Source organism: Castanea sativa, chromosome 2 (genome assembly GCF_040712315.1).
Source record: "Castanea sativa cultivar Marrone di Chiusa Pesio chromosome 2, ASM4071231v1".
NCBI classification, from domain to species: Eukaryota; Viridiplantae; Streptophyta; class Magnoliopsida; order Fagales; family Fagaceae; genus Castanea; species Castanea sativa.
The window spans coordinates 51,750,995-51,823,083 of record NC_134014.1 but is presented as its reverse complement, the minus strand read 5'-3'; the positions used below and the strand labels follow the sequence as shown (position 1 = coordinate 51,823,083).

Here is a 72,089-nt window from a genome sequence, read left to right as displayed (position 1 = left end):
TACAGCCTAAGTAGTATTTTGTATCTCTTAATTTTTAAATAAATAATATTTAGAAGTATCTTTATTTAGTTTCTTTTTATATTATTTTCATTGTTATTATGTTTGCACCAACATTATTCATATTGGGATGGAACCAAAATTCGGAAATGGAGGCCAAAGGATAAATGAATAAAAGTTGGTATATACCAAACTTAACATAAGCTTGTTCAATTTCAATGTGTAAATTAACATCATAACTATATTTGTGGTAATTCTAGATTATTTTGTAATCTACTATTACCAATTTTATCAATGGTGATTTTTCAAAAATTTATTTGATGGAATTGGGACATCAAACTAGATGTTGACTGCACTGCATTTTCAATATGAGCTTCTAAATTATTTTGAATTTTTCTTAATAAAAAAAAATCAAAATTGAACGTCATATATTTTTCCATTATCTTTGAAAAAAAAAGGCAACAACAATTAATTATAAGGAATTTATCCTACATCTACCTAATCTACCTAACCATTTATGCTAACTTGTTATATGCTAGAACCACGGTTTAAAATTTTAATTGAAGACCCTTATTTTGTCATGATGTCATTGTCCTCGTCACTTTGAAATCCTTCCAAGGGGTTCCTATATTTTGCGGTCATTCAGCGGCCAAATCAAAACCCATTTGCATTGCTATTTTTATATTTCTTTCATTGTGTGACAGAATTTTTTTTTTTTTTTTTTGCATAATCAAATCAAATTCTTTGAAGTTATGCTATAAATCCACTTGATTTTTATATTGTTATGCCACAATAAGATCCCAATATCTCGTAACTTTAAAGTAAATTGAGAAATCCTGATACTTATGGTAATAATTATAAAACAATAATGTTGATCTTAAGCTTTAGTTTCTGGGGTAAAGGAATTGCTATGACCACGTTCATGTAAGATAGCCCCCATCACTTCTTTTTTTTTTAATAAAAAAAAAAAGTCAGGAGAAGAAAAACAATAATATTGTTCGTGATAAGAAGAAATGGAAGGAAAAAAAAAATGCTAGGAATTTCAAAATGTGTCTTCGTTCATGAAGTTCACTATGTAATGTCAAATGTGGCATCTTCTTTAGGGAAAACTGGAAAAGCCAGTGATTTGTTGGATTTTGAAAGAAGAAAGAGAAGGGGATAGGAAGATGGTAATTTATATTTTTCGTGGTGTCTTTTATTTGATTTTGATAAAAGAAACAGGAGAGGAGAAGAAGAGGGTTATTTTCTATAGGGTAAATTACACAAACCTTTGTAAATAACAGATTATTTCAAATTTTGAAAAGATTCACTTTATCAAACCTTAAAGTCTTTTCCCTTTTTTTTGGAATAAATATTGTTCCTTATCACCAAACTTCTTAAAAACAATGGCGGGAAGGAGGAAAATGCTAAAAGACCCATAGGGTTTGGGTCAGTTACAAACTGACTCCTACACCATCAATTTTGTATTATTGACTCTCAACTACTAAAAATTGTTCAGATTGACCCATTCGTCTTGTTAATTCTAATTGACAGAAAATGATTATGTGAATATTATTTTTAAAATGATTTTTTTTAAACAGTAAAGTGGTCACATGCACACCATATGACCATTTTCTCTCAATTATAGTTAACAAAAATTAAGATGGAGTGGTTAATGTGAACAATTCTTAAACCTTACAAGTCAATAATTCAAAATTAATTTGAAAAGAGAAAAGTAAATGGCTTAAAAAGGAAAAACAAAACAATTAAGTGTGTATTCATGTAAGTTGTTGTGAATGGCTTAAAATTGATCTAATATCACGCTCTCTTTTAAAATGATACAAGAATATTAAAAGTGTGATCATACAATTAAGCTGTTATGAAACAACGTTTTGAGTTTAAAATGAACATTTGTAAAAAGAACTATGAAAAATTACAATTGCAAAACGATACTTTGAGTTTGAAAACACTTCTTTAGGCTTGTAAATTACCTAACCAAACAAACTCTAAGAACTTAATTTCAAGGAGAAACCAAGATACATTCCTCCCAAATCATAATTTAAAATGGAGCTAGCATTTTCTACAATAATCACTAAATGATATTTGTCATAATTCGAAGAAAATAAATCACATCTAAGAGTCTTGTAATTGAGTGGTTTACTTCATCTTCATGAGAAGAATTTTGGTTCAAATTTTTTCTTCCATATTGTTACAAGTTGCAACTATCGAAATAACCACACACACACACAAAAATAAAAAAAATAAAAAATAAAAAAATAGAGAGCAATCTGTAATCTAATAAACGTTTCAATATGAGACTCTAAGTTGAATATACACTCATACAATTCATATAATCTAGGGTATCGCACATCTTATAAAAGAAAAAGGAAATATATGTTAAAAATGTCAATTCTTCTTTCTACATGTATCCATAATATTTCTTCTTCTCCATACGGACCTGAGACCTTTTCTTTAGTCCAAAGAGTTGGCTTTCCCAAACTTCCTTGGGAAATTTGGACTTCCTTTCCTCCATACAAACTCCTCCAGATCCCATTGACTTAACCAAACGCAACTGGTAATCATACATTTCACGTGAGATTGGATCAGAGAGTGTCTCATAAGCCTTTTGAAGCTCAACAAATCGTCTTGTGGATTCTTCCTTTGCAGAGGGAGGACAAACATCAGGGTGATATTGAAGGGCCATGTTTCTGTAAGCCTTCTTTATCTCATCGAAACCAACATCCTCAGAACCAAGAGAAAGAACTTGATAAAAGTTGGTGTTCTTTTTTTGCATTGTCAACTCATTAGCTCTACAAAACACGGCTTCGATCTCATAACCATTTCTCCTAGACCTTGTTTTATGTAGCTTTCGAACCATTGTTGCAATCTTCGGATTCATTCTCAAAGAAATCTCCATGGTGTGTGCGCCTAGAGTTGTGTTGAGAGAGAGAGAGAGAGAGAGAGAGAGAGAAACCTAATTAAGTACGGATGAATTGGTCTTAAACCAATATTAATTTATAGCTGTATAGGTGTGCATCTCTCTATGCAGGGCGGAGCTATGTACAAGAGTGGGGGCCATGCCCCCAAATTTTGAAATTTATATATATATATATATATATATATATATATATATATATATATATATAATTATTTTAATGTTTTCAAAATTTAGTCTACAAAAATAAGAGTTTAAAAGTTGATCCTCCCAAATATTTGAATTAGTCAAATGTTGTTCTTAAAAAAAATAATTGGTCTAATAGTTATAGAGATATAACTTTATTTTTTACAATTTTATTTTTTATTGTAAAATGTGCTCTTATGTCTGTTAAATATTTGATAAAGTTTGGCATCAAACATGTTTGAATCTATCTTTTTCAACCCATTATATATGTGGTGATTTATAAGCCATTAGCTCATTAAAAAAATCTTGTCACTAAAACTACACATGAAATGTGTCTTTAGTTACTACATAATGGGTTAGAGCAAAATAACTTCAAATATGTTTGGAATTTAACTTATTTATCCAAGTTTTGGATCACTCATGTTTTTTAAAATTTCATTAATTTAATTAAAAGATTTTTTATTTACTTTAGTATAAAATTTGATAATTTGTATTTAGTGTCCATTTGGATCACATCTGCACGTTTGCGTTTCTGCCTTTTTGCCTTTTTTTTTTTTTTTGACTAGCACTTCTTGTACTGTTCATGCCCATGAATAGTACATTAAGGCAAAGTTACATTGTTTTCAGCTGTGAATAGTAACTCAAGAAATTTTTTATTTTTATTTTTAGCAATAAGTTTTGTTTTCAGCAAAATAAGCGATATCCAAACACATACCTAAAATGAAACTTTTTAAAAATTTCACTATGAAAATAGAAAAAATGAATTTTATTTTTTGAAAGATTGCTATCAAAAATAATTTTGATTAAAAATACTAAGCTTTTTTTTTTGTTGGGTGTGTGTATATATATAACTTATCAAATAAAAAAGTGTGTGTGTGTGTGTATATATATATATATATGTATGTGTGTGTGTGTGTGTGTGTATATACATATATATGCGTGTGGAGATTATCTTGGTAAATATATTAGTGTCACAATTTGGCCCCCAAACAAAAATTTCTAGCTTCACCCCTATCTTCAAGTTACACAAACTTATTATATCCTTAAACCATGGTTTAAATTTCAAATAGAAGACCCTTGTTTTGTCATGATTTCATTGTCCTTGTCTCTGTTAACTATTAAGTCCTTCCTGGCTATTGCTGCTGTTTGCGTGCCGACACCATTTCTCATTTGTTTTGCCAAAATATTATACATTTTTCATTTTGGCAAATCAAATTTTTTGATATTATTTATACTAAATCCTATTCGTTATATAATATGATTAGGCCACAATAAGATCCTATCGTCTCACATAATTTTTAAACAAATTGAAAAATCCTATTACTAGTAGTAATGATGACAATAATGTTGATGATAAGAAGAAGCAAAAAAGAAAAGAAACAAAAAAAGCTATAATTTTCATCAATAGTGGCTCCTTCATTATTGATACTTGTGTGTAATATAGAATGGCTCTACCAAAATCTAACATGCTTTCTTTTCTCTTTTATTTTATTTTATTTTATTATTCTTTTCCCGAAAAAGAAGGTTTCTTACATAATGGATGATGTTGATTTCAACCAAATTCAGATAAATTACGAATTATGCATCAATTGAATTCATCTAATTAAAGTCAACGAAACCAACAAGTTGATAAAGTGGTCATGACGTACAAAGATTATAAATTATAAATAAGAATTAGGCCTTGCACCTTATTCAGAATTAGGCTTTGCATATGGAGACATTGCTAACACCAAGATTAATTGAATAACCTAACTTAGATCTTTGAAATTAACCAGGTGCGAAGGACTGGAGTAAAGAAATAGTTTTCCATGTTTCATATACCACGTTTGTTAATTACCAACAAGGAACAGACGTTTCTTATAGTTATGTGTTTGGACCAGAATTTTATTCAACTTATTCAAAGTGGTGTTCGACTTTTTTCTTTATGTTCATTGTCCCATCATTCCATGATCTTTTACTAGATCTTTGGTACAGGGTTTCACACTTTCACGTGTTTCTCTCTGCCGGCTATTATTTTTATCAAATTTTTTATATTCTAAGTAATCTGGACTGATGTGAGCATTATCTTCGTGGCAACTTCATCCATTGTAGTTAAATATTCATAAGGTTAGAATCTTATCTTTTTACATTGCATTTGTATTAATTTAGCCCCCAAAAATCCAAGACAGAGCAGCTGCTCAACTAATTAGCAAGAGTTCTTTGTCTTTGAGAATTTGTTTTATAAAGGAGATATTCCATAAAATGACAAAACTAGAATTAAAGAATTTAATTTAGTTTAATTAATTCTAACCAATTGGTAGGAATGGTTTCTGTTGCCCTGTCTTCGGAATAAATAGGCCCACATTTATGTTTTAATAAAAAATAAATTTTAAAAAAAGGACCAACAAATGGGCAATGGACAAAAGATATTTAAGAGTGATTCCAAACGTATAAAATAATGTTTTCAGTGAATAAAGATATGAAATTGATCCACAAGATAGTCCAACAATCATGTGAAATAAGTACTTATTTATTTTGGAATTCATCTCATTCAACAGCCGGCGGGGCCAATTGATTCAGCCAGGCAGTATTTTAATCATATTTTTCTTAATACGCAAGATTTATCAATTTTTGAATGTTGATTTAGTCCAAAACACAGAATTCTACTCTTATATTATTTATTTTTTCTCATATAGCCTCAATGCTTCAAATTTTCAATACGATAGAGATTGATAATGATTTCTTCTATAAAATATTTAAATTTTTATTTTTTAAATATTAAAATTATACATAAAAAATAAGTTTATAAATTAAATAGATAATATCATTGTAAAGTTGTTTCTTACAACTATGTTGTGTTGATTTTAATTCCATACCAAATTTGATTGTAATTTTGTTTAATCATGTTTACCATATATTTTATGTAGAATTTCATTGTATGGATTGTGTGTGAGAGAGAGTATGAAGACTCAAGCTTGTATTGAATAAAGAGTGGTTTTCGCGGGTATCTCGCGAGTAAACTTCTCACGAAATAAGCCACATGAAGAGCACATGACTGAAATGCGAAGAGTCGTGACAATCTGGTGACAGCTGATTTTCGTGAATATCTCACAGGTAAGGCCTTTCCCGCGAAATACCCGCGAAACATTTTGTTTTGCTATTTGGCTTATCTGCTCCACCATGTCTTTACTCATACTATATATACCCACATTACCCACATATTGTGAGGAGTACTTTTCAGAGAAAAATCCTAGCATACACACTTGAGAGTTAGAAATTGTTATACCCACAATCATCTACACCATCCTTTGTGATTTTCCTCATACTCCTATCCTTCCATATCCATATCCTTGAGAGGTTGATAACCCAAACACTTACCATATCCAATCTGAGTATCAAGTGAAGTTTTGGTTCTATTGGGAAGTATTGGAAGAAGTCAAGCTTTGGTGGATGCAATCTGGCGTATTGCAGGATTTAGGAAGCTAGACAAGATACAGTTCCGAGAAGCCTTGTTGGAATAGGAGCTTGGAGGGTTTAGGTTCATTAGGTAGATTAGGCTTGGAGGGTCTCTTACTATTCGTGTACCCTAATTTATTGTCTGGTAAATCGATTTTCCGCTTAGAGGACAGCAGAGAGGTTTTTCGCATAGTTTTTCGCTTTCCTCTTCAATAGCACATCGGCATGTTATCTTGTGTTTACATCTTTCTTCCTTACTCTTTTAGCTTTCATTTTACTGTTGTTATATGATGAATATGGCTTAGAGTAATTTTATTGTTTGTTCGCTCACATTTACTCTATTCCACATTTAGTAAGTTAGAGTAAAATCAACCAAGCCGTAATCTTTTGATTTAAGGTCTAAACAGCTCTTATATTTTTAACACAAATCCAAGCTTTCAATCATCCAATAAACATGAAACTTAGTATGCGTTTTTATAATATTGAGAACATATTATCTAACAATGATATTTTTGATAATTATTAAGCATTGTAATATTAACAAAAAATTATAACAACTTTGACCTGATGGTATTCCTCTCTCTCTCTCTCTCTCTCTCTCTCTCTCTCTCTCTCTCTCTCTCTCTCTCTCTCTCTCTCTCTCTCTCTCTCTCTCTCTCTCAATATATATATATAATGTTCGGAGAAATTTAGGGGAAAGTGTTAATGAAAAATGTCAAACAGTTTTTGAATTGAGTGGCCAAATAACCTCGACGTGCAATGGTTTTAAAAATCAATTAAAAGATTGCACAATGTTATTATTTAATCAATTATTCAAATATTTAGAGATAATACAAAGTGCATGTTTGGCTATGATTGTTTTTGTGATGTTTGATGCAGTTAAACATGCATGTTGAAGTGCTTCTCTTTTTCATAGAGAGAACAAAGTTGTGAGTGAGGGGGTGGATAAAAGGATAGTAATGTTTAAATTCTAACGGTTAGAAACTAAAATAAACGTTAAGAATATAGAGATAAGAGGATTAGCAATAGGGTAGTCAATATAACATTTAATGAAAAAAAAAAAAAAAACCTAGCTAAACCCAGTTAAAAGCTGCATGCAACAGGCTCAACATTTTAGTGTGCAAAACTAACAGAAGAACAGTACCTCAATTCCTCTATTGAGTTACTGTTCATCGCTACACCAAACAAAATTATTATTTTCTTAGATCCTTCAGTGACGAAAGCTGCCTTGCCATGAGATCAATGATATGCTCTTAGTTGTAACATCAACGCGTGAGACTCCCTTGGCTATGACGAGGAGTAGAGGGTTTTTTGCTTGGTCATCCATGCTCATCAAAGCATGCAATGAGAGTCATGGGGGATGAAAAGGGCTTTGTTGGAGCTCGGCGAGCATGGTCGAGAGGGAATAGATAGAGGATTGGTGTTGTAGATTTGGAGTCATCTTTTGTGGTGTGGTATGTGCAATTGGGTTTGTTAAAGTTATGGTCTGTTTAGATGGAAGGCGAGAGAAAGTAGAGTAGAGTAGAGTAGAGTTTGCCCAAAATTAGTTTATTTTCAGCCAACTCTACTCCCTTTCACTCTCCTTCCTTTTCCTCTCATTTCAAACAGACCCATGTTATATTTGGAACTTTTAAGAGAGCAAGAGTAAAGGGAAGAAAAGTAGTGGGAAAAAGAGTAGAGGAGAATGGTTATTCTCCACCTTGTTTGGATGTTTTTAAAATTAAGTAAAGGAGAAGGGAATAATTAGTTGTAATTTTGTTAATATAGTAAGGGCAAATTTGGTAATTCATTTGGTCAAGTATTTTTATCCTCCACACTCCCTCCAAATCTCTCCAATTTGGGGGAATTAAAAATGAGGGGTTAGAAGTAGTTCAAATCTCTCTGAAGCCCTCCCTCTACTTCCTTAAAAAACATCCAAACAATGTAATTAAATAACTCTACCCTCTCTCTACTCTACTTCTCCTTCTTTTTCCAATATCCAAACATAGCATTAAAGTCTATGTGATTGGGGTAAAGGCCTATGTGGTGATTTGTGATGATTTTATTACAGCACAACTAGGAAGTTTTCATTGAAAATGGGGAAAGGGTGAAGGAGGTTAGATTGAGAAAAAAAAAATAACATAAAATAAAGTAAAGAAATAAATGTTGATCATGATGAGGTTTTTGTAAATATATGTTTGCTAAAATAGAAAAAGTGGAATTTTTTAGATCAATTTAACTAAAATCGTGTTTAGCCTGATATGAATGCTCTAAGTAGATAATCACACTCAAAAAATTGTAAGTATTGGCGGAAAATATACAGCTACTTAACCCTTTTTGCTAAATCTCTCTCCCATTTTCTCTCTCTACTATATTAAACATTCTGTGATTTTTTTTTTATTGAAGAGTCCAATCTTTTTCTTCTTTGCTTTAACGGTAGGAATGATTCGGACGTTGAAAGGAAATATTGCATATTATGATTCGACAAATGTTTAGATTTGTAAGGCATCTGATAATTAATGCAGCAACCCAAGTGATTGATGAAGACGAGAATGTAGTGGCAAAAGACTAAGGTGACAAATTTGCATGAAAAAAATTGCAATGAGTCATTGGTTTCTGATTGGAAAGTTGGCTTGCAAATCTTTTTGACACGTAGAAAAGGAAGTGATGAAGGCTTTGCCATTGTGAGCATGAAGCCGCAGTTTGGAGCAATTGCAAATTTGCAACTGTCCTGCTACTGTTAGAATTTAGAACCATGATTACAAAAAGGTTAGACAGGATCTCATACAAGTCAATACCATATAGTCATGGCTCACGAGAGAGGAATAATGTTAGTTGGGACATCTTGTCGAGGTATTGCAATTGGAAACGTATTAGAATGCGTTGGAAAGATGAATTATTGCATCCAAGTTCATTTTATGTAATGCAAGCAATTCTCTGTTTTCTTCTTTTCCACACTTATTAAGTATAGCTTTGAGTTAATCCCATGCATATATGCATTATTCCCAAAAGTGAAAGAAACTGAAAACTATTAGCTATCATTCATGTATCCAATCCTCCCAAAAGAGTACTATGGGCTGTGCAGTGCAGTGCAGAACATTGATTCAAACACAATTGTATGTTCCACTTCCGAAATGTTCACTTTTAAAGTTTTTGGTCCACTCCTTTTGTTTATTTTTTAGTACAATTTAAACAAAGGGTCCATTCTTTGGGAAGAGGAAAATGCAATGACTTTTTGTTCTCAAAGCTGAAAGGGAAGTGTAAACAACTAAATACCATATATATGGGCTTTGACAACAATGCTCTTAACCAAAATAACACTGCCCCAGAACTATATATGACTTCGGTTTAAAATCTGAATCATGGATGCGGAGGCTAGAAGAGCAATTTGCCACTGTTAGAGATATAATGGCCTTAGGCCGATGTAATTAGGGGGAAAAAATTAGTAATAATAACTAGTTTACAAAATTTTCGCTTTTACAGGATATGGGTAACCTTATCCCTATATTTTTATTTTATTAATAGGTTGATTCTTAATTGGCTAAAACTTATTATTACACGCATGTGTTTTATAATTAAAATCATGGGTTGAACCCATGATTTTTGTGGATTGAACCCACATTTTTAGTTATAAAACACGTGTGTAATAAACAGTACTCTTTTTAATTAGACTAAAGTGAGCTGTTAACTTATTGATTTTTTTTTTTTTTTTTGAGTTCCTAGATGCCAACCAAGTCATTTCTAGTGATAATATGATAATCATATCATCAAGAGGATAAGAAATATAAACTAGTAATAAAGGGCACTCAATTTTTTTTTTTTTTTTGATGAAAATAAATGGCACTCAATGTACTATAGTAATTTGTCATTTTAATATCAGTGTACCTAATGGAATTAACTTTCAGGGCAACACCAGACTGAAGATGCAGCATAAGATGGTTTAACTATTAAGTTGGTGGGTTATTTTTTCTACCATCTCATTCTTTTGTTTCTTTCTATAAATGCTTGGTTCCTGGGAAAAGGGAACGATGAGAACTGGCTTGCTCTCAGCCTTAACATGGGTGTATTTCTCAGATTTACAAAGTTGTTTATCATTTTTTTTTTTTTTTTGTGGAGATAGTTATTTATCAATTTGATCCAAACTGAAGTGCACCAGGACTATAGAGACGGTCACTATTTAAAAATCAAAATTGGACTTGGCCTCTTTCTTATTTCCCTATCAAAATGCATAGCCGCCTTGATTTTTCAGATTAAAGTATTAAACAATCATAACACTGAGAGTATGCCAGTGACAGAATTGCCCAGAAGAAAAGGTAAATAATATAATGTAGTCTAGCTTTTGGGACAAATTAAAAACTTGGAAGGAAAACCATGGGTCAGTTAATTTATTGGGGTCCAGAACTTTGTTCTACAATGATGTATACCAAACTTTTGCAAAGAACACATGCTATAAATTACATGAAAGCTCCTTTACTTGTCTACACTATAAGCTAAAACGATATTGCTTTGGAAAAGAACCAGAGCCTTCCTTCTTGTCATTTGAACTTAATTTTACAAAATAGTCAAGTAATGTGGCCCATTGAGTGAGGGCCCCAAGTTTTCGGTTTATATATGATAATATTAAATTGATCCCTTGTAAATTCCAACTTAGTATTTATCATGAATTTAGAATTAGCCAAAAAGCCTTTTGATCTAGTGGCATAATCTAGTATTTTATAGAAGGAGATACTACATCGGATCATCTTCATTTGAAATTAATTCATCTTATGGTTCATATTAAATTTTATAAATCTAAAAACGCATCTAATATTAAATTCACGAAGTACTAAAATTTTAACCGTGAAATGAGTTTTCTCCATTTTAATTTCAAGTGAAATATAAAGAATCCAACTAATAGTGAAGAAAAAAATTCAAAACAGAATTTAGGTGAAGAAAACTTTCAATATAAATAACTAAAGATAATTGTTTTAAAATAATTCAGCCTCTGCTTTAACAAAAAACTTGAGTCTACTTTGATTTCAAATATTATTTTTTAAAATGATTTTATCGTAAATTCTCAAAGAACAAATAAAAAAAATAAAAGAAGAAGATGATATTAGACCATTTAGTGATATTTGATGATATTAGATTATGTGACCAACCATAACTATTTTTTTGAGGATCCTCTCAAAATTTTGAGACTAAGTTTGCGATTTAGCAAAAATACAAAAAAAAAAACAAAAAAACAAAACAAAAACAAAAACAAAAACAAAAACAAAAAACAAAACAAAAACAAAACAAAAAACAAAACCAAACAAAACAAAATTTTAAATTTTCAGACTAAAACTTGATTGTTATTATAATTGTATTTTTTTAAGAAATATTATTATAGAGGTATTTTGTGTTTAAGTTTAGGGCACTTTCATACTCAGTTCATACCCATAAGTAGTTCGAATGCTTTGGGACTTACAAAAGACCAAAAACAGTCTCAAACAAGTTTGAGAACAAACAACTTTCTAAAAGCTGTCTTCTGAAAATATTCCAACATCAAAATGTACTGATTTTCTACTTTCTTAGTTTTGGTTTTTGCTATGAAAACACAATTTCAAAACATTTTATGAGAACTGTGCTAATCATGTTCTAAAATGGTAATGCAGAGCCAGCTAATTAGCCGAGAATGACATTTTAACAAAGAGAAAGAAAAAGTACTAATAATTGGACTGAAAATGAGATTCACGACGAAACTGTACTAGAGCCAAAAAAGAAAAGTAAAAATAAAGACACCACAGAATATACGCCTGACTCTATTTCTAATTCTACCTAACCAAAGTAAGTGGAAATTAAGCTTATAAAGAAAATGACAATAAAGAATAAACACATCCTACTCTTTCGGTTTCCTACTTCAATTATATAAACATAAACTTCCAAAGCACTTTTTGAAAAAAAAAAAAAAAAATCGCTGAAAAATAAAAAAGTCACCTCCTTCAAAATTGGTTTATGTCGTGACTTTTAATTGAGGTAAGCTGCACAGTGCAAACAGGGAATGCCCTTTGGAGGTGAAGTAACAATTATAATAGCATTTCATCTTGTTCTAGGGGTCCGTTTGAATACAGCTGAAAACTGAAAATACTATAGCAAAATAATTTTTAGATGTGTGAATAGTGCTAGGAGACCCATTTTAATGAAAAAGTGGCTAAAAAGTGCGTGAACAGTAACTGCATAGTATGAACAGTAACTTTTGTCTCCCAGCTGAAACATGTGCAGAGGAAAAAAAAAAAAAAAAAAAAAAAGGTTGAAACATATCCCTTCCAAAACGTAGACGCTATAATTTTTATCCAAACAATCACTAGATACCCTAAATCCTAGATAAAAGACCCAACAAAAGAGTGTTGTCAGTAGTACCAGATCACGATGATCAAAGGAGTGTTGTCAATGGTGCCAGATCACAGTGAAGCACGCAGTTCTTATGGACAGAAATGTACAGGTCAGTTCTCATGGATGAACGTGTAAGGTTGACATATGATTTCCATAGATAGCGTATGAAAGGCACATGGATTACATGGTGGTGATGGAAAAAACTCATAGCTAAGGAATGTGCTAGTAGGATTTGGTCAAAGCTTACAAAGATGCAAAGACTCACACTGTCACACATGAGATGGAGATTATTAGATATACAAATGTGAGCGAAGTCTCACATTGAATAATGATAAGAAGAATGAGTGTTTAATATAACATAGTTGAGTTCATACTTATTGGGCTTTGGCTTTTTGGGTTAAATGTGTATTCAACAATGAGTCTCCCTAAGATCTTATTAACCTCTAGAGAGGCGAAAAATCTCATTCTTAACATGCATGACAATTTTTTATGAGATATTTATATATATGATTTAGAATCTAATTAGATTTGGATTCTTCGGTCTTTGCACTCAATAATTCATCTCCCACAAAAATTTAAAAAAAAATTAAATGGGACACATGACGCAAAATTTTTATGAGATGTTTATATATATGATTTAGAGTCTAATTGTATTCGGATTCTTCGGTTTTTGCACTCAATAATTCACTTGCCACAAAATTTTTTTAAAATATTAGATGGGATACATAGCTCAAAATTAAACTCCAATTTAGAATTTATTTAAATTTTTTCACAACTTTAGCTTTAATTATCTGCTTTAATTATATACTAGTTTTTTTATATATATACAAGATAGAATTTCTACTCTAGTCTAATCTAAGTGTATATGTATATGAAGCTCCCTCCTAGAGACTTGAACCCCAGCCTTTACCCCCCACACTTCACAAGCATTTATACTTGTGGAGTGACCACTGCACCAAGGGTGTGTTGTGATTAATTATATACTAGTTTGTAACCCATGCATACGCACACAAGAACATTCAATGATAGCATGATGAGGTGGTCTTATCTAGTTGAAATAAAATGATCACTTGCTTTTGCAGTAAGTAAATGGATGGGTTACTTCCTACTAAAATTAAAAAATTTAGTCTTTTTAAGTGTTGTAAAATGGTATATACTAGATCCACATACACACATAAACGACTACCATTATGAAGAAATTAAATACTTGAAAACTCATTCAAACACAAAGTTTCTATTGAATTTTTCTTAAGGACATGCTAACGAGTGCCCTTAGGGTAATAGTTAATAATCAATTTTAGAAAAATTTTGACACCACTTTTTTGGGAAATAAAAAAAAAAACTGTCAAAACTTTTTTTTTCTTTTCCCATAAAATTTTCTTTAAATGAATTGTTAACCAGTGCCCTAAAGACACTTGTTAGCATTTCCTTATAATTAAAGCCAAAGCTGAGAGAAAATCTAATTTATATTCTAAATTGGATAGCTAATTTTAAGCCATGTGTCCTATCTAAAATTTTAAATTTTTGTGTATGCATTAATACCTGGTATGGAAATTAAGAAAACCACAATAATTGAGGCAAGCTTGAAACCAAAGAGATGATAACATTTAATAATTCATTGAACATGGATTCACATTTGTAGAAGGATCAAATGCACCGTCTCACTTTCTTTTTAGAATATATATATATTACCACTAATGAACCAAAAAATCATGCGTTATTAGAGAAACTAAAGTTAAATGTTTTGCAACTACAATAAATTAGTGTAAATACCAATTGACTATGACAAGTTATTAAAAATAAAATACAATATTTTATTAAGATTGTATTTTTTTTTCTTCAATTAAAAACTTAAATTTTCTCTCGTCCATTATTATTTCAATGAATTGTTTATATTATTCTAAATGAGTTGATAAAAAAAATTGAACATTTGATATTGGGTATATTGTAAAGCAAGGTGGTAAAATAAATAAAATAGTTTTTTAAGGTATTAAAAGCTAAAAGTTTTAGTATCACTACTGTGAATTCTCTAATTTCAACTATAAAAAAAAAATCCTAGCCAACCTAGTATAAAAAAAAAATCGTTATTTTGTTTTTGTTTTTGTCTTTGTTGGTAAATGATTTATTTTAATGTATTTAAAACAATGATTTTGTGTATATATACATTTTTAATACTATATGGATGCATATTTGGATTTTTTTTTTCTTTATACTCCGACTCGTACTAGCTTAAAATCTTGCATCCAATCGTCTACCACATTATGAGCACTAGCAATGGGAGATGTAAAAAAATATTTATTTTACATCTTCAAATACTGCTTTATTTATTTTATCAATTCATTTAATAATACACCCAACATTCCAGTTTTTATTTTTACATATAACCCAATAAAATAATATAAACTATCCTATCAACTCATTTTGTCTTTTCTCTCCCATTTATCTCATTCATCTTTTTTGTACTTTCATGTACTTTTATATTTGCTTTTATTATGTTTAGCAACCATGAATAGTAGGTTGTATACATACAACCTTACTATTCATAGTTGCTAAAAAATTTTAGCAACCCACACCGGGATGAGCGGGTAGCTTGCTAAACTAGCAACTTGGGAAATTTACACCCAATGAGTTAAACACAAAATTGTGTAAAAAAATATAAATAAAGTTTAGGATTCTTGAATAACCATTAAACAAAAGGGTGTGGATTCAAATGTTCCAATATAATTGGAAAAAGAATTGTCAATGCATGTCACCTACAGTATTTCGTAAGAAAGGTTCTATATTATTTCAGCACAATTTTTCCAAAATCGTGTTTCACATATGATGTGCGAGGATTCTTAAAATCTTGGAGTTTGGATTTTGGGTCAGATTTTGTAGGACCAAAGGGCACCGGACAAAAGGGCCCCTCTTTATCTTTGACGTTGCTCATCAAGTTCTTGAAATCTGAATATCATGGTACGTGGCAATCATTCAGAAAATATAGAAAAATCCATCCCAGCAATCTAATAGATCTATATTGGTACAACGATGTTTATGAATTAAAAATGCATTTCTTTTTTTCTTTTTTATGAACATGCATTTCTTTTTCTTTTAAAACGGTGCATGTGATCCATGTATATTGTATAGTGCCACTTTAATTTTTAAACATAAAGTTCACGACATTGTTATAAAGTGTAATTCGTTTTATATATGACAATTTACTAGTAAATAATTTTATATGAAGTGATATTAAAATATGGGTTTACCAAAAAAGATTTTAAAATATGGTGTGTGTGTATATATATATATATATATAGAAGACTCCGGAGACTGGAGTTTTGCTTTTTCATGAACCACGCATTCTCTTCTTTTCCATGGGAACGTGTGACTTAGAGGTAAAAGGACAAAAGGAAACAAAAAACAGAAAAGAAAAGAAAAGAAGACACACTTTGATTACAAAATACGACCCATAAATAGATGCATATAATTCATTGCACAAGAAAAGTAGCACAGGCAAAACCTTTCATGTGATGCATGGTCCTTCTTTATCACAAACCTTTAACGAAGTGGCCCCAATCAAAATGAAAGTGATTGCAATTATATGGACCAGTTGAAGTTTTTTTTTTTCTCAATCAGAATTCAGAAAGTAAACAATATTGAAAAAAAGCATAAATACCAATATATATACGAGAGTCACTTTCCTCGAGAAATGAAATCAATGCGGTTTATTAACAGCAAGGAATGGTGTAGGGACTCCCCACACCATTTTTCTATGTGCTTTTCACCGGAGGGTGCCCATTGGCCACTCAATATTTATCCTGTTCACATTACCACTAATCCATCTCGTGGTTGTGGCTTTCCAATTTTCATAGAGCGAGTCTTGTCCTTTGGATATCACATGCATGGTTCTGACAATAACGTACAGTTCGAGGTCTTCATGTCACGTCTCTATGTATAATTTTTACTCCAATTAAGTGTGTTTTTTACCAAACTTAGAAATTTATTTTACTTTACTATTTAGTTTATTATGATTATTTTTAATATTATTTATAAGTTTTATTGTATTATTTTGTTTAATTTTTATTTTTATTTATAATACTTTTAGCAAAAAAAATTTAGTTTTAATAAAATAAGTAGATTTTTAAAAAAAAAATCATAAAAAAAATTCACAATAACTAAATAGAAAAGTTTTTACTGATTCTTATTCATACTGATACACTATTCTTTTACTCATTAATAAGAGTTTCTCGTATCAGTTTAAGTGTGAAATTTTTTTGTCAAATTCTCTTCCATAACTTGCAGCCAGTCGGTAGAGCAAAGTCATTAGTGCACTTGTTTAACTTATTATGACTTGCCTCAAACTTGACAACACGTTGAGGGAATTCATTTGGAGCCATTCGTGAATAATAAGTGATAAGTAATAACCACACACTCCTTATTTGAACTTGTTTACTTGAAACTCCATATTATATGCCCACTTGGTACATCTAAGTCACTCAAAATTTATGAAATGTATAACCTTAGATGTCACGTTTGCAAAACACCCCACTTGAACCAGAACAGAAACTAACCTTCAAAAAAATAAATTCAATTGTTACAATTAAGGAGAAAGGAGATTTGAATCTAGTTTTTCTTAATTTTTAAGCTTAATCTCAAAGAAATGAACATTCTGCTCTTAAATAGTAGTAATAAATTGGAATGAATTTAACTTGTAAGTAGATTGTGTACATAGTGATTACAAGTCTGACAAGGTCTTGACTCTTGAGGGAAAAAATATACCTTGTTTCGGGTATATATATCTTCTTTCTCACAACAAGTGAGCCCTATAAATAAGTGAAATTCTTGTACTAAGAGAGAAAAGATGCATATACTTGTAATAGGATATACCTTGTTATTGCTATGGAGTTTTTATTTGTGCAATCTCATGTTGAGGTAATAAGACAAAAGACCAATAATGAGTTCAATTACTAATGCCACATTTCTGCGAAATTCATGTTAAAAAATAATTCTAGACCTTTTAGAAGCCCTAAGGTATGGAGGGGAGAGGCAATGCATTTTTGAATTATTACTCCAATGGCCCTACCCTCCATTATCATGATCTCACGATTCCCACCTATAATGTTTGTCACCTGTATATATTTGATCAGAAGGATACCACCAAAAATAGTGTTTGGAGAATGGTTTATTTCTAAATAAATAGGGTTTCCCAGCTATATATTATGGTTTGTCTGTTTAGCCTCTTCATAGTACAAAATCTAAAACCGCAGCGCACATAGTTTGCCCCACTCGTTTTACAGCACGCCAAAAATATTAATAAGATTTATATTCTTATTAGGAATAAATTTTTATTTATTCCAGTTTCAGTCTTGAAACAAGACGGGTGATTAAAAACTTTTAAATTCTACAATGTGAGATTAGAGTGCATTAATTCATAAAGAAGACATTAGAATGCATATGGATAATTACCACATTATTGCGCACTTTTAGCATGAATGCCATTTTATAAGTATAAATTCTTGTGAAATAGGAGAAAGGGTCGAGTTCAAATTTTCAAGAAATAATTTCACACATATACACTTAAATTATTCTAGAATAAAATTTTGACCGAAAATAAAATAAAATAACACAGTATGAACCTCTCTCTCTCTCTCTCTCTCTCTCTCTCTCTCTCTCTCTCTCTCTCTCTCTCTCTCTCTCTCTCTCTCTCTCTCTCTCTCATATCCAACAAAAATGAAGTTTTCGAAGAGGACAAGTTCAAAGTTCCCCTTGGTAGGAAAGAAGATAAGGTTAAAGTACTCTCTCTCTCTCTCTCAAAGGACAAGTTCAGAGTTCCCCTTGGAAGGAAAGAAGATAAGGTTAAAGTAGTGGTCTACACAAGTATTGCACATCATTCCAAGTTATTACTGCGTACCTTCCCAAAGCAAAATGTATTTAATCCATGCTCATGTAGTAACTTGGGAAAAATGGTTATCTAGCCCTAATTTTTTAACTATATAGTTAAAGAACTCACTTTTCAAACTATGTAGTAATTAAAACACTATTATTTTTGGAATTCGATATTACTGATGTCAAGTTTTGACTAGAACTGTTCTATACATATTTTTAAGTGAAAGTCGAGTTTTGCGAAAAATTTTCCAACAAATTTAAGTAACAAAATACGCATAAAACTTGATATTGCTATTTCTTTTTTCTTTTTTCTTTTTTTCTAAATTCATCATTGCTAGTATTGAGTTTTAGGCAAAACTCAACATCACCAATGTTGAGTTCCAAAGTAGAGGTATTTTGCTACATAGTTTAAGAATTAAGGCTATTTAGCCGTTTTTGGCCAATAACTTAGCATATCAATGAGTGATATTGATAAGCAACAATTAAAGCATTAAAAGGTCTCGGGTGTAAGTTATTTATTATCATATCACTCCTAGTAATATTACACTATACATGTAATAATTTTTATTGAATGCTTTATTTTGACAAATGTATAATGTATTGCTTAATTACATTTTCTTTTTATAATCTTCATGTTTGCAAATTTTCAAATTAAATAGATATTAATAACTTTTTCATATATAAAATGTTTGTTGATGCTCATTTTTGAAAGCCCAGCAGCAGGAAGAAGCCCAACAATATGGGCAAGAAGAGAGTTAATGGATTGATAAGAAAGAACCATTAATGACAGGAATAATAGATCATAGGCCCATAAAATAAATAAATAGGCCTTAAAAAAAATAAATGAGCCCAGAGGAGCCCAAAGGAGAAAGTAATAAACCCATGGGCATTATGTAATGAAGAAAAGCAAGAATAGGCCACAGCAAGCCCGAAGTAATGAAGTAAGAAAAAAAGGGTTAATGAAAAGTCCCTGAGCCACAAGGATGAAGAATAAAGTAATTGGGCCAAGAAATGTCAAAAGAGTTAGCAAAGTGCCCATGGGAATGCAGAATTAGGAAATGGGCCGAAGATGCCCAAGGACAGCAAATGGGCCAAGGATGCTCAAGGAGAAAGAAATGGGACAAAAGAGCCCACAAGAAATGTAACGGGCTGAGAAAGCCCAAAAGTAGAATGAATGATCATACGAAGTCATTGAAAAAAGGATGAGCAACAAGCCCAAAAAGGCCCAGCGAACACAAGTCAAATAAAACTATGGCAAGAATAGCAGAGTGATATGACAAGAATGGCAGTAAGACTATGGGTAGAGCAAGGAATGGACTAAAAGGAGAAAAATCCAAGCAAGGCCCAGCCCTTGAAATGAAGCAAACTAATAAAGAATAAAAAACCAAAAGACAGTTCATGCCATAAGAGGCTAGGGATAGGCGACAAAGTGCACAGACGAGCCTCAAACCACGGCAAACGCATGAGCAACAGACAGGTTTTAGACGTACACAGGAAGTGGAGCACGTGCAAGACCTAGACACTGCCAGCCTGTACCCAACCAATACAAAAGTGGTGGGTCATAGGTTAGAGGTAAGAGAGGGCATGGTCTGATGGTGGGGGGAAGGGGAAGCGTATTCTGGGGTTCCTGCTCAAGCTCTTTTAGGGGAAATGTCTTGCTGGGATGACATATCATCCAAAAGATGGAGGATAAGCTTAAACCACTAGGTGCATGCCATGAGGGATAGGAAGAGAGAACACCCACAACATGGCAGATTAAAATGTCACAGTGAGCAAACAAACAAAATAACCTTTTTTGTCTGGTAATGGGGAGTGACACAACTAACACGGGTAAATGGTGGTAACTGGACAGCTGACAAACCAATAGTGGTCGGTAAGAACACCCAAACCAGACAAAGGTTATTAAGGGGTAAAATAGTAAAAAACAGTCGCGGCAGGTAGTATATAAAAGGCCTTTACTGTGCATAGCAGGGGAAATCAAGGGAAAAAATAGTATCAATCACCACAAGAGTGATCGCTATCACATCGCACGAGAAAACACAAAAGAAAGAAAGAAAGAAAACAAAGGAAAAAAAATTGAAATAGTAAAACGGAGGATAAGAAACAAAGAGTTAGGAAAATAGCAAGAGAGAGTAGAATGGCAGACGTGCACCAATAAATTTTCTTTCCTTGTCTCCTTCCTAAAGCCTACTCTCTGCTAAAGAAAAAGAATTCGTTTAAGCGCAAACCATTCAGGTCTGTTCCTTCAAAGTGAGTAATTTTCGCGATAGAATCCTCCTGTGAGGTTACCCACATTGAAGAAATGGTTCCCTCCTTGGCCATAGTCACGTGACATAACTGTATGTGGCAAATTAATCATTTTCTTCTTTGACTTTACCAATTATTGCTATCGTTTCTCCTCCTGTCTTTATTATTACACTTATAATGTGTTCTTTTCTCTTACTTTAATGAAAGATTGCTTACTTAGTTTGCCTAATAGTAATGTATCCCGCTTATCATTGTTTCGTTGCACCCAACTACCATAACTTTTTCTGTGGCAACTTCGCCTGCCATGGGTATGTGACTAAAATTTTGACAAAAAGGGCATAGTTTGTGCAAAAGCTGGACCAAAGTGAGTTGCAGTTGAGCCACTCCCAACTCTCTTATCCAAATCACTTGGGCCCAGTACAGCAAGAGACAGTCCTGCCCAAAATAAAAAATAAAAAAAAAGGCCCACCACAATGTTTAAAGTATAAGATTTTTTATTTTATTTTAAAATTATACATAAAGTATGAGTTTATGAATTGAATAGTAAATTACATTAGACTAATACGAAATTTGATATGTGTATTAAGAATAATGAGAAAGTTCACCCCAACATTTGAATTTATTAAGTGGTGTAACAGTACCAAAAAGTTATACTAGGTATATCTAGTGATGATTAAAATTAGGAATGGCAACGGGTCGGGTTTTTTCATGCCCAGACCTGACCCGCGGGTCTATACCCATTACCCGAACCTAGCCTGTTTAATAAATGGATTTCTTTTGTTGCACCCAAACCCGGCCCATTGGGTCGCGACCCAAAATCACAAACCCAAAAAAAGTACAACCCCAGAATCACAAATCACAAAATATACGTAATTTTCTTCACAATCATTCAATTCTCTTGCCATCCAAATGGATGCCAAGATCTAACAAACCAATCTATACAAAAAATCCAACAAATCCTAGAAATAAAATTAGCAAATCTAAAATCCAAGCAACAAAACACCAAGACCCAACAAATTTGGCTCACAAAAAAAAAAACCAAACCCAAATTTTGCTCACAAAAACACGAAAAGAAAAAATCCCAAACCACACCGATTATGGATTTGTAACGGGTGAGGGGTGGTTCATGGTGGAACTGTAACGGGCAAGGTGCTTGATCGTTTGATTATGGCTGGTGACAGACCTTAGACTGGCCGGCGGAGAATGATTAAGAGTGAATGAGAGCTTGGACCAGCGGTGAGAGCTTAGGCAATTGAGCAGTGGTAAGATTGAGAGTGAGTGAGAGTGGGAGAGGAGAGTTTGGTGCGTGAAAACTGAGTCTGAGATGAGAATGAGAGGCGGCTGTGAGTTGATAACACCTTAAAATGTATACTTTATATATATTTATGTGGGCGTTATCTCCTTATTACTATGCTTAATTTATATAATTAAGTCATGATTTGCATTAGTCCCTATTATTTATCTTTGCATAATTTCTTGAGTAAGATGTCATTCATTGTGTGTAGACATAGCAAAACAGGTCAAAATTTTCTAACCCGACCCGAAAAATACTTAACCCGAACCCGATTTTTTTTACCCGAAACAAAAACAGGTTGACCCATGACCCGACCCGACCCTAATTTTTCGAGTTTTTTGCAGGTCAACCTGACCCAATCCGCGACCCGACCCGAACCTGAATCACTTTTTTAAAACTTTTTTTTTTTTGTAAAAAAAAAAAGTAAAATTAAGACAATAGTAGTTTAATTGTTTATTGTGAGATTTAAGGAAACAATTGATACATTTACATATGCAAATTAATTGAAAGATAAAAGGTTGAGCATTTTGTAATGAGTAAATATTTTTAGATATCAAATAATAAAGTGCATGCCAAGATAATATAGTTATAGTAGAGTTAAAAATATAGATTTATAATTGTAGACATGTGTGAGAAACATTTACAAGTGTAAAAATAGTGAAACCAAAGTATCAAATTAGCATAAATTATGAATGCTTAAACTTATTTTTTAACAATTTATGTCCAAAATAAACGACTTTTCAAAATAAATTATGATATTTCCTAGAGTATGTGTTACTTAACAATGATATGATATTCATAAAAGAGACCATGTATAAATAAGTAAGCAATTAAATTTTAATGTATATTTCAAATTGAAATAGAATGTCAACCACAGTTGATAATAGATTATAAAATTAATTTTCAATATTGTAAATTTCTTATATGTTTTTATTCTTTATCAAATGAGTTATCCAATAAGTCATTTGTAATTTTGTTTTATATTTTGGAATGTTGATATTGTGCAGAAATAAAACATGTGTATTTGTTTTACTTATATTTGTGTTATTTTGTTTTAGATAGCAATGTTAGGATTTGTATAATTTTAAAATTATTGAATAAGTATTAATAAGTTTAATTGAATTCATTCTTGATATAAGTGGTAAAGTCAAAATAATGCATTTTATATCAAATAATTTGTTGCATAACTTTCCAAATGACAAATACATGTTGTTTTATTTATAAAAAAAAATAAAAAAAATTCATGTGAAAAATACAAGTCAACCCAACCCGACTTGACCTGCAACCCGATTGACCTAACCCGACCCGACTTGACCCGCCCATTTTGCCATGTCTAATTGTGTGTAATTTTCTACTTTCAGGAAATCATACAGGAATTTGTGAGAGAATAGAGGCCAAAATAGAATTAAAGTGGAGCTAAAGGACCATTTTTAAATGTCTAAGGAGGTTCAGTTAGAGTGCTTGGATCGTCTACCATGATTGGAAGCTTCAAATAAGGAAAGAAATCAAAGAGGCAGAATCTAAAAAGGAAAATTTTGATTTGAGCACTGATCAGTATTTTGGGCATATCTCTCTTCTCAAAAATCCATTTGACACAAGGTTAGATGGGATGAAACTGTGACTTAAATATCTACAACTTTCCAGTTTTGAGTTTTTTGAAATTCTCAATTTTTGAAGGCCAAAATTAACTCACAAGTTATCGTTGTAAACTTGGATAGAAATTAAAATAGTAGAAGGTTTATTTTCTTTAGACACTTTTACGTTAGGGTTTTGAAGGGAGACTGTGTAGAATGAACTTTGGCAGAGAAAACCTTGTATTTTCCTTTCTCTAATGGTAGTCTAAATTCTTTGCTAGGGCTAGGGGTTATGTTTCTTCTATACGGTATGAATATTCATTGTGATTTTTTCTAGGATTTTATCAATGACATATTTGATTGTTTAATTAGATTTCTTTTGATGTATTAGTTCTTCCATACTTTCAATAAGTTCAATCATGTTTTTCTTATTGTTTAGATGAATTTCTAATAATTTCAAATAAAAATCGGGTTTTAAAATGAATGAGTTTTTTTAAAAACTTTTCTAACCGTATTATTAATCGAGGCTATCATGCGTTCTTGAATTGTCTCAATTCAACTGAATCAAAAATTTTTAATTGTATAAGAAAAATCAATTGTGAAATATATATATTTTTTTAGATCACAAAGAATCTCATATCGATATATGAAAACACCCGGATGTCCTAGTATTTACATTACTGATTTAAATTAGTTTTTATTATTATTCTTGTTAACAATCACCAAGCAAAAATATTTTTCTTCTTCACCAAAATTATTGTATAATTATATTGTCTTTGAATTTACTCTGCTCCTTGTGGTTCGACCTCGGTACTCCTAGAATTATATTGCTACCATCTCTTGCACTTGGGAGTGAGCAAGCATGAGTGTGAGTGAGAGTGAGGTATTTTAGGGTTTATAACTATATATATGGGGTATTTTAGTAATTTATGTTAAAACTAGGTCGAGTTTGGGTTCGGGACAAACCTGAGTTTTAAAAAAACCAAACCCGTTTCGAGTTTTTTTTAAAAAACCCAAATCCGATCCTATTCTTTATCGAGTCGGGCTGGGCTGGACTAGACTGGGTACCCACAAGTCGGGCAAAAATTGCCATTCATAATTAAAATATTGATTGGATATTAACATTTTGAAAAGTCCTAAAGTGCATACAATAGGGAAAAATGGGAAAAACTTAAGTATCATTCCTTAGGTGTCCCAATTAAATTCAAATATCTAGTATTTTATCAATTAAATACAATAGTGTTAAATTTTTTTAAGAATAATTAAATTCAATTCAACAAAATGTTTGAATTCAATTAAGGAACCTACTTCTAAAAGCCTTATAACTTGACTAATTGGCACCTTTTTGGTGTACTACATTTAAGATAATGTATTTTTTTTTTTAAATAATTTTATAATTACAATGGATGATGGGAGATTTGAATTTTACCCCACAAAGATAGTGTACTTCAATTTTTCCACACACAAAAAAGTGCACTCACCACATAAATGTACCATTATGTACCCCTCGTAATGGTATAAGCATAGTTGTCAGTATCGTACGATACGCGATGTGTATCATGCACAAAAAGTTCTATTTCCTAAGTGCTCATGAATCTTTTAATACATAGGTGTGTATCTTATGAATCATACATATTGTACGATACATAGATATGTGGGTTTAAAATAAGTTTTTTGTTGTTAAAAATTGTGGTTTTATTTGATTTAAACAAATTGTTAGGATTTTTTAACACAAAATTATTGGGATATTTAATTGAGTCCAATAAAATAACATTTCCATGAGTTTTTTTCCCCTCTCTTCTGTTTCTCTTATAAAAATTTGGACTACACACTTAATACTTTATTTTGGCTCATTTATCATTTATTATCACTTCTAAGTTTAATCAATTTGAATGTGTATGTTATAAAGATATGTTAATTTGATTTATTTGGTTAGCTTGGTTAAACATTATTACTGAAGTAATGATTAAATTGGTCATTAGTTGAATATATTCCAAATTTATAATGAGAAATTACAGTAAACCCACTTGTGGTTTGGCCCATGTTCACATTGTCTACCCGTGATTTAAAATTTAACACTTTGCCCACATGAACTTCAATCCGCCTGCTTTCCATTACCCACCTCAGCCTCAAACGTTAGGAAAACACCATTTTATTAAAAATTAGAACATAACACGGATCAAAAACACGAACCATTGAATCTTTTCCTCACGAGCCCTAGAAACACGGAAAACCCTTGTATTGAGCTGGGGTTTTAATTTTTCTGATCGTGGTGCATAACACTTTCATGTGAAGGTGAGGTTCTGAATTTGGGTTGTCTTGAGGCATTGAATATTCAAAGATAGATTATCACCAGGTACAAAATTTCTACTTTATGTGGGTTGGGGTTTCAAGTTTTGATGGTAACTTTGATTTATAGGAAATTTGATTGTGAGAGACCACGACCCAGGCCCTTTTTTTTATAGGTGTTGGGCCAAACCCGCGTAAATGGGTGGAGTAGTGTTATTGTCTCTCAAAATGGAGTTTGACTAGTTATATTTTCCCCTTTAAATTAAGAGTTTTACAATGGAGTCGTCACTTATTTAATTGTTGGAATAAATAAGAAAACCATAATTGAAAAATTCCTCATTTTATTAATTTGAAATTGAATTTACCTTGATAATAGGAAATTACATAACTTTGGTCCTAGATACAATCTAAGACAAAGTACATGGCTTTGTTTCCTATTTACAATCTAAAAATTGAAAATTACAAGGATAAACATTGGTCTATCAACCCTTGATCTAAGTTCGGAGGCTATGTTACAAGGTGGGAAGGTGTTAGGCACCCACATTGCCCGGTGAAACCGATCTTCTAGATTATGATGGCCAACATTCATATCATATCATCCAATATGTCAATTAATTTGCATGTTGAATTTAAAGTGTGTGCATGTGATAAACCCTAATTCAATTTATTAAGCATTTCATTTGGATTGAAAAATAAATTCTAGTGAATGTGTGTGGATGGTGATATCCTAGATTTAAGAATTTAAAAGAATTATTAAACGAACACATTTTTCATGTTTTTGATATAGATTTAAGATTAAAACTAGTGTTATGCATGAACATGTGATGAATAACCAAGAACATGTGAAGAACATATAAGAACAATTAAGAACATTTAAACATATTCAAAAGAATTTAAATGATTATTATCATGCTTTAATCCTAAATTCTCATCATGACAACACAAAAAAAGTTAGGAAATAGATTATACCTTCATGCAAGATCCATATGGTGGAGGAGGAGACTCTTTGTGGAGGCCCTAAGGGTGAAGGAAAAGAAGAATTAGGAGAGGAAGAGTAGGTTTCACTCAATACCTTGAGTCTCAGGAAGACCAAAATATGACAAGACCACTCAACTTCACTAGAACTCAAGAGAAAGGAAGAGAGGGGGTTTTCCTGTCTTGGAATGGAGGAGAGGGGGTTTATATAGTAGTAGTTGAGGAAATATGAATGGAAGACCATTTAATGAAGGTTGACAAAGAATCATGAACCTAGACCTCATTTTAGTTTTTGGAAAAATCTGGTGCATTAAAGATAGAGATTGGTGGGAGTGAGTAGTAAGCCAAAATTCGGTTTTCCCGTAACTATTGTAATAACTTGTAAAGCTAACTTCAAAAAATCATATTTGACTTAATTCTGATCAAAATTGTCTTGTTCTTGTGCTCAAATTGAAGTCCCGAATGTCTAGTTCTTGAAAAAATTAATCTCATTCATAGATTCAAAATATTCAGAGAGATATTGATGAAATGGTGAGCAGAGGTCATTTGTTAGTAAGTGATTTTAATATAATTAACATTAATAGGTCTCAAATTAGCTCCCAATTAACATTCAATGGCTGCAATTACTCTCATTTTAGACTTAATTAATTCTAAATTTACTCTAATTAAAAGATAATTGCACAAATTATTCATTGAATAATTAATATTTAATTATTTAGTTAATTAGATATATGCAACCTTACTATAAAATGTAGTCCTAACCAATCAAATTATGACATATCATTAATCTCAAATTGATTGAAATTATAACTAATTGGAATCAATTGTTCATAATTATATATAGTTGGACTCAATTTGTGATAGTGCATCTCGGCCATTAAAACTTGATTTGATGATAACTTTCAATCTAATGGTCCAATTAGGGCTTATAACCAGCTGATTTGATCGTTACAACACCAAGATCATTTTGGTGAAATGAGATTAAGGATCTAATGATCAGAATCAAGATGCATATTTTCAAGACAAAATTACTTTTTTAGCCTCCATGTGAGGTTAAATGCGGGTTGCAAAATGGGGTGTTAACATTGATTCACACGAAGTTGATAAGCGATGTCTTCTTCGAGTGGAAATTACTCAGGTTCAAGTGGACATATGTGTATATATGAGACTTGTGTGCTAAGAACAAGTCTGATAGTGGATAATTTTGGGAGAAGGTTTCTGGGTTGTAGCCAATATAAGGTAAGTATAGTTTTTACTTAATCTAGTTAACTCAAGTGAGATTGGAATGTGATGTGTTCAATTCAATTTATGAACAAGTTGGTCCCAAGAGTCCTTTCTTTCAATGGATTGATAATCCCACTTATATGCATGGGAATGAAACTGCCCATTTGGTGTAACAAAAGCTAGATTTACTGCTGAGTAAGCTACAACTTGCACATGAAAGGCAAAAAGTAGCTACCCAAACAGCAATAGAAGCTACCCAAATGGTAGAATTTGCTTAAGAAATGGCAGTAAAAGTCATTAAGAGGGAGAGAAAGATTGAAGCTTCCTCTGTTCAAGCCAAGGAGATAGCAGTGAGAGCTTTAGAGCAAGAGAGAAAGTGCAGAATTGCACTAATTCTATCATGGTTTTTTTTTTTTTTTTTTTTTAGGTTATGTTGTTTTCATGTTTTGGCTCAAGTGAGAATGTTGGAATGATGAGATTGAGTCTGCCTGGTGGTTTGTAATGTATAAGTAGGTCCTCAATTGTATTGTAATAGAACTACATAAGATGGTAGATATTGTTGGCTTGAAGCCACTTAATAATATAAGTTTTTTTAAGATAAAGTGTTATTTTTGTTAGTGTTTTGTTTAAAGTGAATTGGCTACTTGTGAGCTGTGAGCTGTTGGTGTTTTGTTGGATGTTGTGAGTTGTGTTGGTTTGTGCATAAAGTGCATTGTGTGAAGATAATTGTGTTGAAAGTGAATTGTTTAAAGTTTAAAGTGCATGACAACTATTTGTCAACTTACAAGAAAAAACAACAATTGCACACATAAACCTGTTATTCAACACATACACATGTTGTATTCAAAAGTGACTGCTATATTCAATACATACTCACATAAACAAACTTATATATGTTCAACTGCAATAATCAACCACATGACAACTAGTCAGAATAATAATTCTGAACACTTGCCATTAAGTTGGGAAATTGTATACATATTTAAGTTGACATTGGATAGTCTTTCATCAACCACCAGTAAATATAGGGCATTTGTTACAACAAAAACCAAAATAGTTGCACCTGCCCTTGTTTACAAAACTTACAAAATACAAATAAATCCCATTAGTGTTTGAATAACATCTATAATTAACAATTGTCTGCCCTGCCATTGTCTACACATTACATATAACCCTAACACTACATAACCCTAATACATAGCAACAAAAGTTTCTTCACATAGTCTTCATTTACTACCCCTGCCTCTGCCTCTCCCACCACAGCTAGCCTTTTCATCTTTTGTTTTACATTTTTGTGTCCTAGCTGCATTACTCCTTCCTCTCAAAGCAGCTCCTCTAATAGCAGGCGGTCTTGTAGGTTACAAAGTACAAGAATTCACATGTTAGTTACTAGTATCACTGTTTTATGAATAAAACATCAAATATAAAAGTATAGTACCTGTGATGGTGGTGCTCTAGTGTCCCATGTTTCTGCAGGGGTGTGTGGTGCTGGTTGACTTGATTAGAACCAAGGAGCTCCTCTAATTGTGTACCTGAAGTCTGAAGAGTACCACTAACTTGGTTGTTGTGACCATGGAGTTTGAGCTGGTGGCTGTGACCCTGCTGCCTAGTTGGATAAGGCCATAGCGTAAGGCCTATGTGTTGGTGGGGGCTGAGATGATGCTAAGGGTTGAGATGAGGATGGGGCTTGGAAAGCAGATTAGGCTTGAGATGAGGATTGAGCCTGTGATGAAGATGGGGCCTAGGATCCTTGTCTGCATGTAAAAGGCCTTTCACTTGCCTGCAACCAAATATGAGCATGCTTACAGTGTTAGTTATTAGCATTTTGCATATAATAAAAAAAAATTTGTAAAATCTTACAAATTTCTCTTTCTACCATCTCTTCCTCCTCTTCCATGGTGTCTCACTGATGACATTGGCCTTACATCCTTTTACATTGTACCCTTCCTTTTGACACCTTTCGCAACTCACTGGATTGTTTGCTTTAGACACCCTATAAGGGTTCCTTGGCTCATCAGCATCTCTCTTCCTCTTTATGGGTGGCATGTCTGGTGGTTTATAGATAGTAGGTGCAACAAGCTTGTGTTGGCCACTTGAGATCCACTTAGATTAGCCAAGCATGGGAGGTATGAGTGTCTTGTATGTCTCTACAAAAGCATCCTTGTAGTAGCATGGATGGGTGTGGTCCTTTGGTTTCTCATGATTCACAAAAATGGTTGCAACTCCATGCTTACAGGGGATTCATGTCAAGTCTCATACTCTACAACTGCATGTCCTCCTTACCAAGTCCACCACATGACTTTCCCTCTCATTGTCAACCTTACACACATACCTCCCAGATGGCATTTCACAGAAGTTCTTAAATTCTAATTTTAACTTCTCCAACTTGTCCTATATGCTTAGACATAACTTACCACCATACTTTTCTATGCCAATCTTCTTTATATACAGCTTGCTCATAAGTTTAACTCTGATCCACTTCAGCATTGATAAGATTGGCTTGTCTCTAGCCTTCACAATCATAGAGTTAAAAGTTTCACTCATATTGTTTACCAAACAATCTGTCAAAGCCCTTGGAGAAAAGCGGGATCTAGTCCACTATGCAGGCTCTATATCAACAATGTACTTCCAAACTTCTTCATACAAACTCTTAAGATGCTCCATTTCCTTCTCAAATTCCCTAACTGATGTTGTGCCAATACACCTCTACAGTACATTTTTCAACTCCATGCCCCTGTGGTTAACCTTGAAATTGTTGTATATGTGCTTCACACAATACTTATGCTCTACAGTTGGAAATAGAGTCTCAATTGCAAGTAGAAGACCCTGCAATCAAGTAAACAAGTAAGCATTCAATGTCAACAAGTAAGCATGTAAGCATTCAAGTAAGCAACTATGCAAGTAAGCAAGTAATGAAGTAAAAAACATGAGCTAGATGATAATACCTTCTGCTTGTCACTGATGAATACCAGATTGAGCTCCTCTGACCTGCCAATATCATCTGCAAACTGCTCTAAGAACCAGATCCAGATGTCCTTATTCTCTTGCTCAACCACAGCCATTGCCACTAGGAATATATTGTCATTTCCATCCTTGGCAGTGGCAGACAATAATTGCCCACCGAACCTATCCTTCAAGTGACATCCATCCAGCCCAACAAAGGGTCTACAACCACCTAGAAAGCCAACTTCTGAGTATTGTACCTAATGTACATCCTTCATCCTTTTAAACTTGGGTTTTGCATTCTCATTTTTCATCTTTGTTTGCAGTATCACCTTACTTCCTACATTTGTCCTCCTTATCATTTCTGTATAATCTCTAAGTAGGCCACACTGAGCCTCTTCATTCCCAGTAATCAAACCCCTAGCTGCCTTCCTTGATTTATACACCTAACTAAGACTTAAATCAACTAAAATTTGCTGCATCGCATGGTGCTTAACACTTCAGACCTCCCAGTTAGGATTCTTACTAAAATCCTTCAAATACCTGTTTGCCACATAGGCTGATGTAATTTGCCCATTTTGAAATGTTAGGGGGCAGGTACACTTAGGATTAAGTGTCTTGATCTCAAATGTGCACTGTCTAGTCACCATTGGGGCATAACACCTCCATCCACAATTGTTCTTACAATGTACAGAAATCTTCTTCTTCTCAATCAACTTCCACTTGATATCAATGTGATGCTAAATCACATACTCCCTCAAAGCCTTCCTAAAAACCTTGGAGTTTGGAAACTTCATCCCTTTTACCAACTTAACATTTGTCATATCAGTCCTCTCATTGAATTATGGCTTGCTAGGCCTCTGCTCATCATCAAAACCATCCACACTTGCAATATCATCCTCTAAAGCTGGTTCAGCTCACTCTTCATCTAAATTTATGTTTGGAGGAGGAACATTGCTTGGCCTAGATGTATCTGTGTTAGGCTAAGGTGTATTAGTGTTTAGCTGAGGTATATCAGTGGTTGGAATAATGTTACGCTCAAATGGAACTATGTGAGGTGGAGAAGACTCACCAAAAATATCATCAACAAAGTCTTCTCCTTCCAGACCGTCATTCAACCAATCAAACTCCTCTTCTACCCCCACACTAGCATCACCCCCTGAAGCAACTCCTACACCACCCCCTAAACTAGCTCATGCACCAACCCTTGCACCCCCTGTAGCAACCCCTGCACCACCCCCTGTACTAACCCTTACACCATTAAGAACTTCAACTGCAAGTGGAGCATGACCACTCTCCACATACAGTATGATGGTGTCTTTTGGTCCTCCCTCATTAAGCTTGCACATGAACGCCACGTTTTTATCATCTTCTATGAGCTTCAAGTCTTGCTCCAAGTTGCCCCCAGGACCTAAATAATGAACCCTAGACAGTTCATCAGTTCCCAATTCCTCACATATACTTTCTATTTCAAAATAACTAAGCCTATCAGGATCCCTATACACTATTTCTTTCCCACCAAAGAATTCTAAACTTGGGTTCCACAGAAAAGTACCCCTATAATGAAACTCGAATTTCACTTCCTCATCATCCATTTGCAATAACAAATTTACTATTTACACAATTAACAATTAAAGAATTGTAAACAACAGACACATAATGAGTAAACACTTGCATGTTTCTATTTTGCTTTTGGGATGCAACACACACATTAGAGGGACCACAATTTTTGCTTTGCTTTTGTTTTTGTATTACTAATAAACACATGCAAACACTAAAATTTAAACCCAACAGAAACTTGGGTCCACTATGACACATAATGACCACGACAAAAAAAAATGCCCATAAACAAACACAGATCCAAACAACAGGTGGTCACATTTTTCATAAATATCAACAAACATAATTAATATTCTCATTCTGTTACATGTAACATTGACCATTGACTAATTACTCAAAAAACTCTAAAACAACCACAAGTCCAAATTAAAAACCCAAACAGTGACTGATTTCTTACCAAAATTTTAGTCCCTCGAAAAACCCATTGCTCGTCTAGGTTTATACTTGCAACACGATTTCAATATCATATGCAGAATGGGGTTTTTTGTGTTTCTAGGGCTCGTGAGGAAAAAATTCAATGGTTCGTGTTTTTTATTCGTGTTATGTTCTGATTTTTAATTAAAGGCTGTTTTTCTAATGTGTGAGGGTGAGGTGGGTAACGAAGAGCAGACAGATTAAGTTCAGGTGAGCAAAATGTTAAGTTTTAAACTACGGGTAGACAATATGAAAACGGGCCAAATCACAAGTGGGTTTACTGTAATTTTCCCTTATAATGAATATACCTTATATATATATATATATATATATATATATATATATAAATTTTTATAATTTTATTAGGTATTTGTGTATCTTATGGTACACGATATGATATGATACACAATACAAAAAATTAAAAATAAATTCACAATAGGATTCACGTTTTTTAGTCTTTTGACAACTACGATACATGTATTACTTCAAACATGGGCAAAGAGAAGAGGGAGGGGGGGGGGGTTGGGGGCCATGATCCCCTATGCTTTCCAAAAATCTTTTTTTTTTTTTTTTTTAATACAAGATAGAATTTCTACTCTAACCTAATCTAAGTGTATATATGTGTGAAGCTCCCTCCTGGAGACTTGAACCCCAGCCCTTGCCCTCCACACCCTTTTACTTCTTCTATTTTTGATAAAAATATTTAAAAATTATGTATAAATTTAAGTAATGGTTCCCTAGATTTGACTAATACATTATTTTTGTTTCCTAAAATGACTCTTATACCGTACATAACTCATCAATTTAGTTTTTAATGTATTTAATGAAAATAAAAATGTTTATAAATTATTGCACTTTATCTTTCCTTTAATTACTCTTATACCATGATAGCTCATCGAACTAATAATATTTATGACACATCCTAGAAATATATAAGTAAATATTTTTAATAAAAATCTTCTTCATTGATTTTTTCATAATGTTTTTAGAGAATTAGAAATACATAAATTTTTGGGTAAAATATTATTTTGATCCTTAAACTCTATCAAAAATTTGGTTTTCATCCTTAAACCTTAAGAAGCTCATTTTTCATTCCTAAACTATAAAAAAGTTCATCTTTCATCCCTAAACTATTGAAAATCTTTTATTTATGTTCTTAAATTTTACCAAAAGTTTGTTTTTCATCCCTAAATTATTAAAAAAAAAGTTATTTTTCATCCCTATTTTTGTCTCTAAATTATTGAAAAAATTCTTTACAAAGTTTAGAGTGAAAAAAGAATTTTTTTTAAGTTTAGAGATAAAAAACAAATTTTTGGTAAAGATTAGAGACCAAAATAATATTTTACCTTAAAATTTTTTAGGAGAAACCATTGATAGTGACGTTATTATAGGCTGATGGCACATTAAGAAGCTGACGGGAATACCTAACCCGTCAGCCAATCTCATTAGGATGCCGCCTTTTTTGGCGTTCAGGGCTATATCCCTTACGTAGCGACAATAAGCTGACGGATCACGTGGACGAGACATGGCTGACGACCTTGGCTGTGAGGTCCTTGGCTGACGTCCTTGTCTGACGGATCACGTTGATGTACATAAGCTGACGACAGTGTAGGAGGTACACGTGGGCTGACGACCTTGGCAGGCGAAAGCTGAAGGAGTAATCCAACTTTCATTTTTAGCCTATCTTGACTCCTGCTTATGTGAATATAAGGAAAGTTCTTGCGCTACACGTTCGACTTTAGTCAAGAAGATTCCTATAAGGAAAGGGCTCAATACAATAGGCAAAGATCCGCGAATTGCTCTTCTAAAAGGAAAGTACTTCCTCGCCAAGGCGTTTATTTCGGCTCTACACCACTATATAAACCCCAAAAACCCTCATGACAAAAGGTACGCACAATTGCCTCAACTCTGGCACTCTAGGGTTGTTTTAAAGACTCTAACTTGATCGTCGGAGGGTTTTTGGCTGGCACCACACCGGTGCTCTCTGTCGATCACCTACTTTCTCTTTGCAGGTGTTGCTTCAATCGGAGGAGTACTCGCAGCTTACTGGTGACTTCTTCGGCATCATCAGTTGGCGCCGTCTGTGGGAATAACGGAACATTCAGCCTTGCTCTATCCCTGAGACGAAAAGTTGTATGGTACTCACTCGATCGATGGCAACAGTCAACAACCAAGGCGACGAACCGCATGCTACAGCGCTAGAAAGGCAAGTTCAGACGCTAGCTGCTGCCATCGAGCGCCTTACTAAACAGAATCACGACTTAGAAGAACAACTACGGCAGGCGACCGCGCACCAAAGTGCACCAGGGGAGGACCAGGAAGTTGCAAGCCCGGAAGGGAGGAATGCCGTCAGGCCTGAAGGTAGCACCGCACCAACAAGGCTGGAGCGGCCGGAGACAAACCCGCCATCTGCCTCGGACTCCCTACCACCTCATGTCGCGGTCGAGATGCGGGAGATGAGGGAACGCATGGATGTGATGATGAACGCCCTTAGAGGACGGGTGTCCAGCAACCTGGACGACCTAGTCCACAGAACGGATTCACCTTTCACAGCGTTGGTGAATTCATGCCCCGTTCCTCCAAAGTTTCGCATGCCCCATGTGGAAAACTACGATGGATCCAAAGACCCGTTGGACCACCTGGAGTCTTTTAGAACCCTAATGCATCTTCAGGGTGTACCGGACGAAATCATGTGCAGGGCTTTTCTTACCACCTTGAAGGGGCCTGTGAGGGATTGGTACACCAGGCTGACGCCTAATTCTATCGGCACCTTTAAGGAACTGGGCGCACAGTTCGTGTCACACTTTATTGGAAGTCATCGGCACAAGAGGTCTATTGCGTGTATACTGGGCATTAAGCAGCGAGAAGACGAGACGTTAAGGTCCTATATCGCCCGCTTTAACAAGGAATCCCTCTCAATAGACTATGCGGATGACAAGATACTTGTGGCAGCATTCACGAACGGGCTACAAGAGGGTAAGTTCTTATTCTCTCTATGCAAGAATGACCCAAAGACTATGTCCGATGTATACTACAGGGCGACGAAGTACATGAACGCGGAGGATGCCTTGCTGGCCAGAGACGACCATAAACCCAGAAAAAGGGAGAGACAGGAAGATACGAAACCCGATAATGGACGAAAGAGGGGGAGAACCAGAGAGGGACGAGATGATCGACGACCCAAGCCGCCTACAGGAAGGTACACGAACTTCACTCCCCTGAATACGCCCATCGACCAGGTGTTGATGCAGATTAAAGACGAGGAAACCTTGGCCTTTCCTGGAAAACTGAAGGGAGATCCCAACAGGAGACCAAGGGATAAATACTGCCGATTTCATCAAGACCACGGCCATGACACCGCCGATTGCTACGACCTGAAACAGCAAATAGAAGCTCTCATTAGGCGAGGGAGGTTACAAAGGTTCGTCAACAAAGAGAAGGCGGACCCGCCACAAAATCAAGCCCCTCGGCAAGGTAATGATCGTCCCAGGCAACCCGTAAGAGACATAAGGATGATTGTAGGAGGCACCGCGAGGGCCAGATCTTCCAAGAAAGCCCGAAAGGCATACATCAGAACGATCCAGAACGTCCAGTCGGCAAGTCCTGCGCTTGGAAGATCACGGATTGGAAATCCCCCCATTGAATTCTCGGAAGTAGACGCCCAACGCCTTCACCATCCCCACGACGACGCTTTGGTCGTCACCATACGGGCAGGAGATTACAACATACACCGAGTTCTCGTAGACAACGGTAGTTCAGCAGACATCCTTTACTATCCTGCTTTTCAACAGATGCGAATTGAAAGGGAGCAACTAATTCCGGTTAATACCCCACTCATTGGCTTTGGAGGGGCGAGGGTACATCCACTTGGCACTGTCACTTTAGCGGTAACCGTTGGAGACTACCCACAGCAGGTCACCCGGAACATAACATTCCTGGTAGTCGATTGCTCGTCGGCCTACAACGCCATCATAGGACGTCCAACGCTTAATTCATGGAAAGCCGTAACCTCGACATACCATTTGATGATAAAATTCCCTACTGATCATGGAATTGGAGAATTGAGAGGAGATCAGGAATCCGCACGAGAATGTTACGTGGCCATGATGGAGATGGACAATCACATTCAAGCCATGAACATAGAAGAACGTCGGGTGGCGACAGAGCCCGTCGAGAGGCTCGAAGACGTACATCTCGATGAAGTCCACCCGGAGCGAACAACAAAAGTTGGAACCCTGGCCGACCCGGCGGTACGCCAGAAACTCGCAACTTTCTTGAAAGAAAACAAAGATGTGGTCGCATGGAGCCACGAAGACATGCCGGGAATCGACCCGTCGGTCATGGTGCACAGGTTGAACGTATCGTCATCTTTTCCACCCGTCCGACAGAAGAAAAGAACCTTTGCCCAAGAAAGAGACCAAGCAATAGAGGAAGAAGTCCGCAAACTGCAAGAAGCGGGATTTATCAGGGAAGTGTATTACCCCGACTGGTTGGCGAACGTCGTAATGGTCAAAAAGAACAACGAAAAATGGAGGATGTGCGTTGACTTCACAGACTTGAACAAAGCATGCCCCAAAGATAGCTACCCCCTCCCGCGGGTCGACGTCCTGGTGGATTCTACGGCCAAACATCAGTTGCTAAGCTTCATGGATGCATTCTCCGGGTATAACCAGATCCGAATGGATGAGGCTGATCAAGAAAAGACTTCGTTCGTAACAAGCCAAGGCCTTTTTTGCTACAAGGTCATGCCCTTCGGCCTGAAAAACGCTGGCGCTACCTATCAGAGGCTCATGAACAAGATGTTTGCACGGCAGATTGGAAGGAACGTCCAGGTGTATGTCGACGACATGCTGGTCAAAAGCCAAGAAGAAGAAGCTCATCTGGAGGATCTTAAGGAAACATTTGATACTCTTCGCTCCTACAACATGAAGCTCAACCCAAGCAAGTGTGCCTTTGGAGTGACGGCAGGAAAGTTCTTGGGGTACATGGTATCCCAAAGAGGGATCGAGGCCAACCCGGACAAGATTCAGGCCATTATGGGGATGGCCCCTCCTAAAAATATCAAGGAAGTACAAAGCCTCAATGGTAGGGTCGCCGCGCTTAGCAGATTCGTGTCGAAGGCTGCAGATAGATGTCTACCTTTTTTCCGAACATTGAAAAAATCCTTTGAATGGACTGCCGAGTGTCAACAAGCATTCGAAGATTTAAAGGCCTACCTCTCTTCCCCGCCATTGCTAAGCCCCTCGCAACCAGGAGAAGAACTGTTCCTCTATCTGGCCGTTTCCCCAGCAGCCGTCAGTGTGGCCTTAATCAGAGAAGACGGTAAGATCCAGCGACCCGTGTACTACGCGAGCAAGGCATTGCACGGTGCAGAAGAAAGATATCCCCCCATGGAGAAACTTGCCTTCGCTTTGGTTACAGCGGCCCGTAAGCTCAAGCCGTATTTTCAGGCCCATACGATAGTCGTCCTAACTGACAAACCTTTGCGGCGGGCAATGGGCAGCCCTGCGGCTGCCGGACGAATGGCGTTATGGTCCGTAGAACTAAGTGAGTTTGACATACAATATCGCCCCCGCGTCGCCATCAAGGGACAAGCGGTAGCCGACTTCATTGCTGAGTTCACCAGCGCGGAAGGCGAAGAAGACAAGAATCCCCAATGGGGCATTTTCACTGACGGGTCATCCAACAAGAAGGCTGGCGGGGTAGGGGTCGTGCTTAACTCTCCGGAAGGCGACGAGCTCAAATGTATGATTCGCCTCGATTTTCCTACAACTAACAATGAAGCTGAGTATGAAGCCCTGATAGCAGGTTTAGACCTTGCTCAAGTCGTTGGGGCCACGAACGTGGTTGTTCATTGCGACTCCCAAGTCGTCACAAGCCAAGTAAACGGCGAGTACGAGTGCAAGGGTGAAAGAATGAAGAGGTACTTGGAGCAAGCAAAGAAGAGGATGGACGGGCTGCAAGCCAAAATAGTCCAAATTCCAAGAGGAGAAAACGAACATGCCGACCGGCTTTCCAAAGCAGCCTCTGCGGAACCTATGACCACCATCGACAAGGTACTTTCTTTCATTCAGTCCTCACCGTTAATTGACGTTGTCTGCATACAGGAAATTGGTTCCGAAAACAATTGGACCACGCCCTTGATCTCCTACCTAAAAGATGGCACGTTGCCTGATGAAAAGGAGGCGGCCAGGAAGCTGAAGGTCCGGTCTGCACGGTTTGTCTTGATAAAGGACGTTCTCTACAAAAGGGGCTTTTCTCGACCATACCTAAGGTGCGTAGGCCCCGAAGAAGCAGACTATGTTATGAGAGAAGTACACGAGGGGATATGCGGCAACCACTCTGGATCACGGTCGTTGGTACAAAAGCTGATTCGGGCCGGGTACTATTGGCCAACAATGCAAAATGACGCCCAGGTTTATGTGAGAGCTTGCGACAAGTGTCAAAGGTTCAGCAACGTCACTCGGCAACCGGCGGAAGAATTGACCCCCATAACTGCCCCATGGCCGTTCGCCCAGTGGGGGTTGGATATCATGGGACCATTCCCGATGGCAGCAAGACAGCTGAAGTTCCTCGTCGTCGGCATCGATTACTTCACCAAATGGGTTGAAGCTGAAGCCCTAGCCACAATCACTGAAAAGAATATAAGGGGTTTTGTATGGAGAAACATTGTCTGCAGGTATGGAATTCCAAGAGTCTTAATTTCGGACAACGGTAAACAATTTGACAACGACTCCTTCCGAGCCTTCTGTTCAGAGTTAGGAATCAAGAACCATTATTCCTCCCCAGCCCATCCTCAGGCAAACGGACAAGTAGAAGTCACCAACCGATCCTTGCTCCGAATCATCAAGACTCGGCTCGAGGGGGCAAAGGGCGTATGGCCTGAGATGCTGCCCAGCGTGCTATGGGCATACAGAACGACAATACGAACCCCTACAGGAGAAACCCCTTTCCAGCTGACATACGGAAGTGAAGCGGTCATTCCAGCCGAGATAGGACTCACAAGTTATAGGGTGGCCAACCACGACGAGGGAAGAAATGATCAAGAGCTTCGTTTACAACTGGATCTAATTGACGAAGTAAGGGCGACGGCTGAGCAGAGACTCGCGCAGTACCAGGACCTCGTAAGCAAGCACTACAACTCCCGAGTCAAGCACCGAGACTTCAAAGTCGGAGATCTTGTTTTGAGGAAAGTAATGGGAGCAGCCAGAGATCCCACACAAGGAAAGCTCGGCCCGAACTGGGAAGGACCCTACAAGATCGTATCATGGCGAAGAAAGGGCACCTATCACCTAGAGACTCTTGACGGGCAGAAACTGCGACACCCATGGAACGCCGAGCACCTCAGAAAGTACTACCAGTAGAAGATAGCAAGCAGAACGTTACTCCTCATTACCAGTTTATGATCCTTAATTATTTGCCTTAGCTTATTCTTGTCTACAGTATATTTTAAGTCCAAAGGGCTGAAAATTTATCTTTCCTATTTTTGAACAAAATTTTACTTATGCATTCATCATAATAAGAGGAGATTCATTCAGAAACGACTTGTGAATTTTTGATGTCTTGAAGAAAACAACAGGTCCTCTACATCTAAGTCCACAAAGTGGACGGCCTACATCCAAGTCCACAAAGTGGACGACCTGCTTATAAGTTCACAAAGTGGACGACCTGCTTCTAAGTCCACAAAGTGGACGACCTGCTTATAAGTCCACAAAGTGGACGACCTGCATCTAAGTCCATAAAGTGGACGATCTGCTTATAAGTCCACAAAGTGGACGGCCTACATCCAAGTCCACAAAGTGGACGACCTGCTTATAAGTCCACAAAGTGGACGGTCTACATCTAAGTCCACAAAGTGGACGGTCTGCTTATAAGTCCACAAAGTGGACGGCCTACATCCAAGTCCACAAAGTGGACGACCTGCTTATAAGTCCAAAAAAGTGGACGGTCTACATCTAAGTCCATGAAGTGGACGGCCTACATCCAACTCCACAAAGTGGACGACCTGCTTATAAGTCCACAAAGTGGACGGTCTACATCTAAGTCCACAAAGTGGACGATCTGCTTATAAGTCCACAAAGTGGACGGCCTACATCCAAGTCCACAAAGTGGACGACCTGCTTATAAGTCCAAAAAAGTGGACGGTCTACATCTAAGTCCATGAAGTGGACGGCCTACATCCAACTCCACAAAGTGGGCGACCCGCTTATAAGTCCATAAGTGGACGGCCTGCCTCTAAGTCCACAAGGTGGACGATCTACATCTAAGTCCACAAAATGGACGACCTATTCCAAAGTCCACAAAGTGGACGACCTGCTCCTAAGTCCAAAAAGTGGACGATCCCGTCGCTGAGTCCACCTAGTGGACGGCGTCATATATAAGTCCACAAAATGGACAATCTTGCACCTAAAATCCACAAAGTGGACGATCCCAATCTAAGGACAACAAGGTGGACGACCTCATTACTAGAAGGCCTTACCACCAAGCGCATAAGATGTACAAGAGCAATAAAATGCTGATATATTCCCTCTTGAGCTCGTCACCTTGCCATGATGCAACAAGGTGACGGTGTTATGCTCAAAGTGACGGTGTTATGTTCAAAGCGACGGCCTAATAACGGCGTTATGTTCAAAGTTAGTTGACAGCATTGTTCGTAGAAATAATGAGCGTATTGCCAAATGGATACGTCAAGCTAGATTAGCTGAAAGAAAAAGGTGACGCCATTAAGAAACTAAGGCATACAATTAAGTTGTCCAACGACGTCGCCCATGAAACTGACGGAATGATAAAAAACGACCCTGAGTTTTCATGGAAAAGAAGCTGACGCCGTCATCAGTTCAGAAATTAAATTGAATTGAAAGAGAAAAATCCCGTCACCCCTAAGCTGACGAAGCACATAACGAACATGATTCTGAATTACAATAAAAAACACACATACTTGAAGCATAAAATGATATTAAAATTAAAGTAAGCGATGTCTTTACAAAGGCCCAGAAAAATGGGCGTTAAGTACTACTATTCCGTCTACACTTCTCAAAAAGAAAAGAAAGCTTTAAGTTCATAGGGGAGCGTCAGTGTCCCCCGTCGTCTTCGGCAGTAAAAGGCTGGGCACAGGAAAGAGAAGGACTGACGGCATTTGGGTCGCCATTGTGAGGATTTGGAGTCAGAGTGACGGAGTGATCCGCAGCTGGCTGGGCTAGGACGACGCTGTTGTCTCTCTGATTATTGTCGTCAGCTTCCTCATGAATGGCGTCGCCTGCAGGGGTTGACGGGATGGACTCATCCATTGAAATCCTTGACAAATCCAAGTCAGGATAGACAGATTTTACTTGCTTCAGACAGTCCTCAAACCCGTCACCATAGTAGGCGGCACAAGCGTCTATGAAGGCTGACGAATCTTTAAACTCCTTCACAGCGTCATTCCTAGCCGTTTCCACTTGGACTAGGATGGACCTTAACTCCTTTTCTGCCACCACCTTGGCCTCCGTCTCCAGCTCCCTTCGACGGGTTTCCTCCGTCAGCTTTTCCTTGTAGTCCTTCAGCTCCGTGCCCAAGATTTTGTTCGCCTCCTTGAACTGCGCCTGACCGTCAGCTAGGTACTTGACGCGCTCGTTCAGACGGGTGATCACCCCCTCCTTGGCAGAGCACCTATTCGACAAGGCCTTCACGCGAACCATAGCCTACATTAAAAAAGATAGAACAACGTCAAGATGATTAAGACTGATCGAACACCAAAGTAAAGTAAAAAGAGACACATACCCTAGTGAGGTCAAAAAGGGCTGACGCCCCTATCTCGTCAGTAGTTTGCTCCGCACAAGGATCCGTCTCCTCATCCTTTAAAATAGATTCCGTCACCTCTACAGCATAATCCTTGTGGGTCAGCAGACGGCGTACGGATCCCTGGACAATGGGCCCCGACGAGGTCATCGGACCCTTGCCTGCCCCATGAGCAGACCTAGGAGGTGACGGCCTCCGAGAAGACTTGTCCCCGGGAGTGGGGGCAACCTTCTTCCCCTGACGGTCCTCCCTACCGTCAGGTTTCCTCTTGGCCGCGACCTTCTCGACGGGCCTGAGGGCTGACGGTGGGGTTGACCCACCCCCAGCCTTCTCTTGCTGCTTCTTCTTGGCCGCAGCGGCAGCTCGAACCCGTTGTCTAGCTGACTCCATTTCTGCAAAGAGTAAGGGTTAGAAAGAGACAGCGTCAGGATAAAGACGAAGTTAAAAGACACTTACGACGACGGGAATAAGCGTTCAGTTTGCAAGCTTCCTCCATCGGTTCAGGACCCCCACAATATAAGTGAAGAGTATCTAGCGTGATTAGATCCTGACACTTCCTCTCGTCCAAAGGAATGGCCGTCACTCGACGAATGAACTCTTCTTGCTCCTCGGTAATACGTGGACGATTGTTAGCTGCAATGAAAAGTGACGGGTTAGGATAGCAAAAAAGCAGACGAGGCGAGGAGGGTCGACGAGATTAACCTGAATCTCTAACGTAAGCCCATGTGTTATCAAAACCATTGGGCATTGACTCCCACTCCTCCTGACGACATACCCAATTCGTTCCTTCTACAAAGAAGTATCTGCCCTTCCACTTCCTATTGGAGTCAGGCATATCTGACACTAACTTCAACTCCTTATCCCTCACCGCAAAATGATACACTCCTTTTGACGAAGAAATGTGCTGAGGACGATAACACCAAAAGAACTCATCCAAAGTCAGCTGACGGTTCCCGCCGCTCAGACGACCCCACAAGATCTCGGCACCAATGAAGGTTCGCCAAGCATTGGGGGCAATCTGGCTGACGGATATCCCGAGGAAGTTAGCCAGCTGACGGTGTAATGCCGTCAGCGGCAGCCTTAGCCCTGCCGCGAACATGGCATCATACATGCCGACGTCCGCGGTTCGTCCCGAGTAACACTTCTCACCCTCCTCAGGAAGACGGATGGGAATGTCGTCTGGTATTTGGTAACGGGACCGCAAACTTTTGAAGACATTCTCCGACATCGTCGGGAGAAAATTGTTGACGGACCACTCTGAGGGTAAGAAGAAGGGACGGTCATCACCAGAGGATCCCGAGGTGCTCTCTAAGGCTTCCTCGTCGCCGTCACTCTTACCCCCGTCACTGATACTTGGCTTTCCACGAACCTCCTGGTCTTCATCGTCCACGTCACCGCTCACCCCACTTCCTCTAGAACTCTCTACTTCACCGTCAGAATGAGTTGACGATTCTCTTTCTGACGACCAGGATAGGCCCTCTGCGGGCTCACGACCTGACGGGAAGACTTCGTCGTAACCCGCTCCGTCGCGGATCGACGACTGATCACTCGGCGTCTCCCTAGACATATGACTACCTACAAACGACGGGTTTCTTTCTAAGATCCTAGGCAGACGACTTCACTAAAGGGCGACACTGTAAAAAGTAAAAAGTAAAGTAGCGAAAACTTACGTGTAGGAGGACGGTCTCAAGAAGCTGACAGCTTCGCGATTGACGATGTGATAAGGCTGGCAGTGACGGATTCGTGCTCTCAAGATAAACAAGGCAAGAAAAAAGTGGGAAAAAGGTAAATAGTGAGATATATATAGGGGAGAGGAGGCGCGAAAGACGAAGCGACACACTCGTCCAGACGCGGGGCCAATCAGTCTATGACATGTGTCCCACCATTTAATGAACATGGCACAAATCACCATGCAAACACCATTTTCCCTAGTAACACCAACTCCATGACCCGTCGCCCGTAGCTGACGGGATAATGGAGTGGGGGGCAGCTGATAGTGACGTTATTATAGGCTGATGGCACATTAAGAAGCTGACGGGAATACCCAACCCGTCAGCCAATCTCATTAGGATGCCGCCTTTTTTGGCGTTCAGGGCTATATCCCTTACGTAGCGACAATAAGCTGACGGATCACGTGGACGAAACATGGCTGACGACCTTGGCTGTGAGGTCCTTGGCTGACGTCCTTGTCTGACGGATCACGTTGATGTACATAAGCTGATGACAGTGTAGGAGGTACACGTGGGCTGACGACCTTGGCAGGCGAAAGCTGAAGGAGTAATCCAACTTTCATTTTTAGCCTATCTTGACTCCTGCTTATGTGAATATAAGGAAAGTTCTTGCGCTACACGTTCGACTTTAGTCAAGAAGATTCCTATAAGGAAATGGCTCAATACAATAGGCAAAGATCCGCGAATTGCTCTTCTAAAAGGAAAGTACTTCCTCGCCAAGGCGTTTATTTCGGCTCTACACCACTATATAAACCCCAAAAACCCTCATGACAAAAGGTACGCACAATTGCCTCAACTCTGGCACTCTAGGGTTGTTTTAAAGACTCTAACTTGATCGTCGGAGGGTTTTTGGCCGGCACCACACCGGTGCTCTCTGTCGATCACCTACTTTCTCTTTGCAGGTGTTGCTTCAATCGGAGGAGTACTCGCAGCTTACTGGTGACTTCTTCGGCATCATCAACCATAAATGTGGTTTTCATTATTAAGAGTTAAAATTTACTTAATTTTTATTAACGTTATATATATACTTTATAAATACTCTGTTAAATATAAGAAAATAATAAATGTTTAATCATGTTACAAACATGTTTTATATGTATAAACAAATATATAGGCTATTCTTTGGATGTAATTATGTATATAGCTTGGCTTGAAAAAAATTTCTAGCTCTACCACATACTTCACACAATTGTACTCCTTCAATTTGCTCCATTGAATGGTATATTTAGATACATTTACTAATAAAAAAAAATTGGCTGAAATTCACTAATCAAAGTAATTTATGTAAGCACATGAAAGATATATTATGGGCTCCATCTGTCAGAAGAAAAAGAAAAGGAAAAAAAAAGTAAAAAGTATGAGAGAGAAAAATCGAGATTCCACTAGGAGACAGAGTACAGTTAAAAACGGTCACAGTTGAACCAACATGGCAGTTAAATAATGTGTACTATCATAGTCTCGAATCCCCTACCACGTGTCCCTGTACTACCCCCAATTAGTGCCACACACACCAATTATATTTCAGCAAAAAAACTTAAAAACAATACCCTTCGGTCCCATGCATGACTCACCGCTTTCATTCTCTCTCTCTTTCGAGTATCTTCCTAAAATCTGGACCCCACTTTGATCTCATTGAAATCCAACAAATAGCATAGCCCCAGATTGTGCCACGTGTTTCAACAAACCATTTTTGGTTGAGAAGGTTTTCATCGATGACATGGCTCATGATAATAACTTTTTATTATCAGATCAATAAAATATTTTTTATTAAGAGGATTTCAATTTATGACATGGCTCATGATAATAATTTTTTATCATCAAATTAAGACACTAATTAGTATTTTGTGTAGGTAAAATTGAATCTCAGATCTCTTATTTAAAGATTAGAAACTTTATTAGTTAAACTAACATAATCCTACTAACAAAACTATAAATGAACACTAAGAAAATGTGTTTGTTAAACAAGAAATGATATTGACACAATTTTGTTACGTAGTGATATGTAAGTGGTGAATTTGTGGACTCACATGAGTCAATTATTTTTTTTTTCTGCTATTCACATATGGACTCACATGACAAGTTGTAGCAAATATTGCTACAAAAATTATGTTCCAAGCATTTTCCGCGATAAATTAACCTGTATCTCTATAAATAAAAAAAACAGAAGAGAAAGAGAAATTATAAGGTTCACATGGCGGACAAGTGATGTGGTCTATTATTTCATTAAAAGACACTTATTTAAAATTACTAAATTATAAAAAAATTTTAAATAAAAATTAATTACTGACTCAATAATTTTAAATAAGTATGAATTTTTTAGTAAATGGTAGACAAATCTCAATTACTAAATAATTTCTCGAGGAGGAGAGAAGGGAAAGGATATGCTCCTTTTCCATGGCCAATCTTTACCGGGGGGACCCATTGGCCTCTCAACATTCGCCACGTGTCACTACGGTTTCAAATTTTATCTATATATAGGCTTCATTGGGGCAAGTTGAAGGAGCACACTGGTGTTAGGATTGAGAGAGAGGAAGAGAGACACGTACAAAACTTTCTTTCTTTCTTTCTTTCTTTTTCTTCTCTACTTCGTTTATAACAAAGTCCCTTGGGTTCACTTTTGCTTAGTTAGTTCACTTCCATTTAACAAAAAAAAAAAAAAACAAACATGTTCATTGAGAGCTTCAAGGTAGACAGTCCTAATGTTAAGTACACAGAGAATGAGATTCATTCTCTGTACAATTATGACACCACTGAGCTTGTTCATGAGAACAGGAATGGGACTTACCAGTGGATTGTCAAGCCCAAAACTGTAAAATACGAATTCAAGACTGATATCCATGTCCCAAAACTTGGGTTTGCATCTAAATCCTCCTCTCTTTTTCATTTTTAGAAAAAAAAGAAAAACAAAGAAAGACATTTTCAAGATTCGTTTTTTACCTATTTTTCTGGGTCAGCCTTGTCATTTTGAATTTCCTTTTCATTTCTTTGCTTTCATAATTTCGTATTCACAAATCGTAGTCTTTCACTTTGGTAGGGTTATGCTTGTGGGATGGGGAGGAAACAACGGTTCAACTCTCACCGCTGGTGTAATTGCCAATCGAGAGTGAGTTCCTTCTCTTTTTATTATTATTATACTGTTTCAGAATTGGAATCAAAGTTATGTTATTGGTGGGTTTGTGCCTTTTTGAATATGCAAAAGCAAAATATTCTTTTTTTTTTTATAAATATGATTGTTCTACATCGTATATATATTAAATTAATTTCCAAGATGTGGGTCTTGAATAATCTTCAGAGGAATCTCCTGGGCCACCAAGGACAAAGTGCAACAAGCCAATTATTTTGGCTCACTGACCCAAGCCTCAACAATTCGTGTTGGGTCTTTCCATGGAGAGGAGATCTATGCTCCTTTCAAGAGCTTGCTCCCAATGGTACCCAAACTTTCTTTCATTTAATCGCTGTAATTAATTAAATCTGTAATTCAAATGGTGTAATAATTAAATTTTATGTACAATCCAGGTGAACCCAGATGACATTGTGTTTGGGGGTTGGGATATCAGTGACATGAACCTAGCAGATGCTATGGCTAGGGCCAAGGTCCTGGACATTGATTTGCAGAAGCAATTGAGGCCCTACATGGAGTCTATGGTCCCACTCCCTGGAATCTTCGACCCTGATTTCATTGCTGCTAACCAAGGCTCACGTGCCAACAACGTGATCAAAGGGACCAAGAAAGAACAAGTCCAACAAATTATTAAAGATATTAGGTAGTCCTCCTATCATCCTATGTTGTTCTAGTAATTACCGTTTCAAACTTTGGTTTGGTGCTTATTACTGTTTGAATGTGCTAATTAGGGAGTTCAAGGAGGCAAATAAGGTAGATAAGGTGGTAGTGCTGTGGACCGCTAACACAGAGAGGTACAGTAATGTGATTGTGGGGCTAAATGACACAGAAGAGAAACTCTTGGCTTCTGTGGAGAAGAATGAGGCTGAGATATCTCCTTCCACCTTGTATGCCCTGGCTTGTGTTTATGAAAATATTCCTTTCATCAATGGAAGCCCTCAGAACACTTTTGTTCCAGGTTTTTAAGCTCACTAGTCTTTTTTTTCCCTTATTAAGTTAAGTTCATTGTAATCAAGTTTGTAATGTTGCTTTTATCATTTTCAGGACTGATTGACTTGGCTATTAAGAGGAACAGTTTGATTGGTGGGGATGACTTCAAAAGTGGTCAGACCAAGATGAAATCTGTGTTGGTAGATTTCCTTGTTGGGGCTGGTATTAAGGTATACAAATTGTTAATCTATCCTTTAAATTCTTTTCCTTCTTAATCATTTTGATGGGTATACTAATAAGTTACTAACTAACAAGATTTTGCTTTTAATGTGATGACATGATATTCTAGTATTTTATGGCTGTCAAAAAGTTTAAATATTCCACTTGTAGAATTTAACTTTCTAAATGTTTATATGTGATGGTTGTGACAGCCAACATCCATAGTGAGCTACAACCACTTGGGAAACAATGACGGCATGAACCTCTCTGCCCCACAAACCTTCCGCTCCAAAGAAATCTCCAAAAGCAACGTTGTTGATGACATGGTCTCTAGCAACGCTATCCTCTATGAGCCTGGGGAGCATCCTGACCATGTCGTGGTCATCAAGGTAATTTAGTAACAATAAGTCTAGAATACAATTTTTTTTTTTTTTTTCGTGATTGTGATTGATATATGATAAAAGTATCAGTGATAGACAAAGTGATATTATTTCAATCACAACGAACCATATCAACTGTTGCGAAAAAAGTCAAGAAAATGCGGTGTAGTTTGGTAATTTACTCCTGTCACACTCACTCTGTGGCTTTGTTCTACATCGGTTCTCACATGCTTATGGTGATATGTGGCTTGTTTTATAGTATGTGCCATACGTGGGGGATAGCAAGAGAGCCATGGATGAGTACACCTCAGAAATATTCATGGGAGGGACGAATACCATAGTGTTGCACAACACTTGCGAGGACTCCTTGTTGGCTGCACCCATCATCCTAGATTTGGTGCTTCTTGCTGAACTCAGCTCCCGTATCCAGCTCAAAGCTGAAGGAGAGGTCTGTTTGTCAATAAACACTAACTAATTTAGCACCCTACTACACCACACAAACTCAAATGTATTAGTGTGACACGAAATGCATAACATTTTGCAGGGCAAGTTTCACTCATTCCACCCTGTGGCTACTATTCTCAGCTACCTCACCAAGGCCCCTCTTGTAAGTCTAATTCTACCTCAAAAATTGAAGGTTGTATACGTTTTCCATGTGCATTTAGAAGTTATAAACCAAGTGTAAAAAAATTGAAAGATAAAAATAAAAAGTCAAATGGGATTTTGAAGCTCAAGTACTTGATGTAACCTTTGACCACCTCTTACTGATTTCACAATGAAAGTGAGGGAAAGTGATGGAACAAAATAAAGTTGCGGTCCCAATGTCACAATAATTTGCACTTGGTATCATATGAACCATGGATTGTAATCAATTAATAATTTGCACTTGGTATCATATGAACCATGGATTGTAATCAATTAACTTTTATCACCAAGTGACAAGCAATGCACGAGTTAATAATGATGTTGGATTGATGGTAACAGGTTCCACCGGGCACGCCTGTGGTGAATGCACTTGCAAAGCAGCGAGCTATGCTTGAGAACATTCTGAGGGCTTGCGTTGGATTGGCTCCAGAGAACAACATGATTTTGGAATATAAGTGAATAAGAGGAAGGGATTGATGGGAGATTGGCTCTAATAGTATTCAGGAATTATCCCCTTAAGTCTATATGTCTCATGAATGTTGGTGTGATAGGGTTGTTAGTATCATTCTATGTTTAAAGTTTCCAGTTTATGTTTTGTAAAGCTTCTCAATTGTGATTCTGTTGCTTCAGTTCATTTCTGGAACAAGCTAAGCAACCCTTTTGTGTTGGAACTAGAAAATTTTATAAAAGGTTTAATATAATATATCCTGCTGAATTGTCTAGTGCCACATGTGTGCAATAATATTACTTTACCATGGGCTGAATTTCTATCAACTAAAAACAAAAGCTTAATGGCTCTATATGCCAACCTGGCATATTTGATGCTTCCTTGAGTTGATGCACTATTATTGGGAAGGCCATAGGAAAGAGTAAAAGTTTTATTGGTCCCATCATCGCTCTAAAGCTCAATTATTGTACTGTACTCAAATATGTGGGGTGCTATATATTCTGGTACGTTAGCACATCCGAAGGGCTTAGGTCCACAAATGTACTCAACAATACCTGAGATATCCTATTATTGTCAAAGCGCCTACGAGCACAACTAATTTCACAACTTGCTTGAGTGCATTTTGTGATTGAATTTCAGCACTTACATATTAAACTACCACAAGAACTTAATAATAATAATAATAATAATAAAAAATCTAGGAGCACCAGTCCCAAAATGACACTTAAACAGGTTGTCGATTTGGGTGTGGAGTTAGGGCTGTTAGTGTGCCTAGCATTTTTCCATTACTGTTGATATTGAATTATTGGTCCCATCATCACTCTAAAGCTCAATTAATGTAGCATTATGTGGGGTGCTCATATATTCTAGCACATTGGCATTTTTGAAGGACTTAGGTCCACAAATGTTCTCAATAATATCCGAGATATCCTATTACCGTGAAAGTGCCTAGAAGCACAACTAATTTCACAACTTGCTTGGGTGTAATTTTGTGATTAAATTTCAACACTAACACACGGGACCACCACAAGAACTTAATAATAATAATAATAATAATAATAATAATAATAATAATAATAATAATAATAATAATAAAATTTAAGAGCACAAGTCACAAAATGACACTTGAACATGTTGTCAATTTGGGTGTGGAGTTAGGGCTGTTAGTGTCCCTAGCATTTTTCTATTACCGTTGATATCGAATTATTGAAATTCTATGATGATATATTGCTACATACTTCTCAATGCCAGTTCCTGCCAACCATAGCTTAGCTTTGATTAGAGGGTGGCCACTGGCCAAGAATGTTGGAGATGGTGGTGGTTTATAAATCTTGGGCAATCTCGGCCTACAAACATCTTGAGTCAAAACAAAGCCCAATGGTTCTGTATATGCCAAGAGGATTTACTTTCATAGATATGGTTTCCTGTTTTTCCAAATAGTTGGTCATAAGCCTTGTTCATACTCAATAAGGGGGTGTTTGGTAGCTAAGTTCTAACACATTTTCATTCATTTTAAACAACCTTACACACATTACAACATACTTTTTCACTTACACGTATATCAAAAACATCCAAACAACATTATTTAAACTAACCAACCAAACAGATCCTAAGCAATTCTATCAATCATACAATTATTTAAGATAGCAAGTGAAACAATTCTGGCTTTCGTTGATTTTTACTTGAGAAGGATTTACATTAAGTGTATTTTATCCTATGGAAGGAATATCAAAATAAAGCATGGTCGAAATATGATTTATATTTTCTTTTTGCAACTTGTTAGGGTGGTAAGTGAAACTAAAGTCATCTTCATTTTATATAAAGTATTGTTTGTTACATATATACTAACCATATACTTTACACACATAAAAAATGAATTGAAAGAGTAGTATTTATTATATACACTAATCCACATACTCTTACGCACATGCTAAAGATGAACTGAAATCATGACTTGAAGTTGTAATAATTGAACTTTTGAGAGTTCAAAATTTTGCAACAAAGCAATGCAGTATTTGAACTAATACCATTTTTATTACACTTTAATCACCATATGCCACATCAGTAGTTGTGAAAAAAGAAGAAGAAGGAAAAAAGAATTACCTCCCTTTAAAGCTTTTTTACTTAAGTTGGGGGCTTCTAATGATCAATCATGCACTCACCTTGCCAAAGGAGGCCAATACATTTATGTAAAAGAACCCTATATAATATATAGGTGTACCTTCCACATGCAAGATGCTATATATCATGTTTAGTGGGCATATGAATATGACTATGAGATTCGATTATGTGAACTATAATTCTTTTTTGTTGATAGGGTTATGATGTGATTGTCAATGAACAATGATGTTTTGGAACAGGAAGAGTAAAGACAACACCGAAGATGAGGTCCACCTATTTATCTCCTCTTCCTACCAACTGCATTAATGTCACGAAAATTTCTTTAACTAGCACTTCCTGCCATCACTTTAGTACCAGTCCAAACAAAATAAATGCCAAGTTTTCCAACCCTTGGTACACTCACTATAACTTATTTATTAATGAAAACAAAGAATGCAAATGGGTCCATTTCATTTTTCATGGGATGGCTTGAGCATCATTCTTTTTACTACAAAATAAATTTGAAAAAAATATTCTCTTTCACTCATTATTTTACGTAATATTCATTAAGTGATGCACAATATATACAAGTTTTGAAAGGTAAAAAGAAAGTGTTCATATTTAAAACATAAAACATGAAAGTGAATGTGAAAAAGTAGATGAGCGAGCATAATTGCTCAATAAATAAATATAAAGATAAAAGCTATCACAAAAGTACAAAATGTTTTATTTTTTATTTTTTGGGTGCAAAGAGAGGGAGGTAATTGGATTTGCGGTAAGTTTATGGATTCTCATAGTTTTTACGTTCAAAACAAAACAAAACTATATATTTCAATAAACAACTAATGAAACAAATGGGGATGTAGCTCAGATGGTAGAGCGCTCGCTTAGCATGCGAGAGGTATGGGGATCGATACCCCACTTCTCCACTTGTTTTTTGTTCAATTTATTAATTTAAGAGCTTAAAACGCAGTGTGTCGTTTTCACGTTTTATTTTTGGGTGGTTTTGAACTGTTTTTAAAACTACATGGGTTAGGCCTATATATGTAAGTGGACCCAGATCAAAGATTAAAACTGTGGGCTCAATGTGTCTAAGCAGGGCCACAGAAGAACCAGCAGGCCCATGTGATTAGCCCAATAATTTGCTAATACATTCTTCAATAAAGACGAGGAGAAATTTAGGAGCAACAAAAATATTTTCCTCTCTTTTTTTTAAACAAATTCAATGATTTACATTGAGTAAAATTAACAAATTACAATAACCAACATACACACACACACACACACACACACACACACACAAATCTTCAACAACAATCCACAAGAACATGATGTTAAAATTTACACATGAAACATTTCAATATGAAGAGAAAAATAACAGAAAATTGGATAAGTCTAGTATTTGCCACTGATTCAAAAATGAATTAAAATAAGGTTATGATTAATATTTTCTATATAGAGGTATACATTTTTTTTTTCTCAAAAGAAGGAGAAGAGAAGATAGAGATATGAATTTATTTTGTTAGAAATTGGAATATTCATATGTAAGTAATGTGGTTGGTTAAATAGTAAAGTCCCACATTAGATACTAATGAAAAAAATGAGTGGTTAATATAACATAGTTGAGCTCATACCTATTAAGCTTAACCTTTGAGTTAAGTACATATTATATTAGCTATTCAATAAATCTTCCCAAAGTGTTATTTCTCCCCAGTAATTATGAATATAATCACCAGCTCACAAATTGCAATTACTTCATCACCTAATAGTTTGATGCCAACAAAACCAACAAACAGTGAGTTTGGATCTTAGCTAAAAGTTATTGCAAACTACAAATTCAAAACGGATTTTAATAAATTATATTTATTAGGAAATGAATTACTTCATCACCTAATAGTTTGATGCCAACAAAATCAACAAAGAGTTAGTTTGGATCTTACCTAAAGTTATTGCAAACTAAAAATCCAACAAGGATTTTAATAAATTACATTTTATTAGGAAATGACATTCTTATTAATGTAAAAAGATGATCACAAAAAAAAAAAAAAAATTATAGCACGGGTTTTTTGGGTTGATTGATTTTTAGGTGAGTGTAGTCATGTCTCACACACACAAAAAGGAATCATTAGAACAATATTTCAAAAGAATTAGAATCGTTGCTTAAATAGTTAAAAAAAACAACTAATATTTTCTAATTGACTTTTAGGGATACAATAAATATTCACAATATTTTTAAATTAGACTACCACCTTATGGTGTCAAAGAAAAAAAAATGCAGATTATGGTGGATCCATGTATAAAGTCATAGGCTAATTTAAAAAGTCATAGGCTAATTTAAAAATGTTATGAAAACAACAAAATCAACAAAGAGTGAGTTTGGATCTTACCTAAAAGTTATTTCAAATTGCAAATCCAACAAGGATTTTAATAAATTATATTTTATTAGGAAATGATATTCTTATTCATGTAGAAAAATGAATGTCACAATTTTTTTTTTCTAGCATGGGTTTTTTGGGTTGATTAATTTTCAGGTGAGTGTAGTCGTGTCTCACACACACAAGGAGGAATCACTTGAACCATAGTTCAAAAGAATTAGAATCATTGCTTAAATAGAAAGAAAAAAAAAAAAAAAAACAGCTAATATTTTCTAATTGACTTTTAGGAACACAACAAAAATTCACAAAATTTTTAAATTAGACTACCACCTCTTGCATGGGTCATAGGAAAAAAATTGCAAATTATGGTGGATCCATGTGTAAAGTCGTAGGCTAATTTAAAAATGTTGTGAAACCAACAAAATCAACAAAGAGTGAGTTTGGGTCTTACCTAAAAGTTATTGCAAACTAAAAATCCAACAAGGATTTTAATAAATTATATTTATTAGGAAATGAAATTCTTGTTTATGTAAAAAACTGACCATCAAATTTTTCTTCTAGCAAGGGTTTTTTTGGGTTGATTAATTTTCAGATGAGTGTAGTCATGTCTCACACACACAAGGAGGAATCTTTAGAAAAATATTTCAAAAGAAATATAATTGCTGCTTAAATAGTAAAAAACAACTAATATTTTCTATTTGGCTTCTTTTAGGTATAAAACAACATTTTACAATATTTCCAAAATTAGACTACCAACTCATGCATGGGGCATAGAAAAAACAATTTGCAAATTATGGTGGATCTATGTGTAAAGTCGTTGGCTAATTTAAAAATGTTATAAAAATGTTATAAATTTTTGTTGTGTTCATAAATTTATTATTATTTTTTGATAAATTTATTATTTTTGACTAAGTTATACAACTACCAAGATAGAAAATACTACAAAAGTTTATAATTTTTATTTGATTGAACAGAAGTTTATAAATTAATATGGCAAGAATATGATGAATACAACTGCAAAAAGTTTATAAAGTTGTTGGCTAATTAATTTTTTTTTTTTTTGTGATTGATGATACATTAATTTTCAAGATTCCTAAGCCCACACAACAACATGAGATTCTCTTGCCATGTCTTTTTTTTTTTTTTTGATAAACTATAATTAATGTATTAAATTAAAAATTCACAAGTCTATTACAATACAAATTGCTTTATCAAAAGCCAGGATACTCTCCACCGCAAGCGGTGGGTTAAAAAAGACAACAAGAGATGACAGGGAACTTGCTCCCACCCTTTTCTCTTGCCATGTCAAAAGGCTGTTCCTCTTTCCTTTTTCTTTTTCCTTTTATTTATTGTTTTTAAATAATTGGGCTGAACACGTCACCTCCATATAAATAGGAGGGACGGCCCAGAAATTTTTCTAATTTAATAAGAGGGGCAAGAAATTTTATTACAAGACTTGCATAATTGGACCATATAGTGGGCCAATTGAAGGGCCATTGACTCTATTAGAAAATTCTAAATAAATTTTATAATCTTTGCAGTTTTGATGTTCAAGATTCACTCGCAGTTTAAATAACAAAAAAAAAAAAAAGGATCGACAGAGAAATGATCAACTAGTTTAATTTTGTTCTCTGTCAAGTATGACCCAAGAGGGAATGACTGAGTCCACTGGGCTTATAGCCTTATAATATGTTTGTAAAACATTTTTTTGTTTGTTTGTTTGTTTGTTTTGCATACAAGCATTGTTTAACAATTAACATAATGCTAATGATGATTTAAGGGAGAGGAAGCCATAGACCCCTGAAGTTGAAGGAATGATAATAAACAAATTAAGATAGCATTAGAGCTGGATTAATATTTAACTAATATTAGCATTCACTTTACTAACACCTGTTATGTGCTATCAAATTATTATCTTTAATCTGTCTCACCAAAGCAGAGAAAACTCAATAAACTTTATATAATGAAATCATACTTTAGGGGTTGGCTTTATATGATGCTTTATTTATTTTATTTATTTATCTATTGGAGAAAACTCAGTTCACTTTATATATGAAATCATACTTTAGGGGTTGGCTTTATATGATGGTATTTATTTCTTTATCTATTGGAGGAAGGTTAGGAACACATTTCGTCACTGCCTTTTTCACCACTTGTTAGTGTGATGCATACTAATTTGTTTATGCACCAAGTACAAACATATTGCATTAACAATAATTATAATATATATATATATATATATTTATATATTGGTAAAAAATTTGTGCTTTATGCTTGTGTTTGATTCTCAAGATAGGCACTTAAGAATTCAATTAAACGGGAAACTAAAAATAAATAAGTGATGACATCTCTAAATTATGTTATTAGGCTGTACATTTATTTAAAATTATTCCTTTGTTGCTTTTTTAGCCACAACCACAAGTACTTCATAATTAAGATAGATTAGAGAAGTTTAATAGTTTTAGTTAGATGTCTAATCCACGGTGAAAGGGACGGATTCAATTTTAATTTGATGTTCCGAATAGTTTGTACATGGCAACTTGGCAAGGATGTGGACGGCCTTATATCAAGGAGGGAAAAAGACAAGACTCAATTGTTTATTAAGAAATATTTAGAGAGAATTAAAATTTTCTATGGAATTGATATTTTTGTAGGAATTAATATGCACAATGGTAACCGCCCAATTTATATTAGGATTTTTTTAAAATATATATTTAAAATTGATACAATTCATGGTTCAGATTAAATGTTCAAAATCTGGTGTAACTAGTGTAACGTTATTTACAATTTTAAATAACGTGACACTTTATACATTATTAGATCCTGAAAAATTAAATCTTAACCGTGAAATAGATTCTTCCCATGTCTAATAAAAGGTATATAACTGGACATGAGAAGATTTCTGATAGGCCAAGAATATATTGACCTCTTGTGATTAATTAATTAATTAATTAGTCAAGTTTATTAATTAATCAAATTAACATGCAATGTACGTGGCAGTACAAACAAATCACCAACTAAAGTAAAATGCAGCAGAAAATAAATTTGATAAGGTGATTTGCTTTCGAATGGGGAAAACCTCCGAGACAAAAACCTCACTGGGTAATTTTAAGATTACCACTCCCGAGAATTCACTATTATCACAACAAGCAGTTACAAGTAAAGGAATCACAGTACCTTATACCAACTTACAGTTGATCTCTTACCCCAATATCCAATTGGACTTGTTCTGTAGTAACAATCTCTCCTTATATTGCATGGCTCCTAGTACGTAACTAACCAATAGATGTGCGGATTCCAGTATGCGACTTGATCACCAACTTGAGAAGGATGTTGGCTGCAAAGTTCTTCAGTTCATCACACAATGAAGATTACGAAGTTGCTTGGTCACAAAACCCTACGGTATACAAACACAGCAGCTTTTTCAAGATGAACTAGGGGAAAACTAGGTTTCCGGTCACAATTTGCATGAACAACACTTTGTTTCGCACTTGTGCAATTGTACTCTCTGTGACGGTCCTTAAAATAATCCTTATATATGTTTAGGGTTGTGAGAAAAAAAAGCTCAAACACATACTCACGAATTGGATGAAAATCAAAACTGAAAATCAATTTTTCATGAATCTCGACAGATACCCTATCTATCAAGCAGCTGTCGAGCCACAGACCGAAACAACATTTTAAGCCTCGATAGATATTAGCTATCGAGCTTTAATGAACAATACTTTTTTCATTTGATTCTTGGACAGACTTGCATGGCTTAACGCTTGAACTTGAAACCTTATTTCTTGAAGCATTAAACACATTCTAGATCTACCCAAATACAAGTGAAGTGCGTTTTGTCAAAGAATTAGCCAATTACATAAAATATTGACATATGTTCCTAACATAAATCACATCTATCCTAACAATTTCGATCATTTGAATGAAGTTAGTTGGAGGGAGGGAACCATTTTCGACCAGAAGTGCTTTGTGACCCAAACTAAATGTGCGAAACCAATCAAAATCGGTCTGCTTGAGTCATTCGGGTTGGTTGGATTAATTGGTTTGAAATTTTGAATAGTCTTACTTTCACGTTATACATCATTCTCAAATGAGGATAGTTTCTATTTTTAAAACTCCCAAGTAAGGTCCATTCTTATACAAGGGTATATAATACTCGTCAAAATTCAAATACACACGAATAATTTCACCAATCTGTATGGCCAACAATGAACACATATTCTATGGTCAATAGTACACACATGAAAATGTAGATAGAATTTGCATTCTGTGGATTTGTCATAGGTACACCTCATTTCTTTTTCTTCCTTTTCTAGTCATAGATACACAGCATATGATAAACTGTGATTATTTGGCTATTTGCTTCATGATAGTAGTTCTTATCTTTTAAACAAAATCTTTTGAACACAACTAAAAAACACTACCCAATTTGTAGGTTGGAATCATTTACAGGAACCTACTCCAGTTTAGCTAGTAGTAGTATATGAACCGACAAGACAAGTTGAGTTTGGACCAATTTCATGTACAAGTTTTTACAAGGAATAATAAATATTGAAATGTAATTAAAAAATGAATTAAGTTTGGACCATTTGATACTATGTATCTAGTGGGTGTAATTAATACTAGCACTTCAATTTTACAAATAGAGGTAGATCTGATCTTGATGCCCCAATTGCGTGGTCCCAATTGGTGACAAAATGATGGGGACTTTATGTGATTTTCAAGGGTCCCATTGCAAGTCTGCAATAGTACACCAACCCATAATCCCACATCAATCAACAAAAAACTCCAAATCAAAATCTCTTTCAAATTTTAATTGGGAACGTCCATGCCAATCTGACACTGCCACAGATTCCTCAGCTCTTTCTTACTCCAATAAAAAAACACAAAAATTCCAGAAAAAAATTCTTCTTTTTTTTATAAAAAAAAAAAAAAAATGTAAAACTTAAGCTGATCATCATTATTTTTTTTAGACCACAAGCAGCTTTCACTAGATTTTGCAAGTACGAACAAGTTTATCAAGGTTGGAGAAGAACCAGTGAAAGAAAATTAAAGTGCCAAAAAATGGGACCAACTTTTCTTTGTCCTCCTTTGTTTTAAAGGGCATGAACTGTGATTATAAAAGTAGGCCTTAGAATGGTAAAATAAAAGCTGATAGTGAATTATTTTTGGCTTTTTGGCCGCTTCACCGACGTAGGAATGTGAATGTAAAATATTGTGAAATTTTACAAGTGGAGGGAACAATATACGACATTGAAATGTTAAAAGAGTACTAGTAAACGGCATGTTTTTCTTGCCTGGAAGAAAAAAAGGTGCAAGAGCTAGAGCTAGACTGCTAGAATGATCCACAAATAAAGTTTACCTATCTTTTTGCTGAATTGACGTGTGGAAATTTTCCCTTTGGTCTCGTCTCTCATGCATTTTTCTTCTCTAGAACTGCCTTTTTCTTTTTCAAATCACTTTAGGAAAGTTTTATTAGAACAGCCAATTAGTTGCACAATAATAAAATTGTGGAGCTCACAATTTTAGTTAGCTTAATTGATATGGTTTTGTTTTGTTTTTTTTTTTTTTTTTGTTATTGAATAAAAGATGTAAAAAGATCAAATTATCACTAAAAGGAAAAAGCTATTGGGGTCTACTTTTAATGGTTAAAAACAGCCAAAAAAAAAAACGTCATAAATTATTCGTAAGTATATAAAAAAAAGTACTATAATTTAAAACAAGAAGTATTTCATGTGCGGTAGTGGTTAAACGCAAAAAATGTTTTAGGATTTTCCTTTAATATATAATTCAATAGTGGGAAAGGAAGGTTCAAGCCTTCTCAAGTAATACAAATTCACTTATGGCTTTTTGTGTACCATTTTATGTTCCATCAATTACAAAATATCATGGGTTTCAAAAAAAAAATTACAAAATATCATGGGTTTTATTTTTTTTTTTTTTTCATTTTAAACTTAACCAAAAAATTAAAAAAGACCTCTTGGATGAACTCATCAATTTATAGTAATAACTAGTTTTCAATCAAATTGATAATAATGTCGTAAATCTTGATGTACGATTTAATAACCTTTGCATTCAATTATTCAATTATGTTACAAAGAATGATCAATTGTTGGCACATTTTTGTGTTTTTTTAATATAAACATGTAAGGTTTAAATTCACCTACCCAACAACGGAATTATATATATAAAAAACACAACACACCCCATGTGGTGTTTGGACCCAAATGCTTAACATGTACAACTTTACAAACCAATGCAAGCAAAGGAGGGACTTGTAATCGTACCAAAGTGTTCGAGTGCATACTAGATTTTTGATTGCATAATGGGTGTTGGATCATTCCCAATGAACTTGGCTTACTTTTAGTCAAATTGTTGTAAAAACCATTTTTCCATCCTTGTTACCTATCTTTTTAAATGCACTCGAGTCCTCAGTAGATTCTCTATTTTCTTCTCTATTCCATTTAAATATTTTCTTTAAAGAGTGAAGAATTTGTTGGCAACTAAAAACAGAAAAAAAATAATTTTTCATTTGCATCCACACAACACTAGATCATTTCATTGGTGTTCAAGTGATTGTCTAATAGTAATGACAATTTTTTGTTGTGCTCATGTCTTTGCTCAAACCCCTCCCATTCCCCCATCATATCTACCTAAAAGCAACAGAGCACTTAATTTGAGCCTTTTTGTACAAAATTTTACACATATAGAGTAAGTAGCAACCGTTGCATTATTGGCACACTGTGTGTATTAACCTTTAAGCAGCGGCCACAGTCTCACTTTTACTTGAAGCCTTAGTGGATGCCGTGGATGATGACCCATCTTTCTTTGAGGCCACACCAGTGCTGCACTTCTCTTTTCTCTCATCTTGCTTCATTTGTTGCTCCCTGCACTCTGAGCTACAAAACGCTGTATCCCCCCTGTAATTATTTGTCACCCAAAAAAACATTCATCATTAAAATAATGCAACCAACATGAATCCTTTATAATATAATTCTGGCATATAATTATGAAACCAAACTCATAGAGAGATATAGAGGAAACATGGAAGAAAAAAAAAAAAAAGAGTTTTGAGATTCGAGAAGCGTGGGGAGCAACAGTATTACTATTTATAATAAATATACTTGTACTCCTTTGCTGGTTTTTGGATCCAGCAAATATATATTTGCATATATAAAGAATGGTTCCGGCTGTGAAGTTAAGAATAAAAATAGAATTATTCCCAAGTTCGGGCTATATTCAAAACCAAATATATGATATTCTCCTCCATATAATATAAACAATATTTGCATGTATACCAATTGGAAGACATGGACTATTTTAAGGAGCTACCTAGGCTTGGTTTGTTTACACATCCATAACCAGCAACATGGAAATTCTTAAACAAGATCCCCACCACCATAGCACTAAAAGCTTTGTTTATATAACAAAAAACAATAAGCAAATGAAAAAATATTAAACGAATTTTACTGCAGAAACAAAACTAATGTAGTAAAATTAATTTTGTGTTATATTCTAATATTAGTTTTACAAAAATCAAACTCAATGAACATTTTTGCTACATATAAAAAAAAGAGAGATTTTTATATTTGTACCTATACATGTAGATGTCTCTCCCAGGAGGGAGGCGGCGTTTGCAGAGGCCACAGGTGTGGAGGAAGTGAGGGTCGTTCATGTAACCACCAGAGTTGCTTCTAGTAATATGGCTTGTTGTGCCTCCAGGTGACACCATGGCTAAGAAGCGATTGTCGTACTCGTACTCATATCCATTTGGGTTAGGAGCAAAGCTCATCATGTTCATGTTCATGGTCTGATCAGCTGGAGGCTGCAGTGATGATGGTGATGAGTCAGTGATCATGGGGTGGTGGTGGTGATGATCAGACGGGTCCTGGGGTTCTAACATGCTTGGATCCACGGTGATCCCAGTCATGCTCGTTGTTCTCTTCATTGGAGGCCGTGGACGCTTTCCCAGCAACATCTTCTTGATCTTCTTCTTCTTCTTGGCCTCTACAGCTCTATATTATGGAGTACAAAGAAACATACACACAGACTCACTGGCAAATGAATATAGCTTTAGATTTTGTAGTATTTAATCATAGCTATGAAGCAAATCCATTTGAATTGGAAACAATTTTTGATATCACAGAGAGAAAAAAAAGATAGAGAGAGAGAGAGAGAGAGGATGGACTGTGGGGAGTGAGAATTGAATGGAATGGAAGGTGGGCGTGAAGATAAACGATATAAGAAGAGGCTCAGAGCGAATCTGGGCCGTTGCTTGCGGGCACCAAGTACAAGATGTCCACGTCGCGCTTCTTCCGCATTTCTAATACTCTATTGATTTTCTGTCATATTTCTTTTTGCTTTTTTTTCGTTAATATTGATTTAAAAAATGCTAAATTCACCACTTTTTCACTGTACTCTCATAAGAAATCCTTAGGAGCGGATTATTATTGGTGATAAAAAAAGTAATTTAAGTGGTGTGTTCAAACTATATCTAGTAATAATTTATCATGATTTATTGTAAAAATGTTATGAATGTAGAACTATTACTTTTTTTTTTCCTTTCTTTCTCTCTTTTCTCCTAATATTTTGAAAAAAATTTGACTCGAAACATATTTGAAGTTAGCTATACATGGTAGGTAGGTTACTTGGGCTGCAAGGTTTTAGCAAAGGAAGTTCAATAAATTTACTAAAAGTGTAACAAAGTGTTGAAGGGGTGCAAATTTTTAGCAAAGGGAGTTCAACAAATTTACTAAAAGTGTAACAAAGTGTTGAATTCAAATAAAATCATAAAACCAAATTCAATTTGGATATTTATGGTATATTATATATATAGGCAAAATTTAGCTACAGTGCTTAAATGTTGTTTCTTAGATTTTCCTCTTAAAATTCAACTATTTGACTACTTAGTTAAGAAACAACACTTAAGTTACTGTACCCAAATTTTTTCATATATATATATATATAGGAAAATTATTATGTACTCCTAGAGTACTATAAATGCGTATTTCATCATCTCACATGAATGATGGGTCTCACTAAATTCATGGTAGGACCCATCATTCATGTGATGAGAAGAAGTACGCATTTATGGTACTCCGGGAGTACCTAATAATTTTTCATATATATATATATATATATATATATATATATATATATATGAGTAGCATAAAAATATCTAACTTTTTATAATAAAAGAATACTAGTTTCATCAATAATTATACTTACATAGAAAATTTTGTTATTTTATAAATTTGTAATCCATAAAAAATTCTTCTATATTAGAAAAAACTGAAATTTTAATATTTTATAGATTTAAAATTAAATAGGTCTTAATCTTCCATCAACTTTGATATTTTCTAACCATAAAAGTTGTGGAGGAAACAATATAACAATTTTTTTTTAAAAAAAATACACAAAATGTGGTGTGATCACTCTTATCCTTCATACTAGTTAAGCAAATAAGGTAGTAGTTTTCCAAGTCCTAAGTCCAAATTATGTTGACATCCTAAATATTTTACCCAAAGAAAGTAAATTTTAGACGGTCATCCACTAAGGGGGTCCAATGATCAACTGGTCCACTAATATAATCTTAGCATATTTTTAAAAAAAAACTAAACAATTTTTATTTATTTATTTCGCAACTCTATTATAATGATTAGGTTAGAGTGGAGTGTACACTTTGCCCATGACGTAATCTGCTATAATAAAAATAATATGTATAACAATAACATACTATAAAGGTTGCTTGTAACTTCTTTTTCACCCTTTTTATTTTCCGAAAATTTTAACTGATTCATTTTCATTGTGCACGTATCTAACTCAATAACTGATTCAATTTATATTAGTCCATTAATCACCACAATTAAAAAGAATAAATTAGTCTCTCTCCTTTTCAATGTGGGATTAAACATTTTCATTAACTCCTCATCTCATATTCACTCACACATCTTTATATTTAAGTTGTAATATTTATTCATTTTAATTAATTAATATTAAAATACTCCAACACAATTTAATCTTTTTTTTTTTTGGAAAGGGTATCAGATTAATATTATCAATTAAAATAATTTCTAACTCAAAAAATCAAGACTTGAAATCATGATTTCAATGTGTTTTAAGTGTGTGCATCAGAATATGTGTATAATAAAACTTTTTTTTTTTGTCCACTTAAATTTTATTTTTGTTTGTACTTTTAAAGTTTAACCTCATAGTGGTATGTGATGACATACATACTCCAAAAGCGTATTATTATCTATTAGACTTGAGCATCTTTAATTTAAAGTTCAAATAGTGTTTTGCCTTTGCTAGCAGCAGTGGAAGATGATGTACGTGAAGGACTATAACCTTGACGTTGAGCCATCAAGGATGGGGTGAACTTAGACAAAACGTACACACACTTGCACTGTATATTGGGTGACAATGGTTGGACAGCCCTGAATTGTGCCCCAACGACACCTTTTTCTCTTTTGAGCATGTCTGGCATTTATTCATGTTTTGTTGTGTTTCTACTTTTTTAAACTCTCAGTCTCAGGGCACTCTATATGTGAAAAAGAATAACCCCACCATTGACAAAACGACCCTCCATCTCATTTTTATTTATTTATAATTTGAACTCTAAATATTTTCATTATGAATATTATGAATCCAGCTATGCTTTAATAACCAATACTCATACTTGTAATTAGTATATGATGTAAGACTTTACCACTTAATCAACCAAACCATTCACACTTGAATATTAAAAAAAAAAATGATATTTTATTTTTTTATGATTTGTTTCTAGAAAAGAGAATCAGACTCAAAAACCTAATCAACCCTTTTAAGACGTAATGCCTAATGCCTATTACTGCCAATGGTTTTAATAAAAGAATGATAATAATATGGTTTATAGTTTATATATTCAAAGTTGAGATTCAGATCGTTGGATTCCAAAGTAAGACTTTGTCAAGAAATGAATGAAATCCTCTCTCAGGAGAAATTATTAAGTCCACTTAAAGGATTACGGAGATAATTTTCTCAACCAATAAAATGATGTTATCTGTGCAAATATGTGAGTCAGCTTTTTAATTAGTGTAAGAAATAAAAAATAAAAAAATTATTAGATGATATCACTTTGCATAAATGTCAGCATTTTAATGATTAGAAGGACCACTTCAGTAGTCCTCCAGGTGGACCTCCGTTGGTACTTGGCACTTTGACATAAATTTGATTTGTCTTGTCCCTCTGCGTCATTTTGTCACTAATACAATTTCTACAATGGTAATGCAATATTCCTAAGAACTCTCACTTGTCTAGCTATTGCTGCAATTCAAAGTGGTATGTGCATTTTGCCAGTGCTATGTACTAACTGGTGTATCTCTGATGAGTTCTTCAAGAGCTGAGGATGACTTTGCTATCATTTGGTTAGCCACTGAGAGACTATTGTTATGTTGTGTTTATTGATGTAGATATGTGTCTTCTCAATCTTTTTAATTCTTAGAATCATGCTATAGTAGTAATTCCCATTACTTCTTTAGATTTTAATGCTTCCAATCATGCTCTGGTGGTTCCCATTTTAAGAAACTTTCCTTAATAATTTATCAATTTCTAGTTAATTTAACTGATAAACTCTCTTGTCGTTTAAAAATAAATCTGAGTTTTAAATATTATCTATCCCATAGATTGAAAATTTATTCTATCTATTAAAAAAAAAATTATCAATTACCAATTCTAATATAAATCTGAACATGATTTGCAATAATTTCATTATTCACGATAGTAGTACAGCTTCACACTCATGAGACGGTATCTTGTGCGCCGCATACAAGACTTTTGCCACACTCACACATAGAAAAGGAAACCCACAAATGAGGGATTCCAAATTGAGTGTGTGAAATCAGAAGGATAAACCAGTCACCTGCTTGCAGCAGGTGGTGACTTATTTTCAGCATTTTGCTTCTTTTAATTTGCTTATACGTCCCAGCAGTAAGTATATGCACATTTGGGGGAAGGAAACAACTATATGCACTTACATGTACCAATTAATGGGTCCGTCCACCTGGTTCATATTCCATAGTTTCTTTTCTTCTTATAATTAATTCAACATTTAATGATGATAGTAATAATAAAAGAGTGAAATATTCTTATCAAAAAAAAAAAAAAAAGAGAGAGTGAAATATTAGTTTTGATATACCAACCAATCAGAGCACGAAGCAGCGTCAAGTGATGGACCCACAGTAGCATCATGCTCTCTAAATCATATTTACAGGTGTTAAAAACTTAAATCCTCTCGAGCATTAGTCTCCATCATTTCTACCTTTCAATTGTTTAGTGTTTGGTTTGTTATTTTCTAATGATAAACTTTAAACCTGTCATGTCATTAACTCATTGCTCATGACTAATATTGTTTTGAAACTGATTTTTTTTAAGCCTAAAGACATGAACTAGATCCATATTGTATTTTATCATTATATCATAGAAGAAATATTATTTCCAACCAAAAAATAAAATTCCACACAATTTGTGTTTGCTTGGTATCCCATTGTTTCTTGAAGCTTATTTGAAAAATGTAAAATAAAAAATATAATTTTTGATACCTTTTAAAACCCGTCGTTTGAGGTACGAAAAAGGAGCCTAAAATGACGATAATAAAAAACTGAATCGAGCAAAATGAGGACCAGGTGAAAGACTTCGATAAAGTAAAAGCAGATGTCATCTCCGCATTAAATGAACACACTCACCGACTAGGCACACTAAATGTTGAACGAATTATCTAGGAGTAGGAATTAGGAAAGTTGAACCAAACCTATCCTCTGTTCCTAGAACTGATGGTGATGGAAGATGATTTGATGAGGTACACTACCACAATAAAAGTCCAACCCTCACTTCCCTATAGATATTAGGATCATGAAGAGAAGATGGGGATCCCAAGAAAGGAAAAAAAAAGTGAGAGAGGGGAGAGAGTTGAATATTGTTAAAGAGAAATAGAGTAAGTGTTGGAGGGGGACATTTTTCTTAGGGTTATAATTCGCGGGTGTTTATGTAATTGGGAATTCTACATTAATAATATTAAATATCATTGTGTTGAGTTAGATCTTAAATATTTGTTCGCATCCACCACAGTTAGCTTATTTTCATAATAATAATTGTAATAAAACTAGTTTTGTTAAATTTTATATATAAAAAATAGAGAGAAAAGGCAACAACAAAAAAAGGTTTTTATTTATTTATTTTTTGTTGTTGTTGTTGTTTTTGTCTTTGTTGCTAAACGGACACTTTAAATTAATGCAATAGATCTTTTATCAAAATTTGTAAATAAAAATAAAGGGTAGAAGTGAATATAAATTTAGAGTTTACAGACAAAATTTGATAGGTTTATAATTTTGGAACGGCCACACAAGAATTTTGAATTTTAAACATCATTTAGAGATCTTTCATCAAAATTTGTAAATCAAAAATTTAATCTTGGGAAACTAAAATAAAGGGTCAAAAGAATATACATATTTAGAGTTTACGGAAAAAATTTGATAGGTTTATAATTTTGGAATGGCCATATAAGAATTATGAATTTAAACATCATTTATAATAATAAAGACCAAAAAATAATTAATAAAGACCAAAAACTAATTTTTATTTTTATTTGTAGATCATGACATTCAAAATTCAAATCATTCTATATGGCAATTTTGTATAATTTTTTTTCCATAGATAAAATTTCAATTTATGTCATTCACTTCATGATAATTGCTCTTTATAAATATCGTATTTGATGATAAAAAACTTTTCTAGTTGAACTAATTTAGAGTTTAGAATCCAGTATAAGTTGTTTGTTTTGTATAATAATAATGCTCACATCATAATCTATAACTTATGAATTTATCCAACAATACAAAAAAGGCTGAGATAACTGTATAATTTTCTTTTTGACAATGAAAATCTTTTAAAGGTTTTTTTTTTTTTTCTTTTTTGAAACAAATGGAAGAAGGAAATTGAAACCTAAGTTCTCCTTATGAAATGAATCCAGTAACACCATTAAATCAGGAGGTTGTTGACTATTAAAGATTGATAATTGATGACTGCATGACTGCATGAGTAGTAGGTATACGAATTTGTTAGATACCCCACAGATTATTACTGATGTTGTGTTATCAGATCAGATATTTTTTGTTGTATTTCATCCTAGCGTGTACTCTTCTACCTGTTTCTCCATATATAAAAATTCTTGTAGTTTTCCATCAAAAAATGCAAAAAAGATTCCTATCAATCGGAAAAGAGTTACTACGTACCTTTCAAGCATGCTTAAAGAATAGTTTCTACTCTTTAAATAAAGTTCTGTTCTTCTTCCCCTGATGAAAAGGTCATGCAATAAGAACTAAATAAAAGTCACTGTGTAAGTTAAAATACAATCATGACTGTTTCACATTATTTGCATCTCTTTTTAGTGATAGCAAGCTCCTTGAAAGTGTGATATCTGAGGCCAGGCCACGTATAGATCCACAAATGTAATGTCATATATATATATATACTTGCATACAGCTGCAAGTATGTGGGAGTTAAAAGGATGACCTCATGGTAGACATGCAATGCAGAACTTTTTGTATGTATATTCTGCTAGATGTAGAGAATAGCGATACCAAGTACCAACACACTTGCCAAAAGTCTTATAGTTGAATTGACATCTCTCCATGTACAAATTGCTTGGAGGTTTAGAAGAAAAATAATTGGAACTACGGGATAAGCAGTATGTTGTAATTATTTCTCAAAAAAAAAAAAAAAAAAGTACCAACACACTTACAAAAGCTATACAGGTGTGTGGCTCTTGAGCAAGATATTTGGATTTATAGAGGGGGAGGGTTAATAATTGATGTTTCCTGCCACCTTAAAAGCCAGAATACTATTAGTGAAACACGTAATTTTACACCCAATTTTGCATTATTTTGATATGTACGATTATGAGTACTGAATATTTTACGGACAACCTTATTTACATAGGACCATTAGTTTTGGTCGATCACTCACCGTCACACAATTTAGCAAATTTTGAAATTGAATGCAAAGATGAATGTGTCCGTATCCTTGTAAAAGCAAAAATAGACAAAGGGGGGGCATGATGGCTGCATAAATGACTCGAGTCCCTCATGCCATTGAGTCCACTATAGATTATGGGCAAACTAAAGGTAGTTGCACTCATCAGCCACATTATTGGGAGGCAAAAGATGGAGCCCCGCACCAATTATAACATTTCAATACTTTTTATTTGCTTTACTCGAAAGGCTATGTTATGTGAGAGTGAGAGGTGGGTATCAACTTGCTTACCTAATAAAATCTCTTATCATGGCAATGACATGTTTGAAATCGAATCTTACTTAAATTGGGACAGCCCTTTCACACATACTCTCTATCTTTATTTAAACATTGTATCAAAGAAAGAAAAACCATTTCTTGCTGTGTAAATTTTTTTACCCAATAAATTTCTTAAGAATCAAAATTAAGACAAAATAGCTATTTGAGTGGAAAATCCCAAGAACCAACTGATTGTAGGAAAATTCTGTACAAATGCTCTAATCAAATGGAGGTTGCTTTTTATTTTATTTTATTATTCCATGTACAAATGGATGAAAATTTCCAATGCACTTTGTTTACTACATCCTCTTTGTTCATAATTGGCCAACTGGTTTGAAATGAAATTGCTAAATGCTAATGTTAAATTTCAAGTGGAACAAATTCTTGGGAGTTCAACAAATTCTTTAAATTAAAATTTAGGTTAAACAATCGTTTTCAAAAGTGCTTATGAGAAATGCGTTGAAGCTTAGAGAAAAAGAATGGCTACATCGTTGAATTTTATGCCTAATGACTCAACCATAGGCATATTTTTTTATTTCTTCCATGAAAAAGGGAGGGGAAAGAGATGAGGTTTGAGTCAACTTCTATCCTACAAAGCGAATCTCTTCTATTTATTATAAACAAATAAATAAATATATTCAGCAGGAAAAATAAAAGTATACACACATACAATACATATTTATATAATATAGTTTGGTTTAGCTGATATTATCGTAAGTTAATGAGTGGCTCTGTTTCCATATTATTAATGATTTCGTTTACTTCATTTTGCTCCCCACTAATCGAGGGTTTAATAGTAAAGTAAATCGCACACTATGGGATAATGAAACTAGATTATATTTAAACAAGAAAAAAAAAAAAAAAAAAAAAACTAGTTTCAACGTAGAAATGATCAGTTTTCCACATTGTAACAATTACTCTGCTAAGGGTAAGTTTCTACAATTATTGGGTTTTGTAAATGGAAAAGGCTGCTATGAGCCTACGATAATAACAATAAACCTTAGATGTATGTCTAAACAAGGAAATGTGATGAAGAAATATCATTTTTCAATTTTAACAACTATTCTGCATTTTAATCTGCTGAATGTAGGTTCTTATAATTATTGGGTTTGGTAAATGGAGAAGGTTGCTATAAGCCTATGATAATAAAAATAACCCTTAGTTGTACATCCAAACAAGAAAATGTGATGAAGAAATATCATTTTCTCATTTTAACAACTATTCTGCATTTAAATTTGCCGACGGTATGTTCCTATATTTATTGGGTTTGGTAAATGGAGAAGGCTGCTATAAGCCTATGATAATAAAAATAACCCTTAGTTGTACATCCAAACAAGAAAAAGTGATGAAGAAAATTCATTTTCTCATTTTAACAATTATTCTGCATTTAAATTTGCCGACGGTATGTTCCTATATTTATTGGGTTTGGTAAATGGAGAAGGCTGCTATGAACCTATTATAATAACAATAACCCTTAGCTGTATGTCCAAACAAGGAAATCTGATGAAGAAATATCATTTTTTTCATTTTAAAAATTATTCTGCATTTAAATCTGCTGAGGGTAGGTTCCTATAATTATTGGGTTTGATAAATGGTGAAGGCTGCTATGAGCCTATGATAATAACAATACCCTTTGATGTATGTCCAAAGTCCAAACAAAGAAGAAATGTGATGTAGAAATGTCACATTTTTTTCATTTTAATAATAATAGGGAGGGTAGGTTCCTC

The 72,089-nt window shown here is 34.9% G+C and overlaps 3 protein-coding genes and 1 non-coding gene across 4 annotated transcripts; 2 read left to right on the top strand and 2 right to left on the bottom strand.

Moving 5' to 3' along the window:
• Window positions 1-2,270: 2,270 nt before the first annotated feature.
• Window positions 2,271-2,964, bottom strand: LOC142626230 (chaperone protein dnaJ 20, chloroplastic-like). Its single transcript, XM_075800028.1, has one exon. The coding sequence runs from the start codon at window positions 2,891-2,893 to the stop codon at window positions 2,396-2,398; it is 498 nt and encodes a 165-aa protein (XP_075656143.1). The 5' UTR covers window positions 2,894-2,964; the 3' UTR covers window positions 2,271-2,395.
• A 44,352-nt stretch (window positions 2,965-47,316) lies between these two features.
• LOC142624393 (inositol-3-phosphate synthase) lies at window positions 47,317-50,840 on the top strand. Its single transcript, XM_075797959.1, has 10 exons — window positions 47,317-47,670; window positions 47,852-47,920; window positions 48,110-48,245; window positions 48,334-48,581; window positions 48,670-48,896; window positions 48,983-49,098; window positions 49,300-49,476; window positions 49,727-49,915; window positions 50,012-50,074; window positions 50,452-50,840. The coding sequence occupies exons 1-10, from the start codon at window positions 47,483-47,485 to the stop codon at window positions 50,569-50,571; spliced, it is 1,533 nt and encodes a 510-aa protein (XP_075654074.1). The 5' UTR covers window positions 47,317-47,482; the 3' UTR covers window positions 50,572-50,840.
• A 2,676-nt stretch (window positions 50,841-53,516) lies between these two features.
• TRNAA-AGC (transfer RNA alanine (anticodon AGC)) lies at window positions 53,517-53,589 on the top strand. The gene has a single exon. It is a non-coding gene; the product is annotated as a tRNA-Ala (tRNA).
• Window positions 53,590-61,562: 7,973 nt separating this feature from the next.
• Window positions 61,563-63,250, bottom strand: LOC142624699 (FCS-Like Zinc finger 5-like). The gene is made up of 2 exons (XM_075798410.1): window positions 62,634-63,250; window positions 61,563-61,958 (listed from the first exon to the last, which is right to left on the bottom strand). The coding sequence occupies exons 1-2, from the start codon at window positions 63,014-63,016 to the stop codon at window positions 61,796-61,798; spliced, it is 546 nt and encodes a 181-aa protein (XP_075654525.1). The 5' UTR covers window positions 63,017-63,250; the 3' UTR covers window positions 61,563-61,795.
• Between the last annotated feature and the right edge of the window lie 8,839 nt (window positions 63,251-72,089).

Bases quoted from the DNA above. Each gene is read 5' to 3' on its own strand.
- LOC142624699 (XM_075798410.1), bottom strand. From the start codon at position 63,016: ATGTTGCTGGGAAAGCGTCCACGGCCTCCAATGAAGAGAACAACGAGC. The intron at 61,959-62,633 runs GTACAAATATAA...AAATAATTACAG, and splicing joins AGAGACATCTACATGTATAG to GGGGGATACAGCGTTTTGTA.
- LOC142626230 (XM_075800028.1), bottom strand. From the start codon at position 2,893: ATGGAGATTTCTTTGAGAATGAATCCGAAGATTGCAACAATGGTTCGA.
- LOC142624393 (XM_075797959.1), top strand. From the start codon at position 47,483: ATGTTCATTGAGAGCTTCAAGGTAGACAGTCCTAATGTTAAGTACACA. The intron at 49,099-49,299 runs GTATACAAATTG...TGGTTGTGACAG, and splicing joins TTGTTGGGGCTGGTATTAAG to CCAACATCCATAGTGAGCTA. The intron at 49,916-50,011 runs GTCTGTTTGTCA...AACATTTTGCAG, and splicing joins AGCTCAAAGCTGAAGGAGAG to GGCAAGTTTCACTCATTCCA.